General features: G+C 41.1%; 1 protein-coding gene and 9 non-coding genes across 10 annotated transcripts; 2 read left to right on the forward strand and 8 right to left on the reverse strand.

Annotated features, from left to right (window-relative positions):
- Positions 1 to 1407: 1407 nt before the first annotated feature.
- Positions 1408 to 3543, reverse strand: ABT1 (activator of basal transcription 1). The gene is made up of 3 exons (XM_058555061.1): positions 3282 to 3543; positions 2391 to 2596; positions 1408 to 2271 (listed from the first exon to the last, which is right to left on the reverse strand). Exons 1-3 carry the CDS (start codon positions 3520 to 3522, stop codon positions 1909 to 1911), a joined length of 810 nt encoding a protein of 269 aa, XP_058411044.1. The 5' UTR covers positions 3523 to 3543; the 3' UTR covers positions 1408 to 1908.
- Positions 3544 to 5886: 2343 nt separating this feature from the next.
- On the reverse strand, positions 5887 to 5976 carry TRNAY-GUA (transfer RNA tyrosine (anticodon GUA)). Its single transcript is given in 2 exon segments — positions 5887 to 5922; positions 5940 to 5976. It is a non-coding gene; the product is annotated as a tRNA-Tyr (tRNA).
- A 12914-nt stretch (positions 5977 to 18890) lies between these two features.
- TRNAY-GUA (transfer RNA tyrosine (anticodon GUA)) lies at positions 18891 to 18979 on the reverse strand. Its single transcript is given in 2 exon segments — positions 18891 to 18926; positions 18943 to 18979. It is a non-coding gene; the product is annotated as a tRNA-Tyr (tRNA).
- Positions 18980 to 22354: 3375 nt separating this feature from the next.
- Positions 22355 to 22427, forward strand: TRNAA-AGC (transfer RNA alanine (anticodon AGC)). The gene has a single exon. It is a non-coding gene; the product is annotated as a tRNA-Ala (tRNA).
- A 1881-nt stretch (positions 22428 to 24308) lies between these two features.
- On the reverse strand, positions 24309 to 24401 carry TRNAY-GUA (transfer RNA tyrosine (anticodon GUA)). The gene is made up of 2 exons: positions 24365 to 24401; positions 24309 to 24344 (listed from the first exon to the last, which is right to left on the reverse strand). It is a non-coding gene; the product is annotated as a tRNA-Tyr (tRNA).
- Positions 24402 to 38589: 14188 nt separating this feature from the next.
- Positions 38590 to 38662, reverse strand: TRNAK-CUU (transfer RNA lysine (anticodon CUU)). Its single transcript has one exon. It is a non-coding gene; the product is annotated as a tRNA-Lys (tRNA).
- A 1253-nt stretch (positions 38663 to 39915) lies between these two features.
- TRNAP-AGG (transfer RNA proline (anticodon AGG)) lies at positions 39916 to 39987 on the reverse strand. The gene has a single exon. It is a non-coding gene; the product is annotated as a tRNA-Pro (tRNA).
- A 1258-nt stretch (positions 39988 to 41245) lies between these two features.
- TRNAI-AAU (transfer RNA isoleucine (anticodon AAU)) lies at positions 41246 to 41319 on the reverse strand. Its single transcript has one exon. It is a non-coding gene; the product is annotated as a tRNA-Ile (tRNA).
- Positions 41320 to 41931: 612 nt separating this feature from the next.
- TRNAA-CGC (transfer RNA alanine (anticodon CGC)) lies at positions 41932 to 42003 on the reverse strand. Its single transcript has one exon. It is a non-coding gene; the product is annotated as a tRNA-Ala (tRNA).
- An 827-nt stretch (positions 42004 to 42830) lies between these two features.
- Positions 42831 to 42903, forward strand: TRNAK-UUU (transfer RNA lysine (anticodon UUU)). Its single transcript has one exon. It is a non-coding gene; the product is annotated as a tRNA-Lys (tRNA).
- The last annotated feature ends 9072 nt before the right edge of the window (positions 42904 to 51975 follow it).

The following is a 51975-nucleotide window of genomic DNA, read 5'->3' on the forward strand; positions in this document are numbered from 1 at the left end:
CCAGCTTACCTGGCTGCAGGTGTGAGTTCACTGTGCAGAACTATTTGAATTAGAACCTGAGATGCTGACCTTGAATACACTGATACCTAAATGCCAACCAGCCTGGGAACATTTCATTTATTATTAAGCCCTATATGTGTTTTACTTTCTAAGCTGTTAGCAACTTGACAAGAAGTTTCTTCACCTTGGTATTCTCTTTATCTAGCAAAGATGGCAATGGGCACTCAGAGTTTTTAATAAATGAATATCACAGCTTGTCACTAGATTTTCCTGGCTCCAGACATCACGACCTGAGGAAACAATCCACATGAAACAAACTTACAAGAAATGAACACAGAAACAAGGATATCAAGTTCCTAAGATGAGGGAACAACAGTACACAGCAGATGTGTTTGTGTGCTGGGTATGAGAGGTGTATGGATTGTGAGAAATGTAACACCAAGCGGACCACAATTTTTACTGTATGGTCATTTTTATTCTCCCAAATAAAGTGTACCTATCAAATTAAGATCTTACTATGGTTAGGTTATTTTAGAGCCAAAGTGGATGAATCCACTTCACCTGAAGAACACATGGATAATTATACTGATGACAGTGGGGAAAAAAAAACTAAGCAAACAGGACAAGCAAAACCCAATTATCATCACTCTACCACTTCCAGTTAAATTTATCATGGATACTGACCAGAGTTTTAATCTATATGAGGCTGTGTGTAGATATCTTTATTTTGACACCTCAGTTTTCTTTTCCTCTAAGTGGCTTACACTGATTCTTTGTAGCCTCCAGGGCTGCTTTGCATGTTGTTCTGAACTTCCCTTGTCTGAGCCTCAACACATAGAAGCACACCAGAGGGGAATCATTTGTGCCCAACAACCTCCTAGACACTGCCCATCTTTACAATGGTTTGAACCCAACACTCTATCCATGGAGCTTATAGGCGTACCCCAGGCTCTTTCAGACTTCTGTTCACTTTTCAGGAATGATCTGGAAAACTTGGTGAAAACTGACCCATCTCTGAAGACTGATTAAGAATCAGCTCCACACTGAGGGCACTGCTTACCTTCCCAAATAAGAATCAACCATGCTCTCCCACGGCTCCCACTCTACTCCTTATACATATCTACCATGATCTCTGTAGTACTTCTATACATTTACTTCTTAAATATCTGTCTCTTTGCAGTAGACCGTAAGACTCTTATGTTATCATACAGTGACTTAGTAATGGCTGAATTAGATAACTGACTAATAAAACAGACTAAGAAATTAATTAGATAGATAGAAAAGGATCCAGGTTGAATGGGGGAGCTCTGAGATCAGGAGATAGAGTGACGGTGAGTGAATGAGACATAAGGAAATGGAAGTTGGAACTTATCCAACAGCCCCCCCCCCCCGATAAACTACAAAGGCATATAAAAAATACATGTTTTCTTTTCTATAAATACATTTGGAAAGTGGCTCCCAACTCAGTTCCATCCCATTACCCCGTCTCTGTTAATCTTTTCTAAAAAGGATGTTGCTGCTGCCCTTACCTTTGGTTGGTAAATAGCTACCTGGACTAGCCATTATCACTCTAGCTTTAAGTAGAGGCTCTGTCTGGAGCCAGGAAGTAGGATTTTTATAGGGCCCCACTGGGCAGGAGGCAGACAGCCAAGAATCAAACAAGACAAACAGCCATCTGCAGTGGTCATAATCGTGCTAGTATGAATTAGGTGCTTCAGCCAGGAATGTGTAAGAGTTGGAGGGTGATGGAGAGGCCCACAAAACTTCTACATCTGGGCACTCACCAGAGACTCCTGGTCTGAGAAACACAATAAAATGTCTGCTTGGCTAGTCATTATCAGGTACAGGAAGCAGGGCTGGGCTAGGAGGTGCAAGGGGGCTCCCTGCCCCTCAAGAGTCCTGGACCAGTCAGGGTTCCTCCCGGCTTTCTGAGGGTGGCGGTGCTCCAAAGATCTTAGCAAGGAGCCCTCGGTTAGACCGGGCCTGGTCCTGCACATTAGCCAGGCGAGCCCGTTCACGTCCCCCTGGACGAGCTGCCTTCCGGGCCCTAAGCTCCTGCTCAGTAGGACGCTGGGCAAAGGACCAGGAGCCATCTGGGCGAGAAGAGTCCCCATCAGCAGCAAGGAAGCGCTGTCCCCGCTCCACACTTCGAAGATAGAAGTCAGTCTCTCGCTTGGCCTGGGCAACCTCGGCCCTCAGGCGCTGCCTGCGCACCTGGCGCTCAAAGGCAAGATGCTCGCTGAGGTGGGACCAGGTGAACCGGTGCAGGTACTACGGACAGGAAAACAAGAAAAGATCAGGGTAGAGTAGGTCAGGGATGGAGAGGCGTCTGGGCTAGGGGTGCGAAGGCGGGAGGATGAGAGGTGCAGCACCCAAGTCTCTCCCCTCACCTTGAGGTTCCATAGGTCATAACGGAAGGGGCTGCGCCTGCGGGCCCCCATGGGCGTGTTGTGCAGACTGGCCGCCACTCGCTTGGCTATTCGCTTGTCCCGGAACTCCACCCAGCCCTCGGTGTAGTCCTTGCTGTACTTGGACCGCTTTTTTCCTCCCGTGGCAGAAGCTGCCGCTGCCTTCTTCTTGCGCCTCACGAACCCATCTGCGCGCCAAAGACAGAGAAGTGGTCAAGAAGGCCTACGAAGCGCCCACTCAACTCATATCCCACTCCCCGAGTCCTCCAATCCTGCCCGCGGGCCAGGACCCCAGCTCAAGGTCTTTGCCTGGAAGAGGAGAACTACAGGTCCACCCTTTCCCCCCTGCACCCTTCCCCATGTCTAGCTCAATCTTTTCCTCAAATGTCAACATCAGGAAATCAGGTCTGTCCTGAACATTCTATTCAAAACCCGCACAGACCCCCAAACCCAACTCTAATTAGTGCCTGTAGGAGAGCTGAGGGCGGCTGATCATATAGTGTCTCTCTACCTTGGCCGGGATGACAAAGGGGATGTGTTTAGTGAAAATGCCACTGAGATTTTTATTCAGGCTGTCCTCATTTAACAAACTAGTACATTCAAGTCAGAAAAGAGGGGCGGGCGGAGCTGAGGGTAGAATCCAAAGGTAAGTATCCGAGAACTAAGGCTCAGCTAGGCACACTGAGCCACCCACACCCGACCCCAGCCTCCTAACAGACACGCGCACTACACATTTACCAAAGGAGCCCGGCGCCGGTCCCGTGCCCAGCAGCGCCTCGGACCCACGCAGCCGAGGCAACAAGACGCGCATGCGTGCTCACCGCTCAGCGAGAGCCACACTCCTTCCTTCACCGCAAAGGCCTGCGCACTTACCCTCGGGCTGGAAAAAAACGCGCCCGACCTCGCCGTAAGCGCTGAGAAGGTTCCGGACGTGCAGAGGCCGAAAGCGGGGCGGGATGTGGCCCAGGTACACAATACCTGGCACCACCCGCTTCTTGCCGCCGCAAGCCGCCTCTTCAGATTCCTCCTGCTCCTCCTCCGCCTCTGGTTTCTCGTCTCTCCCTTCCAGAAGCTCCTGCTCCGCCGTTTCCTTCTCTGATTCCTCTGCCTCCATGCTTGCCGATACGTGAGACACGACAGCCGTAAAGCGCCGCGCCGTCAGGGGCGCATCCTGTGCGACGGCCTGCGTTGAGGAGGCGGGGCCGATGCGGATGGTGACAAAGGAAAGAACAAGATTGGGCGGTGCAGGCAGATCCGGGCCGAGGGGGGAGGGAGGATGTGGCGTCGCAGGTCGTCCGGGAGATTCAAAGCGTGGAGCAGGGTCCGAGGCTGAGGATAGCTAAACTGACCTGACTCCTGAGCTGGGAAGGCAGAAGCGGAAGAGGCAGATCCCCAAGTGTAACACACCCTATGGAACGCTTTAAAGAGACACAAAAAGGCGAGAGGAGGCAGGCTCTTCCAGAAATCTTGGAGAACTGTTTTCGGGTCTGGGCGGAGGTTTCTTGGTGTTCTAGCGATGAAAATAGCATTTTACCCAAGGGACCCGGGTGCGACTCCGGTTGGGAGATGACTCACCTTTTAAAGTTTACTTAAATTTCAATTTTTAAAATTAATTGAGTTCTGAAATTTTAATTTTTCAAAGTTTAGCTTAGAGCTTTGAATATTTTTAAACTTAAGTTTTGAAAATGTAATTTAACTTTGCAAATACAACTTAGAGAAATTTAAGTAGTTTAATTTTTGAAAATTTTAGTCGTGAACTTTTAGTTTAAAATATTCATTTTAAATTTGGTTTTGTGATAAGATGTCAAAAAAATTAAATGACAATTATTTTATTTTAAAAAATTATTTGGCGCCTCTTATAGATTTGTATTGAGACATTATTCATATTTATATTTATATTACAAATACATGTTGTCAGATGTACGCACGGGCCCAATTTAGGCGCCCCCGGCGTGGCGCGCTTAGTTCTGGTCTCCAGGGACGTGTCTTCACAGATTTGCCCTTAGATCACAAATTGCTTTTCCCTTTATGCACTCAACAACCACAGAAGCAGACCAGGCCCCGGCGGTTCCGCGCCAGCCAGACGGCCTGGGCGCGATCCTTACACCAAACCAGAGGCTGCTCTCCCCGCGCGGGCGCTCGGCCTTGGCCCCTTCTCGTTGCCCGAGGACGTGCCCCCCCGCCCCGGGAGCTACCTCCGCATCCTTAAGCGCCGAGCTTCCTCCGGCTCGCATGTTCCCCGGGCAAGAGTGCAAAGGGCCTAGCCCTGGAATGCATAAAAATAATCCCACCGGCTTTCTAGAAGGAGCCAGAGACGAGTTTGAGGATAAATCCGCGCTTGCTGCAGCGGTACATCACGTCCCTTTCCAATGGGGGCGCAAAGTAACCCAGAGGACCTAAGCAGGGGGGCAGATGTGTCCACAGTCACGATTCCAGGTGACAGCTATAGCGGGACAGGCCTCTAAGTATATTTCTTTATTTTTTTTTATTATGTGTGTGTGTGAGAGAGATCAGCCCTGTGCTAACACCTACCAATCCTCTTTTTTTGCTGAGGAAGACTGGCCCTGGGCTAATATCCGTGCCATCTTCCCCCACTTTATATGGGACCTCGCCACATCATGGCTTGCGAGGGGGAAGGGCGGGGTGAGACGGGGGTGCGCCACTCTGGGAATCCGGGGCTGCTCAGCAGAGCGCATGCACCTAACCGCTTGTGCCACCTGGCCGGCCCCAACAGTAGCACCACCCCCACGCTCTTTCTTGGAGTGGTCTAAAGATTTAATAAACTAAATTCCGCAAGTTCTCACACACCTGTTTCATTAATTTTATTGAAGAGAATTGTCCGTTGCTTTCTGCTGCTTTTTTGGAGAGGAGAGAGGGTGGAGAGAGAGAACAGACTTGGTCCAGCTTTTAATTCTTAACACGAACGTCTTCAAAACACTGAGCAACAGTGAATGAAAATGAGAGTACATCTTGGGATTGCTTCAAAAGATCGGGTGCGGGGAGAGGGACATGTTGGAGAATAGATGATGTCAGTAGTGCCAATGTGATGGCTACGATGGTAATTGATGCTATTTCCTCTACCTTGTGTATGTTTGAAATTGTCATTAAGAAAACTGTCTATTCACCTAAGTATCAGCATAACAGAGCCCTAAAGAACTTCCGAAAAATTTAAAATGAAAACCTTGGGGCAGGGAATCCTTCGCATTCTCCACACTCTCCACGACCCCTTCTCGACTGGTGAAAAGATAGGCTCCCTGGAGACCCCGTCTTCAAGCGACCCAGTTGACCCTCCGTGAAGCAACCTTTGTTAGCAGCTTCCTGTGTATGTACCTGAGGATCGTTCTTCTATTGATTGATTGTCCTATGAGTTCACCTGTGAGCACAAGTGACAGTCTACTGCTCACTGTATTCAAATTTTCTTTTGTGTGTTAGGGGTCCAGGACTGCAGAGTGTCAATGAAAACCTTTCAAAGGGTAGCTCCTTCGAGCCGGATTCGAACCAGCGACCTAAGGATGACTATGATCAAACAACCTACAGTCCTCCGCTCTACCAACTGAGCTATCGAAGGATATGAAGTGGGTGCTCTTAGATACTTTAAATGATGTTTATCCTAATAGTTTTGTTTTTACTACATGTTTATTTCAAAAACGTAAGCTAACACGAAAGAGTTTTCTAGGGTGCTGGAAATATTCTAAAATTGATATGGGTAGCGATTATAGAAGTATATTAAAAAATTAATGCCCTTGAACACTTAAGATTTGTGCTTTTTTACTGTGTTTTAGGTCTTAAAAAAAAAAACAAAACTCACCACCAATGTTAGTTGTCCTGCTCCCTTAGGTATAATATAGATAGGACCATCACCTTAATTACTCCTGCTGTCCCACTACCGAGTCCACTTCCTTTATCAAACGTGATCGATAAATAAGGTTATCCTAAATATAAATAACTGGGTTGAACAGGGACCTACCATCTTGAAGCGGAGTTCCTGCCCAGTTCACTTTGGAAACATTGCAACTCTCCTTTTCAAAGGATGAGGAAAATAATACGTAGACACAGATGTACTAGACAAAACATGAGAGGCATTATGTGTGCGCGTGTGTATTTAGGAACTGAGTGGCTCATATTATATCGCACAATTATAGTGGGGCGAATAAATGAAACACACATCTCCCCAAATTTAAAAAAAGAAACGTAGACATTCCATTTATAGGGATGCCGTCATGCATTGCTAATGGGTGCCTATAGTGGCATTCAGCTTCCTGGCATCTAAGACAGAAATGAACACCAATGAAAAAAATTAAGAAGCCATCTGGACAGACTTTTCTAATGATCAATTTATGGAAAAGATTCTGGTGAATTTGGCTATAAAAATCACTGCTTATTAAAATCAAAGTTCTCCATAATTCTAGTCTTGAAAAAATAAATTTTTCTTCAAAAGTTCCTGTTCAATGATTTCCATGAGAAAAATCTGCAGCACATAATTAATATTTAATTCAGTTATTCAGTTCCTTTCCATGAGAAACTAAGAATATATGGTCTAGTACATTTCTTTCCAATAATCTAACCTAATCTGGGGAAAATATGAGAAGCCAGAGTAGAAAAAGCCTATCGAGATGGACAGTTTCTGTGTAAGAAGTTCTCTTGCACATATCAAGTGTCCTATCTGAGCACTGGACACTAGGCATGAAAGCAGCAAAACCTCAGGATCTCAGTTCACATCCTCTCTTAAATGAAAACTTCACCAATTTTCACAGAGAGTAGCAATGGGGCCTGAAAAAAGATTCGATATTTTTCTCATCAACAAGTGCTAAGGTACAAGTGCTCATTTGAGATCCCAAAGCCTCATGTCTCACAGTCACACTGTATTGCAGAGTTGATTTTAGTCTGAAAAACTCCAATAGTCGATCTCGCCAAGTATTTCTTTTACCTGTAAACTAATCTGAGCACAAGATTCACACTTCAGGGTCCTTAAAGTTGCAATTCCATCTGCCTGGAATGTTTCCCCTGGTAGTCCTCTGGGGATACAAGGGTAAATAATCCACACCTCTTCATGCAAGACTTACAGGTCATCTTGTAGGAAGACTTCCTTCTTCCTCTTCTTTCAGAATCTGGTGTCAGAGCTACCCTTCTCTTCCCTCTTGCTTCAGACCCAAGTTCAGAACTGGCTTATGGGTAAATCTGACTCTCCTGAATTATGCCTGGAAATTCATCATCATCACTTGATTATAATCTACACTCACTCTGTACTTTCTCTATTATATTTGCACCTTCCCAACTTGCTAATTGAGTCCTGGGTGGTTCTGACTCAATCTTGCCCTTTTCTCCTAAAGCTTACAGACAACCCTAATACTTCAATGGAATACTACTCAGCAATGAAAAAGGAATGCAGGTAACGACAGGGATAATTTCATATGCATTGTGCTGAATAAAAGAAGCCCTATACAAAAGGCTACATACTATATTATTCCATTCATATGACATTCTCACAAGGATAAAACTATCGGGACAGAAAACATCCATAATTACCAGAGTAGAATGTAGGAGAAGGGATTCACTACAAAAGGAGCATGGGGAAATTTTGAGAAGTGATGTAACTATTTTATATCTTGATTGTAGTTGTGGTTACATGACTGTATACACTTGTCAAAATTCACTGCAATAAAAAGGGTCACTTTACTGTATGTAAATTTACCCTAATTTTAAAAATGGGAAAAGAAACTTTCAAAAAATTAAAGCAGGTGAAAAGTTAAAGTGTTAGGTTAGAACTTATTAAAAAATCAATCAATGTAACCATCTTATTATCAGACAAAAAGAAAAAACTATATGATTATCTCAATAGGTGCAGAAAAAACATATGACAAAATTAGGATATATTCCTAAAAAAATTTCTGCAAACTAGTAATGTAAGAAAATTTCCTCAACCTATAAAAGACATATTTGAAAATCCTACAGTTAACATCACATTTAATGGTGAAAGACTGAATGCTTTGGTCCTAAGATCAGGTCTAGAGCAAGGATGTCCAGTGTCATGACTTCTATTCAACATTAGTGGTGAAAGACTGAATGCTTTGGTCCTAAGATCAGGTCTAGAGCAAGGATGTTCACTGTCGTGACTTCTATTCAACATTATCCTGGAGGTTCTAGCCAGTGCAATAAGGCAAGAAAGAGAAATAAAATCCTATGAATTTGAAGGGAAAAGGTAAAACTATATTTGCATGTGACATGATATATCTATGAAAAAAATCCTGATGAATCTACTATAAAGCTACAATAAACAATAAGTGAGTTTACCAAAACTGTAGGACACAACTATAATAAATTATAATTCTATTTATTATTAAGTATTCCTATTTATTAACAACGAATAGCTGGAATTTGAAATATAAAATACCATTTGGAATGGTATAAAAAGTGTGAGATATTTGGAGATAAGTTTAACAAAATACAATGAAAACAACACATTTGAATACCATTTCCATGACGGAAAACAATATTCTTCAGATGTCAATTCTTCCAAATTGACTTATACATTTAATGCCACCCAATTAAAATCTCAGTGAGCGTTTTTGTAGAAGTTGACAAGCTGATTCTAAAATTTATATAGACATGCAAAAGATGCAAAATATCCAAAACAATTTTGAAGAACAAAGTTGGAGGACTTAACACTACCTGATTTCAAGACTTACTATAAAGTTATATAAAGTCCAGAAAAATATACCTACATAAATACATGGTCATTTGATTTTGACATAGATGCCAAGATAATTCAATATGGAAAAGACAGTCCTTAACAAATGGTGCCGGAAAATTTATGTATTCACATGCTAGTAAATGAACTTAGACCCTTTTACAATACAACACACAAAAAAATAACTCAAAATGGATCAAAAATGTAAGAACTAAAATTATGAAATTTCTAGAAGAAAACATAGGAAAAAATCTTGTAACTTTAGGTTAAGCAAAAAATTCTTAAATAGGACACAAAAAGCATAAACCATAAAGAAAAAAATGATAAGTTGGACTTCATCAAAGTTTAAAAAACATCTGCTCCACAAAAAACACTTAAGTAGTTAAAAGGCAAGTCACAGATTGGGAAAAAAAAATATGCAAAACATTTAGATAAGTGTTTAAGTGATAAGTGATGAAGGACTTGTATCCAGAATATATAACACACTCTTAAAGCTCAATAATGAGACATGTCATTTTTTTAAAATGGGCAAATGATTTGAAGATATTTCACAAAAGAAAATGTACAGATGGCTAATAAGCACATGATAAGATACTCAATATCATTATTCAGTAGGGAAATGCAAATTAAAGCCACAAAGAGATACCCCTACCCACCTAATAGAATGACTAAAGTTTAAAAATAAAAGAAACTGACAGTGCCAAGCACTGGGAAGGATGTGGAACAACTGAAATTCTCATATATAGCTGCTGGGAATGCAAAATGGTACACCTTAGAAAAGACTGTCAGTTTTTTTAAATAAAATTATACATATACTTACTGTAATCAAGCAATCCCACTCCTAGTTATTTACCCAAAGGAAATGAAAACACATGTCCACACAATGACCTGTTTGTGAGTGTTTATAGCAGTGTTATCCATAATTGCCAAAAACTGGAAACAAGCCAAATATCCATCAGCTGGGGAATGGATAAACAAGTTGTAATAAATCCATATAATAAAATACTACTCCACAATAAAAAGGAATAAACTGCTAATACATGGCACATTTATGAATCTTAAAAGCAGAATGTTGGGCCAGCACAGGTGGCCTAGTGGTTAAGTTTGGCATGCTCCACTTCAGTGGCCAGGGTTCAGTTCCCAGGCACAGGCCTACACCACTCATCTATCAGTGGCCATGCTGTGACGGTGGCTCACATACAAAATAGAGGAAGATTGGCAACAGATGTTAGCTCTGGACGAATCTTCCTCAGCAAAAAAAAAAGCAGAATGTTACTTGAAAGAAGTCAGTCAGTCACAATGTGTTGAAATCATACATTCAATATGATTTCATTTATAAAATTAGAAAAAAGGGAGAAGTATAAAAACCAAAATCAGATCAGGGTTGTCATGGGCTGAGAGTGGGTGGCAGAGATTGACTGCAAAAGGGCACGAGGGAACTCTTGGGGGTAAAGGAAATGTTCGATATCTTCATTGCATTTGTGGTGGTCACATAATTGTGTATATTTGCCAAAACTTATTAAAATGTACACTTTAAAAGTGTGAATTTTACAGGATATAAATTATACTTCAAAAAATCTGACATAAAGGAAAAAAAAACTTAAATAAAAGACAAACTAAGAAAAATACAAAACCAAATAAATGAGAGGTATAACAGGTTCCTGGATCAGAAGCCTCAATATTGTTGAGATGTCAAGTCCCTCAAGTTAATCTATGGATTAACTTAATCAACACAATCCTAGTCAAATCTCAGCAGGCTTTTTTTTTTGTAGAAATGGACAAGCTGATTATAAAATTTATATGGAACAGAAGAACCTAATAAGAACTTTGTCAGTTTGTTGAATAAGATCAAAGCTGGAGGACATACACTATCAAATTTCAAGATTTCCTTTCAAGCTTCAGTAATTAAGAGGAACGGGTATTGGCGTAAGGATAGGCTTACAGATTAATGGGACAGAGTAGAGGGATAGGACACAAATCCACAAAAATATTGTCAATCTATTTGTTTTTTAATAGACTTTTTTTTTGAGCAGTTTTAGGTTCACAGCAAAATTGAGCAGCAAGTATGGAAAGTTCCAGTATACCTCCTGCCCCCCTTAACAAACACAGCCTCCCCCTCTATCAATATTCACACCAGAGTGTACATTTGTTACAATCAATGAACTTACATTGATACATCATTATCACCCAAAGTCCATAGTTTATATTAGGGTTCACTCTTGGTGTACATTCTACCAAGTTTGACAAATGTATCCACCATTATAGTATATCGAATAGTTTCATTGCCCTAAAAATCCTCTGTACTCTACCTATCATCCCTCCCTCCCTCCACTCCCCTGAGCCCTATCAACCACTGATTTTTTACTATCTCCACAGTTTTGCCTTTTCCAGAATGTTATATATTTGGAATCATATAGCATGTACGATTTTCATACATACAGATTGGCGCCTTTCACTTAGTAACATGCATGTAAGTTTCCTCCATGTCTTTTCATGGCTTGATAGCTCATTTCTTTTTAGCACTGAATAATATTCTCTTGTCTGGATGTACCACAGTTTTGTTTATCCATTCGTCTACTAAAGGACATCTTGATTGCATCCAAGTTTTGGCAATTATGAATAAAGCTGCTATAAACATTGTGTGCAGGTTTTTGTATGGACATAGATTTTCAACTTGTTTGGGTAAATAATGAGCATGATTACTGGACTGTATGGTAAGGGTATGTTTAGTTTTGAAAGAAACTGCCAAACTCTTCCAAATTGCCTGTATCATTTTGCATTCCCAACAACAATGAAGGAGAGTTCCTATTGCTCCATATCCTCATCAGCATTTAGTGTTGTCAGTGTTTTGGATTTTGGCCATTCTAATAGGTAGGCAGTAGTATCTCATTGTATTTTAAATTTACAATTCTCTAATTATATACTATGTGGAATATCTTTTCTTATTTTCCATCTGTTAATTTTCTTTGGGGAATTGTCCGCTCAGATCTTTTGCCCATTTTTTAATCAAGTTGTTTATTTTCTTGTTGTTGTGTTTTAAGAGCTCTTTGTATATTTTGGATAGCAGTCCTTTATCAGCTATGTCTTTTGAAAATATTTTCTCTCAGTCTGTGGCTTGTCTTACTCTTTTGATGGTGTCTTTTTGCAGAACCAGAAGTTTTTAATTTTAATAAAGTCCAGCTTATCAATTATTTTTTTCATGAACCATACCTTTGGTATTGTGTCTAAAAAGTCATCACCATACTTAGGTTCATCTACATTTTCTCCTGCATTATCTTCTAGTAATATTATAGTTTTGCATTTCACAGTTAGGTCTATAATCATTTTGAGTTAATTTTGTGATTCATTTTTTTTGCATGTGGATATCCAGTTGTTCCAACATCATTTGTTGAAAATACTGTTGATTGATTTTTGCCAAAAGGACAAGCTAATTCAACAGAGAAAGGATAGGCTTTCAATAACTGATGCTGGTACAACTGGACATTCATATATAAAACAAACAAAAAAATATTTGACCCTACATCAATACCATATAAAATAGTTAATACAAACTTGATCGTAGACCTAAATGTAAGAGGTAAAACTGTAAAAGTTCCAGAAGAAAATCTTTATGACCTTTGATTAGGCAAAAAATTCTTAGAAAGAACACAAAAAAATATAAAGTACAAAAGAAAAAAATTGATAAATTGGAATTCATCAAAATTTAAAATGTTTGCTCTTCAAAAGATGCTAAGAAAATGAAAAGTCAACCCACAGACTAGGAGAAAATATTTGAAGAACAAATACCTGAAACAAAACTTTCGTCTAAAATATATAAAGCACTCTTACAACTTAATAAGGAGGCAAACAATGCAATTTAAAAAGCAGAGGAAGGATTTCAACAGACATTTCACCAAAGAATATATACAAATAGCAAATAACTATGTGAAAAGGTACTCAACACCATTAGCCATGAGGGAAATGCAAATTAAAACCACATGAGATGACACTACACAGGTTGTAGCGAGCAGAATTCTAAGATGGCCCTCAAGATTCCCACTCATCTCTCATAATCTCTGAATGATCCCCTCCCCATAAGTGTGGGTGGGACATGTGAATGTGTTGTGTTAATTATGCATTTGAATGGCTAACATTTAAAAGACTGACAATTCCAGGTGTTGTCTAGGATATAGAGAGACTGGAACACTCATCTATTGCTGATGAGAATGTAAAATGGTGCAGTCACTTTGGATAACAGTTGGTATTTTCTCTGCAAGTTAAATATATGCTTACCATTGGATCCAGCAACCCTACTCCTACATACTTACTGAAAATAAATGAAAACATGTGTGCACACAAAGACTTACCCTCTATTGTTTATAGTCAGATAATAGTTTGCTAGGATTGCCATAACAACATACTAGACTGGGTGACTTAGCAGAAATTTATTTTCTCAGAGTTCTGGAGGCTGGAAGTCCAAGATCAAGGTGCTGGTGGGGTTGGTTTCCCTAAAGCCTCTCTTCTTGGCTTACAGATGGCCGTCCTCTTGTTTCCTCTTTACATGGTCATTCTTCTGTACCCACATGCCCCTAGTGTCTTTCTGTGTCCCAGTCTCCTCTTCTTATAAAAACAGCAGTCAGACTGGATTAAGGCTCACCCTACTGGCCTCGTTTGTTACTCCTTAGTTACTTCTTTAAAGGCCCTATCTCCAAATACAATCTCATTCTGAGATACTGGAGATTAGGACTACAATATATGAATTGGGGAGGGGGACATAATTCTGTCCATAACAAGCAGTTTCATTAATAATAGCCAAAAACCAATAATAATAAAAAAGTTTCATCAACTGGTGAATGAATAAACAAATTGTAGTATATCCATACAATGGACTACTGCTTAACAGTAAAAAGGAATGAACTACTGATACACACAACGACAAGGATGAATCTCAAAAGCATTGTGCTAAATGAAGGAAGCCAGACTCCAAAGGCTACATACTATATGATTCTATTTGTATGACCATCTAGAAAAGGCAAAAGTATGGCGACAGAAAGCAGATCAGTGCTCCTGAAGGCACAAGTAAACTTCTTGGAGTGTTGGAAGGGTTCTATATTGTGATTGTTGTGGTAGTTATATGATTGAATATAATTTTCAAAACTCATCAAACTATACACTTAAAAGGAATGAATTTTACTGCATTTAATTTATGGTTTGATAAAGCTGACTAAAAACAAAACACAACTGGGCCGGCCTGGTAGTGCAAGAGGTTAAGTGCACGCACTCTGCTGCGGAGGCCCGGGGTTCACCAGTTCGGATCCCAGGCGCGCACCAATGCACCACTTGGTCAAACCATGCTGTGGCGGCCTCCCATATAAAGTGGAGGAAGATGGGCATGGATGTTAGCCCAGGGCCAGTCTTCCTCAGCAAAAAGTAGAGGAGGATTGGCAGATGTTAGCTCAGGGCAGATCTTCCTCACAAAAATAAACAAACAAACAAAAAAAAACAAAACTTCGGTTAACCGTACAAAAACTTCACCATTACTGAGTTTCACCCTAAGCAGTCTTTTGATCGTTGTGCACCATCTCCTTATCACAGATTCCCAGTTTACTCCTTTCTACTTGTTCTTTTACTCATAGCACGTATCAGTTTTAACATATTATACAATTATACAAATTTGCTTTCACCATGTTTTTAAGTTTCCAATGCTTTCAAGCTGATATTTTTCCTATTATATCCAATATTTTTAGTTGTCCTAAAAGTCAGATTTGCGAAAAATTATCTAGTTACCTTTCTGAAAAGCAGCATAGGAATGACTGCAAATCCTTCAGCAGTGAAGGAACCACCATGCATCATTCAGAGGTCCTAGACTTTCAGCAAACTGATGTTCTAATGAACTTTTATTTTGTCTCGCACAAGGAGAAGCCAAGTGTATTTGGCTTTTAGGAAGGAGAGTGGCCATAATAATTGATGGCCATATGGTAGAGTGTAATGGTCAATACTGCTTTTCAAAAATATTCTGATTCACAGTCTTCTATCACTTGTAGGATTATAGTTCCTTACTCCTTTGGAAATAGATGTGGCCATGTGACACATTTGTTTTGGCAAATAAGATGTCCCTTCTGGATGTTTGAGAGCTAATGAACAATCCACCAAATCCCTCTCTACCTTTACTCTGACAAAATAATTTATGATAGTAGTTGTAGAGGATCTCCAAGTCAGGTTTCCTGAGTGGAACGGAGCCCACCAGCCAAATCATGATAGACTTATGACACAGAACTAAGAGTTTATGCTTATAAGCCACTGTGATTTGGGAAGGGGGGAATGTTTGCTACCGCAATGCAACCTAACCTATTCAGGTGGATACATCCAGGAAATTTGAAAGTCTGAATTCACTAAGAAGGCTCATTCTCCTCCTAGGAAAATACCCAACAAAAACAGATGATCTTGTGCACCAGAAGTATGCTAAGAGTGTTCATAGTGGCAGTTTTTATTTTTTCTTTTCTTACAATTGTCCATGTTATATCATTGAGTGAAGAAAAAGCTCAGTGAAGCATTGCCAAGAGTCTACCTGCCAGCCTAATGTCATTTTATATTACTTTAAGCTTAGAAGTGTCTGAGATGTACTTTTTCAGTTACTCCAAGAAATGAATTCTAGGAAAATATTCTAAAATAGTCACAATTCACAGGCTGAGGCCATTTGTGGTAAGACATATTACACAATTTACTTGTTAAGTTTATGACATTTTTTCAATTCTGAAAAAGTAATTAACTAGAGAACAAGGATCCTTGTGTGATTTATTGATGTAGGCTTAGTACCTAGAAGGGTTGCTCTCCTTGGGATACTCAGTTACCACTATTAAGTAAATAGTCAAGTCCTTAAATTGAGGACGTCACCCTAATAGAAACACACAGCTGAGTTAAATTTGATGGAAAGAAGGAGAAAGAAAAACAAGGTATTGAAACACTGGTACCTCCTACCACATACATCACCACCCTTCCTATCCACTCAGGTCCTTTTGAGAATGGAAAAGGATAACTTATTTCAAAATCTTCATCCTTAGACTGAAAGTTCAAAGGGAAAATCCATAGGAACTATGAAATGCTGCCATGTATGTTTGTATTCAGATTCTCTATTTTTAATTCAAACAAAAGACAAAATAAACTGTGTCGCCTTCTGTGCTCTTCAGAACACAGATTTATAGACAGTAGCAAAGTACTGTGGGTGCTGAACTGCAATTTCGTGCTAGAGCGAATGGTTTGCATATGTTTGGCCTCCCGTTCAAGGCATGGCCTCCTTATCTTTCCCCCAAACTACTTAAAACAAACTGTTGCTCTCCTCTCGATTGTCAGCATTTAATCATCTTTACCTGTACATCTGGGACAATGAATCGCTGGATAAACACACACGACGCCCTTGCTCACCAAAATACTGTCTTGAAAAACAAGAGAAACAATGGACCAAACAAACAAGTCAGTCTGCCCTACAAGTTTAACTCCGATTGTGTTTCGCACCACAGGCTCCGGGGAGCGCGGGCCGAGTGGACCTTGTCCTTCACGGGGTCATTCCAAAGTTAACCAGGGATGTTACTGAACGTTGGACTCTTGCAACAAAGTTCACATCTGTGGTGAAACTTCTGCTCATTTCCTGCCTGTTCTGAACTGGCAGAACTGTTAAAAACGAACTTCGAAGGCTCCTTCTCTGACGACTGGGCGGGGGGGGGGGGGGGGAGGCGGAGCGGGGGCGGGAAGTGCACACAGGCAGAGTGCGTGCGGTGAACCTGGCCATGTAACCAGGCTCTGTAACCGAACTCAACGGATCTGTCTCTGGGTAAGTGCGGAGCCAAAAAGCACAACCAAGGCTGAAGTGGGTGAAGAAAAAGGTTTATTGCTTGCACAATCAATGGAGAAAACCGGGGATAGCTCCCAAAGCGGTGTCTCCCTGAGTTTAGTGCCGGGGGAGACTTTATACATCAGAGCGCAGAGGATATGTTACAACTGTGTAACAACTGGGCCCAATCAGGGCGCACGTGCAGACCATTACATAACGAGTTCAAGGTACGTATCATTACATAACGGGTCCATGGTAACTTTTGGACATTTAGAGCTGGAGCAATTTGCAGGGGTCTTGCTGCAACCGTGGAAGTTTCACTGTAGAACGGCCACATCTGCAAAAACCCAGGACATCAACCTCTGAAAAACTGCACATTTTGTTTTCTCCTTGTCTGGAAAACATCTGACAGAACATGTTAGTTATGGATCAGAGTCTCAGTAACCCTTTCCTTGCCTGGTTTCTGGTTTCAGCTCCTTCTCGCAGGCTCGCCTGCGGGGAAGCGGGTAACGCAGCCCAGTCGGGTCGCAGGAGGCGGCCGCTCCGCACGCCGCGTTTTCTCACGGTCCTGACTCAGGCAGCTCCCAGGCGGCGCACTCACTCCTCCTCTCCTGGGCCTGTCCTCACAGGTTTCCTCTCAGATCACAAAACCGCGCGAGCTGACCCTCCGCTGTACCCGAGGCGGCTTTCCCCGGCAGGCGCTCGGACTCCGCCCCTTCTCCAGCGCAAGGACGCGCCCACCAGGGGGCGCCATCCGCGCCCTCAAGGCGCCGAGCGGCCCACTAAGAGGGCCGCGCTAGGGCTCTTTTTTATTACTTATTATTCATGTTTATTATTATTGATATAATCGCCCTTGCTGGGGCCGCATATATTCTTTTCACTCCGACTCCAACCTGCTCTAAGCTATCGAGAAGGACCGAAGCGGGTGGCAAATACGAACCCAGTTACAGTGCGGGCTTGACAATTTTCCTCCGGACGGGTCCCATTTACGTTCCTAAGGGACGGGCGGCCCGGGCGGCCTCCTCAGCTCGCGGCTGCCGCGCTTCCCTCGCGCTCCCACCCGCGCACTCCTTGTTAATTTTAAGGGAGATAACTTTTTGTTAATTGTCCTCCACTCCTGCTCTGTGTTTGATGGGGGAGAGGGGATGAGCTGATTCTGTCCCCTGTTTCATCCTTAACACCGACCTCTTCTAAATACATCACTGGGCGAAATAAGAACACATCCTGGATTTGTGTAGAAAGATCAGAGGCTGGGGCGGGGTGTATATTTGGGGTAGTTGGTGCAAAACTGGTGGTTGTATCTTGGTGATGGATAGGACGAAATGCATTATACTATTTCCTACTTTGGGGTATGTTTGAAATTGTCTCTAATAAAAGGCTTCTTCAAAAATTACCAAGATAACGGAGGACCCCAAAGGCGTATCCGAATCGCCAATAAAAATTCAAGTGAAAACCTTGGGGACAGGGCTCCCTTCCCATTCCCCACACTTCTCACATGCCTTCTCAACTGAACTCCGTCGCTGAGGCTGCCTCTGGTTTGTTGATGCGGTGTAGACACGGCGGGACCCTGACCTTTAACTCGGGTGGGGGAAGATGAGGGAAGTGAGAATAAAAACTGCATTTGATGATCAGTGGCGGAGAACAAGCATGCCGCAGAGAAGCGGGGAGCGGGCAGGAGACTGGGGAGGCGGGGAGTTGAGAAGCGCGAATTTCACAAATCAAAACTAAGACTTCCTGGAAACGTCTTTCAGCGACCCAGCTGCCATTCCCTAGAACAAACAGGTTACAAGTCTATTCCGGACATCTTTTATGCATGTAAATAAGAGAAGTCAACGCGTTCATGTTTGAACGGAAACAGCAACCTAATTGGTGCTGTCTTCTGGCGACATTCTTTTGCAGGGGGAAAGGGGTTATTGCCTTATGTTTGGTACGGATCTAAATTTTACTGTGCGTTCATTGTTGGTGTCTACGATTTTCAAAATTCTCGTCCTTCGAGCCGGATTCGAACCAGCGACCTAAGGATCTCTAGTACCACACACCTACAGTCCTCCGCTCTACCAACTGAGCTATCGAAGGGCTTCCTCTGAAAGCTAACTACAATGCAGAAAATAATGTCTGTCCCGATGATTTCTGTTTTGATAATATTCTTATATTTTTTAAAGTACAATCAACTTTAAGCAGTCTTCTTAGATACTGAATGTGTTCTATATAATGATCTAGGTGGTTAGTTTCATGGGTTTATAAATATGTAAAATTCATTGGGTTGTACATTAAAATGTTAGGATGTTACTCTATGTATATCTGTCCTGTCTGATTACTTCCTCCTTTTTCTATCAAAAGTGTCTAGGTTTGCTCGATAAATGATATGGTTGCGCTAAATACAGACTGCTGGGTTGAAGAGGATCCTAAAGTTGTGAAAAGAGCAATGTCCAATTCATTTTGGTACCACTGTGATTCTCCTTTCTGAAAGTCTAATGGGAAATCGAGTATATTCATATCTCTAATGATGAAACAGTGGAGTGTTCTGTGTATGTGTAAATTTCTTAGCTGGATAAATAATTTGGTTGGTTCATATTATATTGCATAATTATAGAGGAGCAATTAAAGTGAAACAAAAACCCCTAACAATTTAAAATTGAAATATAAATATTCCTTTTCCAAAGCAAATCGTCAGACATTGAGGTTCCAGAGATTGCTGCAGCTCAGTTTCCTGGTGCTTAAAGCAGAAATAGACACAAATGGGGAATATGCTCAATTATCTGGAGAGAAAAGTCTTTCCTTGATAACATATTTAAGGAAAAGATTAAGTGAATTTCTCCATAAAATATCTGTGCTTATTAAAATACAATTTCTACAAAGCCATATTATTGAAAAAATTCCAAATTTTTCTTCAAATGGCAATCACCAATGCCTCCTAGTAGAAATATTGAGAGCACATAGTTGATATTGAACTCAGTAATTAAATCCCTTTCCATGAGAAACTAAGAAAATAGCATCTAGTAACTTTCAACATTCCTAACCTAAAAGGGAATTAGCAGCTAGAGAGGAGGGATCCTAAAAAGTGGACAGTTTCTCTTGACATTGTTGTGTCCAACCTGTGCCTTGAATGCCAGGTAAACAGCAGAGATGGCGACAAGTGGTGAAATTTCAGCCTTGTGCTGGATTCAATTGCTGCTACAGGATTGTTGTCTCTGTTGGGATGCAGACATATTACTGGGGTGACACTTAGAGGAAGAGGAAGCCCCCAGAAAGGAAACAGGAAAGACAAGTCCACTTTCCTCTTCCTCCTCCAGTCTTGCATTCTCCCTCTAGCTTCCCTTTTGGCAAAGCCTAACATGGGGCCAAGTAATAAATCAGCAATGTTGTTTACAGAGTCCCACCTCCTTTACCACAAGGCAGACTAAAGAAGGATAAGTCTCCTAGTCTTTTCAGGCTGCTATAACAAAAGACCACAGTCTGTGTGGCTTAAACAACAGAAATTTATTTTCTCATAGTACTGGAGGCTAGGAAGTCCAAGATCAAGATGACAGCCATTCCGTTCCTGGTGAGAGCTCTATTCCTGGCTTGCGGTCATCCACCTCTGGCTGTGTCTTCACATGGTAGAGAGAGAAAGAAAAAGCAAGCTCTCTGGTGTCCCACCTTATAAGGACACTCATCCTATGGGATCAGGGCTCCATCCTTATGACCTCATTAACCTTGATTACTTCCTTATTCCAAATACAGTTGCATTGGGGGTTAGAGATTCAACATATGAATTTTGGAGGAACACGACTCAGTCCAGAGCAGTGAGCTTAGAGTTGAGTCAATAGTTTAACAACTAGTGAAAGTTCCATGTGAATTTCAAGATAATATTCTTGATCTTCATTTTACCTCTGTGGAAACTAAGTGGTTGGAAAATGTAATACTTAATTTAATGTTACTGGAAACTAGAACCCCCAGCTCATGGTTGAGAGCCCCCAGACAAACCAATCACTCCCAATTCAGTCAGTCACCCTAAAGCTCAGTCATGGGTCTGAGCTGTGGAATTGGGCTACTTTCTTTCATTCCAGTTCTACACCCCCACCCTTAATAAAATCATGGAAAATAAACAGAGAGCAAAGAATGAGTGGAGGCCAAACTGACTTCTGTAGCTGGGTAAATTTTGTCCAGGGAAGAGTAAGGAGAAAGCACCCAGCTGGTGGTGAGAAACAAGCAAGGCTGACCTTGAGCCAAGTTTTGAGATGAATGGTACTTTTCTACACACACTTGGAACACCTGTGCTTTGAACTCTCTTGTCGAAGAAGGGTGTTGGGGCAGGAAGGTGGAGGGTTTCCTCCCACAGAAAATTATCCACTTTTTTGTCAGCCCTGATTCCAGTGCAAAAACAAAAGAGAAGAGCAAGCATTAAGGGCATTGTAAGGGTCTTGGAAAGGCCTGCTCGGCATGCCCTGCACTGCATGGGGACATAGAGTTAACTTCCTAAATAAGATCTTTCACTTTCTCCATTTCAATTTTGATCACTTTGTCCCAATTTCACTGAGACTAGAAAATAGCATCGAAAAAAAAAGTCTCTAATGATGGAATTTCAGGCAAAGAAGCAGTTGAAGGTGTAGAAGTTGGGTGAGTGCCTTCGTATGGCTTTCTGGCAAGGGATGGACCTCTGGCAATGCCTGAGACTTCTCTTCAGAACTAGCTCTGAAGAGTACCTAGCACCTAGTATAGTACCTGGTACCTAGTATTCAATAGGCCCAGAAGAAAAAGAAGCAACTACTGCCTTTCTTTTTTGCAAGAACTCCGGATCTAAGCCTGCAGCCATAATTATATTCGCTTTTCCTATTAATGTTTACCTTAGAAAAATAACTTGTACACCACTCGATCGAAACTGGGACTACAGAAGCCAGAATGAAGGGAGAAATTAACTGGGGCAAGAGTCCCCTTGTGGTCATGCGGCCACCGATGTTGATTTAAGAAAAAAAGCCAGACAGAAAGCGGATCTAAGGGGACATTCATAGGGACTCTGGAGAATGTGTTTCTGGCGCAGGCAGAGTCAATCGGTGGAAAATTTAGGGGTGCAGGGATTGGCAGAAACTATTAGGAAAGCCAAAGCCGAGGCTCATTGCTTGAGAAACTCGATTTTCCCTCCTGGACGTACCTGCACTTTCCTTCCGGTTCCCTGTTTCCGTAGATAAGATTCCAGTGGTAAACTCTTGCCCAATTTCAAAGACACGAGTTTCTGTGGACTCCACGCCCTGGTCTACCCGCAGTTTTCTCCCGACAGGATCCAGCAACGTAGTACAGGTTACAGGTGGCGCTGAGGGGCGGATTCGTCGTGGGGCTGTTGGATCACCATTGTTCCGCAGTCCCGCCCTTGGTCCTGTTGGCTAACGCCGGCTACAAACTGAAGTGGCAGCTAGTGCTGAATTATTTTCAGATATTAAAGTGGGTGAGGGAGAAAAACCCATACGTCGGGGTGGGGAATTAGCTCAAATGGTAGAGCGCTCGCTTAGCATGCGAGAGGTAGCGGGATCGATGCCCGCATTCTCCAATTTTGCGTTCTTTCCGTTTGGTCTTTACGCCCATGCTCTTATAAATACCTTGCTAAAACATTACCAGCTAATGGCAAATCATTATAGGGGTGGCCTGTCCTTCAAGAACCACGAACTCAAGGTTACCTCGCCTTCCATGAAGACCCGTACCCTGAGGTTTCTTCGTCTTCTGGGAGAGGCAAGGTTGAATTCTTTGGGATTTCTCTCACATTTTGCAGATTTGAATATCAGTCTCAGCCAGGTGGATTTACAAATTTACATTTCAATTATGCATTAATGTTGCATTTTTAATTTTCAAAATCTATTTCCCACATATGCCACCCATTGAGGGCCACCTCAAGTCCTTACAGCGGGAACAGATGATTTCCATTTCTCAGTGAGATGTTGAAGAGCCAGAATACATGCATATGTTTGAGATTTATTTTAATATTCACTCTTTCTCTTCTGGAGTCATTTGGCTGTATCTTCGGAGGTGGTGGTGTTGTTGCTGCTACTAATACTGGACTATGGCAGAATAAAGCCTAAATATGGGAGGGATGCTGCTACTAATACTGGACTATGGCAGAATAAGGCCTAAATATGGGAGGAAAATTGAGCTGGGGAACCTATCTGGATTGGAATCTATGGTGCGTGGCGAGAAGCTCAGTCCAGGACTATCTAATAAACTTTGCATCCAAGGCCCTAATGTTATCTTTGAAAAGAAAATTGGACCATTTTTCTTTTTTACTCTTTTGCCTCCAATTAGCTTTCAAAAATCAAGGAGTTAATAGGGAGCTATCGGTTTAGACCAGTTCCTACCCCTTAATATGGTAGTTTCCAATGCGTGTTAGGCAGTAGTTCTCAAACCACTACTCTGATTCCACAAGTCTGGGCTTCTGTGTTCTATATTACCTCTCCAGGTGGTTCTGATACGTACCAAAATTTTGAGAATCATTTACTTAAAGAATAAAAGTTCTGAATCATGAGAAGGAAGATAAAAGAAATTGCCAGGCACAAAATCCTCAGACAATTCTTCCTTACTTTGATCTAGTATCTTTGAGTTGAGGACTCTTCCTTAGGTATTTGGGATCACATTTTTGAGACATGGTAGAGGTGAGATTAATATATTTTAATAAGATTGGCACAAAATTAGCAAATGCTTTCTACCTTTTGAGATAATTCCCAAAATGGGTAGAAAATCCTATCCAGTTTTTCCCTTGTCTATTATTTTTTCTCCTAAAATTTTTGTTTCTCTTCTAGAGTTGGTTCTCAAAACTTGCAGCACATTAAAATCACCTGAAAGCTTTTAAAACTACCAATGCCTGGGTCCCATCTAAAGTGGCCCAAACATAGCTGCGTTGTAAAATCTCCCCAGGCGATTCGGATAACCACCAACTTTTCTCAGCCAGGGTTGAGAGCCATGGTTACATAATTAAACGGAGAACCGCGAGCAGTGCCTCTGAATTTTAACCCGCCCCCCAGCCGGTGGGCAGCTGGAAAAATAGCCTTCCCAGCGATAGGAACACTAAGCCCACCAGGGGGCGCGCGTGCCCACCAATTACCCCCAGGTCTGCGTCGTTCCTACCAGCCCACCCCTCTCCCCGGCTCCGGATTTCCGCGTTGTGGGGCGAATACCCACCTCTGGACCCCTAGCCCCGTGGGACCACCTCTGATCCGCCTCGTCTGGGCTCAGGACATCTCTGCGGCCCCAGCTGTATATGAACTATGGGGCTGAAGTTAGATTGTTATTAATTGTTAATAATTGTTACGGAGAATAATAATTTTAAAACTTAGACTTGCTGCACAACAAGAATAGAGTTAAAAAAAATGCACACCGAGGAAATGTATAACTGAGATGACTTTTTGAGTGTGGACATGAAAAACAACGCAAAAACGTGAACTCCTTCGAGCCGGATTCGAACCAGCGACCTAAGGATGCCTGAACATCTAACATCCACTACAGTCCTCCGCTCTACCAACTGAGCTATCGAAGGAATCACACGCCTGCGTTTACCCGCCGAGGATGCCATCTCTGCGTAAGGCTGGGAGACCGTAGGCGCCTGCTGCTTTATTGATTGGTGTTGTTGACAAGTTTGTTCAGCCGCCTCCACGTTTTTTCTGTAATCCAGGACCCCTTCGGAACTAACGCTCAAAGGTCCCCTGCCCTGGACCAAGGGAAAACGGGAGCACCCACTGATTTGCAAAAAAGGAAAATAAAATGATAAGGAGGCACAAGGAACTGATAAGGACTTAGCAATGAGTGTCTCATTGTGATGAATGAATTTGAATAACCAATTTTGACTCCATTTATAAATAGGAGAATAATCTTAACAGGATAAGTGAAAAAGAAGGAGAAGGAGGAAGAAGATAGCAAGCATAGGGTTAAACTCTCCGGAACCATACTAAAATGTTCTTTAACGGACATTAGTCCCTGTAGATAAATCAGAATATCAAAGTAACTGTAAACTCAGCAAAAATCTGTCTATGGGGAGCTAAAACAATATATTTGTAAATTATCTATCTTAACACGCAGTAGAAAGTAAGGTCATTCAAATACTAGTTAATTTTGCAAAGCGTAAGCTTCTAGTCTAGTTTTCTTGAATGTTTGAATAGCTCAAAATGGCTATTATGCTCTTCTGTTAATGAAGTCTACCTGAGGTGGCCTCCGACATTAAGATCTGTTTTATTCTTCACGTTCCATTAAAGATCGTTACACTGTCATACAACCCAGCCATACACATAGCACCAAAGACCCCACTTGTGCAAGTAGAAGATTGAGACCATTGTTCACTCCTCTATGGCACAAAGATTTTTTTTTTTTTCTGAATAAGAAGTAAAAGCAAGTTGCTAATTACTTAATTTGGCCATTAACCTCAAGTCTTCATGAAACATCATTTTTGAGAGGGGCTAGCCTGAATTAATTAAATATAAAATTTTATCTCCTCCCCAACTCCAATTGACTGAATAAGTTATCCTATTTTATAGATGAATTTAGTATTATCCATTTTGTCAAAGTACACTTTTCAAAAAGGTAAATGCATGACTCAAATCTTGTCAAAAGATTTATTTCATTAATTAAAGAGAGAATCAACAGGATGGTAAAACTCGTTCAAAGAAATTATTTATATTCAACGAAAGAAGCAATGCGGTAGTTAACACTGCTAAATGAGATACACAAATGGAAAATGTCCTACAGCGCAATAAAACTGGTACTTTTTCTAAAGGGCAGAACACAACTACATCTTTACCAGACAAAATTCATTTGCACCACTATCAGTTACCTACAAGTTAACATTTACCCTTACCGAGTTGAAAATACCCTAATCAATAAATAGTAAGTCAAAACAAAAGTACGTACTGACAGAGCAGTGGTTCTCCAATGGGGCAATTTCGCCCCCCACCAGGGGACATCTGGCAATGTTAAGGGACATCTTTGATTGTCACGATTGAGGAGGTGCTACTGGCATATAGTGGGTGAAGGCCAGGAATGCTACTAAACATCCTACAATGCACAGGCCAGCCCCGGCAACAAAGAATTGTCCAGTCCCAACCGGCAGTAGTGTTGAGGTTAAGAAACCATGCCCTAGAGAATGAAAACAATTCTTAGGCAGACCTGTTAGGAAATGCTCTAGATCTAAGATCATGACGTTGAAAAGATGTGCGGCCTTTTTTTTTTTTTTTATTTCTTGCCTATTTCCAAGTTTTTGTTTTTGTTTTTTTAAATTTAAACGCTGGAGAAAGCCTGGCAAATACAAAAAATTTATATTTTGAAGTCAGTATGAAGTTTTTTTAAAAATGAAATCCACTCATTTTTAAATGTTTTTTTTAATTTTAAAAAATGATAGGTAATCCCTGTCACTCTCAATCTGTATCTTTCCCTAATCATTCATATTAATTTTTCTAAAGTTCTCAGTTCTTTATCATCTTAACACTTTCTAAATCTCTCAATTTCTACAACCACCACCTCATCTAGACCCTCACCATCTTCTGACTGGACTCCTACAATCACCTTCTAACTGGCTCCCTTTGTCCAGATTCGTCCTCTCTGTTCTGTTCTCCACACAAGTACCGAAAAGATCTCACTGAGAGGAGTGTGAGGCCCAGGAGATTGGCACCATTAAAAGAAGTCCCTGCTTCCTGCCACTTTCCCCACAGGCCTTTTATTGTGAAAGAAAATAATTGGGTCCCCCCGAAATGAAAACTGATTCACAAGAAGGAATGTGAACTCTATCAAAAGTCTGACCTACCACCAGAACCATCCAGTGTATGACGAATTTGATTTCAGGAAGTTTTCCAAGCACAAGTCTTTGTGATAGTGGATTGGGGCTTATACTTATGTGACCTTGTGTGTAATCCTACACCTGCCTTCGGAAACAGGACCCATTCCTTCCTTCCTTTTCTCTCGCTCCACAATACAGAAGATTCAGAGAGAGAGAAACACAGGCCTACGGAGGCTTGAGGAAGAAGGAAAGGTGGGGAAACAGGCAGATTACAGGGATTCTGAAGGGGTGTGTGTGTAAATAACTTGTATTCTTGTAGGTCAGGAATCATGTCTGATTCGTCTATATATAGCTAGAATTCTTTCCCATGTATTTTCAAAATAAACTATAACTGTGAAAACGGGAAGAAGCAGGAAAGTTTTGATGTCTCTTTCTTTTTCTCCTTCAAAAGTATTCTCAGATGCAGGTGGGAGATGAATTTCGAGTCCTCCTCTCCACCTCCCTACCCCTCTCCCTAACCCGGAGAGAGAAAAGAGAATCGAGTGGCGAGTGTGCCGAGGCCGCAGGAGTGTGGGCGCTCGGAGCTCCTTGATTCAATACTTCGGAAGGCCGGAAGGACTGTAGGTCCGGGGTGGGCCTTTCGGCACACACAAAAAGAAAGCTTGGCCAAGTCCCCCGCGCACCTCGGCGGGAAGGGTCTCCGTATCCCCGCGTCCCGTTCTGGGCTCCGGGCCGGCAGCCACTCGCCCTCCTTTCCACTTTTCCTCAGCTTCTTCGCCCGCCCCCATCCGACACGCTTCCTTGTCCCCTGTGTTTGCTAGCGGAGGTGCTATTCCGAAAACTGGAGAGGTAGCCGGCGGGCAGGCAGCCGCCGGCGAGCGCGCTCCACCGGCCAGCGGCGGAGGGTCACGTGACGTCGGGCGGTCACGTGAAGGGGCGGGGCCTGTTTGTGACGCCGCGTAGGGGCCCGGGCGTCTGCTGAACTCAGCCCGGCGGGCCTGATACCCCATTGATGGGGCGAACGGAAGGTTCTGTAATGTGCGGTGGGCATCCGCGTAATTATCAGTCAATAAATGTCCTTTTATTCCAAATGCGGCCCAGGTTGCAAAGCACAGATCGTTCATTCACAGACTTCCATTCATTCATGTATTCATTCATTAAAGGTTACTGCGCGCCTGCTGGGGGCAGAAGCCCTGCGTTGTTTGTGAGCTCGTGATCCCTGAGGGTAAGGAAACCCGACTGCTGACCTCCACGTGTAGGGCAGGACGTGGTAATTAATACGGCAGCTCCGGATGAGGCCAGAAGAACCCCAGGTGGAGACTGCTTGTGTACTGCGGGAGTGAGGGCAGAACCAATTTCTGTGAATCCTGTTTGAATAGTTACTGTTTTGTAATACTTCAAAAAAAGAGTAAATATATATTGAACTCATATACATAGACCCTGTTGAACACAATTTAAAAGTAAGCAATGAATTTCGATGATAGATTATACAGCAACACGACAGGTTATTTAGTAGTGTGTATGATGTAATGGAAAGAACACAGGCTCTGGAAACACTTAGGCCGCTTTTGAATTCTGTCTCTTACTAGCTGTGTGACCTCTCTGTGTGACCTCTCTAACTTCCTTGTGCAAAATGAGTATGATGATGATAAAGATAATACAGAGCCTAAGGAGTATCGTTGCAAACATCAAATGAAATAGCATTTGTAAAGCACAGTGCGCGTGCCATCCCCACAGCCTCAAACGGGAGACCCCACGCGGTGCTTTGAAAGGCTTTTATCTGGACTCCGGCTTTGGGTAAGTTAGAATGGAAAGTTCAAGAATACACCATATGAAGCATAAGGTTAACAATTTAATCCTTAAAACAACATGTCCCAAACAATGCCAGAAAAAGGTAATATGTGGAATTTAGACTATGTAAGTGATCAGACTTGGGTCAGATTGAGGAAGTCCTCCTAGATGGAGTGAAATTTTTTAGACAAGAATTTTGAAGGAACTGATTGATCAAAATCACGTTTGACAAAATAGAGATATTTTGAATTGATTCCAGGATCATGTACATGTGATCAAGGTCTAAAAGTTACTTGATTTTTTTTTTTTTTTACGTTGAGCTCAGTAGTCATAGTTGAATGAAAACTTCAGCTATTGGAGTTTTGTAATGAAAATAAGCAATGTGTACGGAATAAAGACCTTTATATTCACAAACGTGTTGAGCGCTGACTATTCCAGGCATTATGCTAAGTGCTGGGAACACACAGAGACAAATGACAAATAATACAGCCTCTGTCCCTAAAAGCTGTCAGAATTTAAAAGCTCAAAGAATAAGTTTAAGTTGGTCCTGGAATTAATGGTTTTCAGCTTTGATGGTTTGACTCAGAATGCTTGTATGTAAGTTAATGGAACCTCTCTGGTTGGTAATTTGGACCATACTTTAATAAAAGTGTATTCTGCTAGTATACACATTTGTTTTTCAGAAAAAGTCCTGGGGATTTTTTGAACTCCAGACTCCAGCTGATTATAAAAATATGTGCTGGAACACAGATATGGAAAATGATTAGACAAGGCAAAGCTGAATTAATCATACTTGGCAGCAAGTGTCCTGCCTTCAGGGAGGTCATTCCTCCTTTGGTATGCTATTTAGATTGATTGCAAATATCTAACGTGAAGACTATCATAAGATGGACTATTATAAAATGCACACTGTGCATACCAATACACATAGTATTTCCAGGAGTTTTAAGAGTAAAATTTAACATTTTTCCCTTAATTTTTTTTAATTGATTTGTAACTTCTCATTCCTCCATGACTTGCAAAAAGTTATTCTATGCTGCAAGTGTAAGATAAGAAAAGGAAAAGCCAAAAGAGCTAGGAAAGTAAGAAAAGTAAATGGTAAAGTCCATAAAATTTAGCTAGACATTAGACAAACATCAGGAAAAAATATCTAACATTTCCAAGCACCTGAAGTGTACGAGGTGTTACATACACTTTACTGACTGAGATCAGGGACTTTCTGTCTTGTGTTCATAGCTCTCAAGCACATAGCATAGTGCTTTGTGTGTGGCAAGGTCTTGATAAATGATAATTGTTGTTATTAATGCTTAATAAAGAGCTTTTAGTGAATAAAAGAATGATCACAGGTAGTTCTCATGACACGATATGAAGTAGGAATTGGGTAACTTGTTCAAGATTTTATTGCTACTAAGAGACAGCATCACAATCTGTTCTGACTTCAGATGCATCCATTTGATACCTTCACCTGTTGTTGCTGAACACAGCAATTGCATGCAGTGAAAAGAGTCAGGTAGCTTGGCTGACTCTTCTGGAGAAAGGGTACAAAGTAGAGAACTGTTAGAGGAATTTGAGTTGTAGAAGAATTTGGTGAAAGATAATGTGGATGAAACCTGAATGGGAGAACCCATTTTCTGATTATCCCCAATCCTCTTGGCTACTTTGTCTTTCATACAGTCCTCCAAAATAATGTGGGGACTTTTCCCTGGAGAGGCCTTCTTACAACATGGCTGTTCCAGGCCTATCCTGACTCCTGGTCCTTCCTCACAGTGTAGCCCTGTGAGACTGGACAAGATCGCTAGCTAGAACATTTCCCTTTTTTTCACACCTACTTAGTCATTAGCCAAGATCTGCGGAAGGCAATTTCTTGTCCCATACTTGGATTCTTCTAGATGTTAAGGAGAGGTATCCTTTTTCTGACTTCTTTTTATTTTACTGTTTTCCCTTTCTGAAACCTGCCTGGTGTCCACTATTTCTGCATTTAAAATTGATATATTTCAAATGATAATACGTGTCCCTAGAAGGGTGCTTATGAATGGGATTCAGGCATTATGTCCAAAATGTGATTTGTATTGAAAAGATATCCAAATTTGTATCCAAAATGTGAGTGCATTGAAAGCACTCACACATATTATCCTAGCTGATTCTTATAACAGCCCTATAAGTACACAGACCAAGTATTATACCCCTTTAATAGGAGACTGAGATTCTGATCATTTAATTGATTTGCCTAGCACCAGAAAAAACTTTCAAGTAACAAAAGCTGTGTCTAGAATCTATAATCTTAATTCTTAGCTCTTTTTTTTTTTATGCTCTCTCTCCACTCATATGTGCTTTTATACCAACCATCAAAGAAACAACATTATAAGGTATGGTGCGCCATTCTTTTTTATATAATAGGTTTATGCTGCTAATCAAATTCATCACTATTTTTACTTTTCCCTCATAGAAAATCAAAGTGAGTTCTATGGCCTAGTGGCTAAGATCAGTGGGTACCATGACAGTGGCAGCAACACTAAGTTGGGCACACCTTGTGGAAAAGTGCTAGAGCATGGCTCTCATTGATCGATGTATGGGCACCTTAAGAAAGTTTGATTGGAATCCAATTACTATGGGAAATACGTTCTGTGTTATTTTATGTGATGGTCAGTCAGGTGTGGACACAAGATAAGACACAGGAGAAGCTCAGGAAAACAAAAGTTTATTATACTCACAGGTCCCAGAGACAGGAGGTCCATACATAACGCAGGGTCACGTGGGGTAGCCTCAGGGTGGTCAGGAGGTGAAAACAGGAGTGGGGGAAGTCTAAGCTAGACTGTAGGGATGGTCCTTAGTTGCCTGTGTCTGGCTCTGGGATGACTGAGGCAGAGGAATATTGCTTCCAGTGGTGTAAGAGCCAGATAGATCAGGTATTTGGATTGGTTAGTTTGCATATCGAAAACATGCTTCTGGCATGTTCCAGCATCATCTCTCAGCCCTTAGCTATCTCTGAGAATTGGCCAACCCTAGGAGGGGCATTCTTTCCCCAGATAGAAAGGTTTTTAAAATGTCAAAACATAATACGTATACAGAAAATAAAAAATATTAAAAAATACAACATGAGACACACACAGAGCTGTAGTAGACATGGAAACATAGATGTAAGCTCCTGAGGTGTGTGCTTTATACTTTATGAGCTTACTTATAAAGAGCATATTGTTAACATGTTCAATAAAAGGATATACAGATGACTTACAAAATATGAAAAAATGTTCACCCTCACTCCTAGTAAGAAAAAGGTAAAACTATACCGAGATACTACTTTTCACCTGTCAGACTGAACAAATAATGTTTCACAAAGCACTGTGTTGCTGCAAGTGTGAAGAAACAGGCATTCTCACATATTGCGTATGGAAAATAAATTGATATCATTTTTGTAGAGCACACTTTGATGATACCTATCAAAATTACAAAAGTGCATTACCTTTGATCCAGCACTACTAAGCATTTTTCTCTAACCAATGGCTTGCACATGCGCAAAATAACTGCAGGAAGTTAATCTTTCCCACGGTGTTTTAATAGCATGGACACTCTAACAACTACCAGTGTAAAGCTGAGGAAATAAGTTATGGCATATCCGTATAATGGAATACTATAGAGTTCTAAAAATGGAGGAAGGGGCTCCATGTACTGATATGGAAAATCTATTATTGTACACGCTGTGCACAACAGTGTGTGTTGTCTTTTCTATAAAAAGGGAGAAAATAAAAACATATATATGTATTGACTTGTGTATAGATAAAGAAATCCTGGAAGGATACCCACAAAATTAATAACAACAGTGGTTAGGTTTTGGGGATTTGTTTGTTTTGTTTTTGTTTTTGAAGCAGGAATGAAATTGATGAAAAATAAAGATTTTTACTTTATACTCTTTTTATATATGAATGTTGTGACTGTATTACTTACCTAAAGAATTAAATAAACTGAATTTTTAGCATAAGAACATGTTAACGAACGTGAATTGCATAGATCAAGTATGTTAATTATTAAAATACAATATTCAGCAGTCATCAGCGTATTCCCTGTAATCATCTGTAATTGCTTAGAATTGTATTTATATGCCCTAAACTATTTTATTTTGTTTGAAAACCACCATGCTTTGGAGAAGAAAAATTAAAAGAATTTTTTTAAAGAGCATGTTCCAGTATGCATGCTGTATTTATTCACAAAGCTAATTTAACTATTAAATCTTTTTACAGATTTTTTTTTAAATGAATGTTTAAAGAGTTACAAAGCCTTGACATCTAGAATTCCTTCTTCGCCTCATTGTAAGGGAACGGGGAATCCATGAGGTTCCTGGGAACTGCAGGGCACTGCTGGTGAGAAGTGACATTTGAGAAAAGAGATTAGTACAGCGCTCCCAGAATTTCTCACTTCATGGCACCTTTAATGTCCTGTTATTTTTTTTTTACAGTGCCCTTAGGCCAAGAGAAATACTTAAGTTTCTTAAGTAGTTAGGTTCAGACAAGTTAATAAGAATTTGTCCTCGCAACCATTGTTTGAAAAAAAATAATAAACATGAATTGAAAAAAATTTTTCATTTCATTCTTAAGTAACCACAGTTACCAAGTAACAAGATGTGTGTTTGGCATGGCATAACTCCAATCCAGTCCTGTGTACAAAAGATCTCGTGAGCTGTAATTTCTGAAAATGGCTGAGGTCATTTCGTTACATTTTTCTCTTTATTTCATGTTCAGAAAATAATACTGTCTTTTGTTTCTGTAATGCCTGGGCTGTTGTCCTCTTGGGCTACTGGTGCAGACAACCACTCTAGAGTAGAATACTTCCTTTTTCCTTTACCTATGGCCCAGCCTCTGACAGGTTTCCAAGTTGGCTCTGGAAACAGGATTAAACCCCAGAATTCCAAATCCTGTTGACTCTTCTCACTACCAAGGGTTCCTTTGACTGCACAGCTTGCTGTTGATCACCTTCCCTGAAGAGGCTAAACTAGAACCTTATATTCACAAAATTTTGGTAGTGTCTACCTTTGCTTTTTTTCAAGAGCCTGACCTCCTAAGGCATACAAGTTCTGTAGGCAGCCCCTCAAATTACTGACCCGGGGTTTTCTTTCGTATCTGGCTCAGTCCAGTATCAGTCAAGCTCCAGTTATGAACAGAGAGTCTGTGGACTCTACTTTCAGATTATCTATCCTGAGGAAAAGCCATTGTAAGAAGTTTTTTTAGTTAATTCAATAGCATTTATGAAACAATTTATATGTATAAAAGACTGTTAGGTGTCATAAAGGCAATGCAGCTAAATCTTTCATTCAGCAAATATTTGCGTGCCTACCATGTGCCCAAGAAGGTTCTGGATTCCAAAATGACACAGTGTGTTTTGTTTTTGATTTTTGTCCCCCTGCTATGGACTGAATTGTGTACCTCCCAAATTCATATGTTGAAGCTTTACTGATGTTTACACTGAACTCCCAGTGTGGCTGGATTTATAGTAGAAAGTAATTAAGATTAAATGAGGTCATAGGTTGGAGCCCTGATCCAATAGGATTAGCGTCCTTACCAGAAGAGATACCAGAGAGCTCCCTCCATCTCTCTGCCACGTGAGGACACAGCAAGAAGGTAGCCCTCTGGGAGCAAGCCAGGAAGAGAGCTCTCACCAGAAACTGAAACGGCTGGCACCTTGATCTTGGACATCTCAAACTCCAGAACCGTGAGAAAATAAATTTCTGTTGTTTAAGCCACCCAGTCTGTGATATTTTGTCCCGGCACCCCTAGCAGACCAAGACACCCCCCTTGCCCTTCTTAACCTCCTTTAACCAAGGACTGCTTTGCAGTTAAAGTGTTCTATCAAAGCAGTTAGCTCAGCTGGTGCTCAGGACCAAGCTGGGGGACAACCTGGGCCTTGGAGATAATACCACAAGTCTTAGGTTCAGAAATTAAATTTTTAAGTATGTCAGCTCGGTTTTAAGAATATAGCCAAGGGGCTATAAGAATAGGAAAAAGCAGTCTGTTCTAAGCAACTCAGAAGATGTTTAAAAACCATAGATCCAATAAGTTCATTGACAATTGGATGTGTGGCTTATTAATATTAGCAATACTTGTTCTCCTATCTAGGATATCCCTTTATAGTTCTCATATACTCAGGAAACCAAAACATTAAGCAGATGCTTCTGGGTAAAGAGAGTTCAGGTTTTACAAAAAGACTTAGGGCTTATGAATATCCGTACCATGTGGTTTGTAAACCTCGACAATTGTTCTCTCTAGTAAGTAGAATATTCATATGACTCAGATATAGGGTCTTTGTTCCTTTGATTTTCCTGGATAAACACTGGTAATTTCTTAACTATCCAGTCCCATCACCATCGCCTATTTTTTAAATCAGTCTCTCCAAGCACCTTTGTTTCCTAATGCCAGACAGTCAAAATACAGCTGAGGATTTAATTTTCATGAATCAGTTACATTCACCCAGTAGGTAGATGACAGCCTTCTTGAAGGCTCAGACTATGTTGTATGCATGTCTTCATTTTAAGTATCCAACACAAAAATGGTGCTTAATAAAAATGTGTTCATCAGTTGATTTGAAAGACTCCTTGCCTTGTTTAAAGGAGAGTTGGAAAAGTATCAAGGCTCAGTGTACTCTTCTAGGAAAGTTCCTTCTTGTTCATCCATTTTATGTTGACTCAATATTCTCAGTTTCATTGTGTATGTTCTGACAATATGTCCAAATTCCACCTAGTTTAAAATGTGTGATTCTCTGTGCCCAACTGTAGGTGCTGTTGATCTAAATACATAAAATATGGAAGCACTTTAGAACTGAATATAACATCATATGAAGCAAGTGATATATTAATGACAATATTCAGGTTCCTGGGTAAAGAAAAAAGGACGGTTTGGATGGGGGAGAATGAAGAGTGGTAATTTGGTATGTATCCAGCGTGGTCAGAAGTGGACATTCTTTCAAGGCAATATCGATATTCCAGGGCTCTTGGTAGTCTCAGTGGGGTGCAGACAGCAGTATCAGGTTTTCACAGCGACATAAATGTTATCGTCTAACTCCTTTTGCTCTGAGTATATACTAGGCAACCTTTCATATGAATTTAGCCTTCCCAAATTTGAGAGCAATCAAAAAGAAAACACACTGGGCCAATTGACAGTTTTGTTTCTTGGTATGAATTTATAAAGCTGGAATTCTGACTTTAAAGTTGCTCTTGACTATCCTTCAGACCCCCATTCAAATCCACCAGGAAATAAATCCCTTTGACAGCCCTCCAGATATACCCAGAAATTGGATCACTTCTCCTCTTCTCCTCTGCTACACTCTGGTCTGACTCGACACCTTTTGTCACTAGGAGCTCCTAACTGGTCTCCTTGTTTCTACTATTGTCCCCTTAAGATCTGTTCTCAACACAACAGCCAGAGTTATCCTTTTAAAAGGCAAATTAGATCCTGCTACTCTTCTGCACAGAAACTTCAGAGACTTCCCATCTCACTCAGAGTTAAATCTGAAATCCTTACGAAACCTATAAGGCCTCACATCTTTTTGACCTCTTTTCCCTACTCATCTTCTATCAAACATTCTACTCCAGCCACACTGGCCCCTGCTGTTCCTATAATACACCAGATATGCTCCTGCTTTAGGCTCTACCTGATTCCTCTATTTAGAAACTCTTGTAAGTATCTTTATGGCTTGTCTTTGATCAAATGTCACCTTCATGAGTCCTAACCTGACAACCCTATTTAATACTGTCACATGCCTCCCACCTAGCGCTTCTGATCACATCCTAACATCCTATGTAGTTTAATTTTATACTTGTTACTTATTGTCTGCCTCTCTCCATAGAATGTAAGTGTCAGAGATCTTTGTTTTGTTCACTGATAAATCCCAAATACCCAAAACAATGCCTGACACATAGTAGTGCTCAATAAGTGTATAGAATGAATAAATGGATGAATATGTTTCATTTAGTGAATCAGAACCTCGTCCCTCCAGAGTTTACCTGAACTTGGAAGATGAAGAGAGAATAGCAGAAAAACACATAACATCAAGTTTCTAAACCCCAAAGGCTAATGATTTACACCCAGAAACATAGTGTTTCCCATAAGGTGTTGACTCCTTGTGGAATTCTAGCCTGAAGAGGCAGCCAACTTGCTACATCTACCATGTTAAAATGGAAAAGAACAACCTCAAAAGCAAAGGTTTCTAAACCATCAGAGATTCAGATTCACTAGGTCTGAGAGGGGGCCCAGGAATCGGAAATTTTAGAAGCTCCCCAAGTGATTCACATGGACAGCCAGACTTGGATACCCAAACTAGAGCATTTCCATAGAATTGTCCTGAGGCCTGAAGAGAACGTTAGAACAATTTTAGTGAAGTGAGAGGTAGGTATGTGGTTAATTAGGTTTTAAGAATCAACAAAGAGGTATATGCGTGTGCTTTCTCTGCTCATGGTCAGGGGTGTTTTGGTGATGAACACATAACAGGTGAACCTGTGAAAGCTTCAAAGGAATGATAAAGGAAGACATGCATGGTGAACTTTTCACAAAGGGACAGGGAAATCTCTTATAAAATGTCTTGGTCAATTTGACCAAGGGACTGCTTTTCAAGTTGTTACCAAGCCAGGTGCATTTTTGCCTGCCGCTCGGAAAGCCAAACACCGAGACGATGAGATTGCAGCAGAGAGAGGGTTTTAATCACAAGGCAGCTGAGTGAGGAAACGGGAGAACGAGTCTCAAATCCGCCTCCCCGAAGTTGGGGACTCAGTGATATTTATGGAGCAGGGGGCAAGGTGGTCTGAATGTGAAGATAGATGATTGGAGTTGAGGTAATTGATGATCTGCTCAAGCGTAGTCAGACTTCATGCCTCTTCATAGGATGCGAGTTCACAGAATGGTGACGTCAGCATGACCTGAGGGTGGAGTTTTTAGCCTCTTAACGTCAAAGGTCACTTATGGGGCATCTGTGTGGGCTCGATGATGGGTTGGTGGTCTCAACCCGCCTGAAGTGGACAAGGGGTTCTAATTCCTGAAAAACAGCTCCAACACCCATTAACCATGGCGACTCAGGCACCAGGGAGATGTTATCTGTAGGAACCTAGTGGGAGTCAGCATATTGCCTAAGCAGCACAGTTAATGGACAGGTGAACAACTAAAAGCTATAATCAGTAATTGCAAAAAGGAAAAAAAAACTTTAGTTACTAGCTACCTAATCATCAATTGCTAACTGTTTACCGGTTTCAAAGTCACCCAAATAATAGCAAAATCCATTCCTATCTGGGATAATATTGCTGAAGCACAGGGCTGAATTGACCTACTCCACGACCAGCATGGATCCGTAAGAGAAAAAGGGTATATGGTACGAATGAAGTGAAGAAATATCAGTGGTGGGACAATGCAGCTTTTTTCTAGAGGGTAGAAAGTTCAGAGGAGTCGGAGGTAGAAACGCAGTTTGGACTTTGAAAGACAGGCTTAACTCTTTAGATTTTATTTTGTAGGCAATTGCAACCTGTTGTGGGTTGGTTGGTTCTTTTACTTGTCCTATGAAGGAAAAGAAGTTTGAAAACAGCATTGTCTATCAGGATGTCTCTGTGCTGTCTAGGTGTGAGTGATTAGGAACTGAAAGGGGGTGTAACGTAGTGATAATAGAAAATTCATCTCCAATTTTTCCATAATGACGTTTGTTTGGGCCTGAAAGTGGAGTCACCATTCTCAAAACTCTCCATGGACATTGCTGCCTCTGAGCCTCTGCCCATCAAACTGTTGCCTTTGTTTGGATTGTTTTCTCCATCTGCAGACTTTACCTTTTCCAACATCTCTGCATCCTAAACCTTTTTTGGTGGAGATAGTGCTTCAGAATCATTCGAGGAGCTTAAATACACACAACTCAGGCCCTACCACAGACCATGTATCTCTGCTATCAAAACAGTCTCTAATAGGCCAGAAAAATGCATTCCCGCCTGGGGGCCATGAGGCTAAACTCTGCAAGAGTTAGAGAGCCGGCCGGAATAGCTCAATAAAGCTAGTACACCGTGGCCGCTCACTGTGATCCCAAAGTTCAAGACTTCGTGTTGGGCTCTAAAATTCTATAGCGATGAGAGATCTTGTTCTGGAGATTATATGAGTGTAGAGAAATCAAGTTGAGAGAGAAGCATCGCAAGGAAAAAAAAACAGAAACAAAACACACGCGCCCAACGTGGGGCTCGAACCCACGACCCTGAGATTAAGAGTCTCATGCTCTACCGACTGAGCTAGCCGGGCACTTCGAAAACAAGTTTCCCCTAATATAATATGAGAATACACAAATTCTTTTTGGACCGACTGGGAATATAGGATTCTAGATCTTATTTGTTTTTGTTTTATAAGTAAAATGACATGAAACTCAGAGAATGTAAGCATTATCTGAAACGATTAGCATGCATTCCATCCACTTTCGTTACATGTTCCCTCTTCCCCCCATTCTCACCAACCTGTATTGATAGACCACAAAATGTTTCCGGGATCCAAGAGTCGGAATCTCTGAATGCTGTAACAGTGACTCCAACTCCGGCACTTCCAGAGCTGGAGACCTGGTCGCCAACGTGCCTCCAAGCACAGTCTCAAAGGGCCCAGGTCCTCGAGCCCAAGCACCACGTACTGGGCCTTCTCTGTAGCCCATTCAGGCGTTCCTCTCCTGTTTCCGTCACCTGTCAGCTCTCGCTCCTCTTGCCACGCTATGTGGATGTGGCCCTGAAGATAATCTCTGCGGTTTTCTTCCTCTTTTTCAGGCTCCTTATGCTTGTTCCTTTGTTGTCCTTCTCCATAATCAAGTCTTACACATACAGAAAAGGGAGAGGGGGAGGGGCATTGCAATTTTATTTTAATTTAGAATGTTTGACAATCACTGGAATAAAGGATCTAGTGATTTTTGTATGTTTTGTTTACAACTGACCGCAAAAGTTCATGGAATATAATAGATGCTAAACAAATACCTGCTTAATGAGTGTACCAACAATGCGCTCCAGGAGGAGATAAAATGTGCGCTTTTCAATAAGGAAGCCGAACTCCTGAATGAGGGGGGGATACTCAACTCTATACTGACAGGAAAGCCGAAATAACTTGTACAAAGGTTTCCAACCCCCATCTTTATAGTTCAGTGTTTGATTTTTCCATTTAAATCTGTTTTTCTGATGTGATGAATGCACGATGGATGACATTGAATTGAGATGTGACCATAGTCTTCCTATACTTTTCATATGATCACAACTGTGGAGTCAGAACTCCTAGAAGAACCAGAAACATTTGCCCTTGCAAGAGTCACTGATAGAAAACTGAATAAAAGCCAAAATGGAAAAATACTTGTCTCTCTTTTAATCAGAATTATCAAGTTACTTATCGGGATCAAGCACATCCAGCCTACACATTTCTACATGAGGTATAGCAGTTTAATTTAATGGCAGCAGTACCAATTTCTGTTGTGTGAGAAATTTAACGTTGAATCAGAAAAAGTTCAGTAGCCCGGGCCGACAAAACTCGGGCTCGTCCGGGATTTGAACCCGGGACCTCTCGCACCCTAAGCGAGAATCATACCCCTAGACCAACGAGCCAGGCACAGCTAAGGTTTTTCTAAATACACTAAATATTGAGTAAGTTTCTGGGGATTTTTGGTTTTTATTTTTATTTTTTTATGTTTTGTTTTATTTTTTCCTTGTGCTTTCTTTCATGTATAGGTGTATATAACTATAACCGACGTTTTCCTTCTCTCTTTCTCTCTCTCTCCCTTTCCCTCCCTTTCTTCCTATTTTTAAAACCAGGTCTACGTGGCTCTCAGAACTTGCCTGCATTCTCCCGCAATCCAATCTGTTTTAAAGCCTTATTTCTCAAAGGTCTCCGGCTCATCCTTTGTAAGAAACAACCGGGACATTTGTTAAAAATGCAGAAACCTGTGCTCTTTCTGAAATCTAGCGAGTCAAAGTCTCTGGGGCAAAGGCCCAATAAGCTGCATTTTTGACAAGCTCCCTAGTTAACTCATCTACAGCTGTAAGCGTGAGGCTGACGAGGGTCCACTTGCGCGTTCCCCAAACCCACGTGGAGCTCTTGGATTGATCTCAGTATTTTCTACGGAAAATAGTGAAAACTGGAGAAAACTCACTCAACAGGATATAAAGCTGTGAGGTCGTGAATAAATAAAGGAAATTAGCTGTACAAGGAACAAGGGGATACATAATTAAGGTGCTGAAAGTGGGTTTTGGTGGAAAATGAGGCTGATTCAAGGGGCGTAACATCAAGAAATGGACAGAACAGGGCCAACCTGAACCAACAGATTGATGACAGAGGGCAAGGTAGATTCTGGAAAAAGGCTTAGTCCTTTCCTACCTGAGAAATCAAAGTAACAAGAGAATACTTCTCTCAGGATGTGATTCCTCCCTCGATGTGTGAGTGATGATCTACTGGAATGGGAATCAGCAACCGAGCAATCGGAAATCATCGACGTTATTAGCACTGCCTTCTCACACTTGCCCCGCATTTCAGTAACTGAAGACATCCATGTTTTTCAGACTATTTCGAGGGCAGTTTTTGGCCGCTAAACAAACTGGTGACACTGTTTATCCTTCTAATGAAGTTAATAACTCCTGAGGTGTCCTGCTGCTTTTCTGCTTCTATAGGGCAAACTTTCAGAAAACTCTGAATTGCAAAGATGGGTGCTCTGGACTTCCCTAAGATCGTTTGGACTTGTGGCAAAACATCACTGGTGGAGATGCATTAGGCTCTCTTGTGTAGGGCAGTCGTGGGACAACTTGTCTTTTCTTGTGTCTGGAAGAGTAGCCTGGACAGGGAGAATTGCGTCGTGGAAAAGTCAAGCGTTGGCCCGTACGGGGATCGAACCCGCGACCTTGGCGTTATTAGCACCACGCTCTAACCAACTGAGCTAACCGGCCATCTGGTCACACAACTCTTCAAAGCCCAAACAAGAAGTTGTTCTGGTTCTTGATACCTTTTTTTTTTTTTTTTAATTGCAAACAGTATGATGCATCCGAGCTGCTGAATTCGCCCACACCAAGCTAGGCTTCGTCCTTTTTCCAATATTTATCCTATTGTTTCGTGCCATGACGCAGCAATGTGGAACTAACAATACCCCCACCCCCGCTTTCTGTGTTTTTAGGCCAAGATTATTTCTGCCTTTAACGGCCAGCCAGACGCCACAGATAGCCGTACATTAATGGGTCCCGGGCAAATTTCCAGGTTGCTCCTCTTCGGCCATCTCTCCGTTGGGTGTGTTATTCTACGTTTCCAATTTCATTCGTGTCACATAAAGATATCTCAAAATACCTTAAAGTTATCCTATTTCCTTCTCTACATACACAGTTCTGTACTCAATGGCTAAAAGAGCACTACAGGAAATTAATGAAGAGGAGGATATAAAGTATAATGATTCGATATTTTAAAAATATAATTTCTATAGAGGAAGACTGGCAGAGATGTTAGCTCAGGGAAAATCTTTCTCTGCAGAAAATCTATGGACAAATTCTGATTGAGTAGGTAAAAGGATCTGGAGATGCCGGGGATCGAACCCGGGGCCTCATACATGCGAAGCATGCGCTCTACCACTGAGCTACATCCCCGCCTCTGTATTGCCGGCCTTCATCTCTCTCCCCAACACTTTGAATCCGAGTTTTTTCCCTGCAGTTCTAAGATTTTCTGAATGCTGAAGCTAAATTAGCCTTTATTTATTCAGCAAAATCTTGAAATGGCTAATAGGGCAGCATTCATCCATATTTCAAATGGAGGAAGCCCTCCAGCCACCGGACCCATGTCAAGCACTTAACCTAGAGACGGAAGGATGAAACTAAATACCTGGAAATCGGAGGAGAAAAAGGAGAGTGGAACTCTCCTTTAAAAACTTCTTTCTTTCCTTTTTTCTTTTTCTCCAAAGACAGCTGAGACTCAGCACAGAATCAAACCACCTCTCCGGCCCTCGACCCATATTCAGGAGTCCAAAGTGCCGCCGAAAAGGTGGATTCAATTACTCCTTAAAAGTGCTCGTTTGGGCCCAAAAGTAGACTGTTTGGAATATTTCTCTGAGAAGCCTAGGAACTGATGGCCAGCATTCTGTAGTTCTTGACTGCCCTGAATTCTATATAGTAGAGTATGTATCTATATATACAGTATCGATATATAGTATTTATCTATATATATAATATACCGTATATCTATACTATATAGAGAGAAAGATAGAATTTAGGGGGATATTATAATTAGTGTAATTTGGTTAGATCTCGGTCTTAAAGAAGATCCTCCTTGTGGCTGAGTTTCTATGCTAATTAGGGTATTAACAAGCATTTCCTGAACGACCAGCTCGGAACAGGAATCACAAGTGCAATTTCTAAAAGCACTTTCAAGTACATACCTAAATTCACTACAGCTGATATGCGGAAAGCGTGCTATGCGAGCCCGGATAGCTCAGTCGGTAGAGCATCAGACTTTTAATCTGAGGGTCCAGGGTTCAAGTCCCTGTTCGGGCGTTTGCGTTTTCCTTCCCAACGCTGAGTTTTTATCCCAATAAACAATAACAGAAAGGAAGTGAATCTCAAATAACAGGATGATATCCCTAAAAACTGAGAGGAAATCCTGACCACGGCATAGATATCATAATCTAGAACCTGTTTGGAAGATAGAAGGGCCCTTTAGCAAGGTGGCTGGAAGCCATGGAGTACAAAACATTTCATCTAGAGCACGAGTAAAAGTTTCATTGACAATGGTCACAGGTTATCAAAGGTCAACCTCTTTCTTAAAGGCAACAAAAGCACAGGACTGCTTCTTCTTCCCCAACTTGGTGTGCTCCCTTTGAGCCCCTGTTTTGATCAGCTCTGGTGACGCCCAGGTAAACTGCACAGAGGTGGTAGTGCTAGCACTCAGAATTCATGGCCTAGAGGCAGTGGTTTCCAAACTTTTGGCCATGACCAGTTTGAAGTTTAGTTTACATCTGGACCCAGACACACACATGTAATAGAAACAAAAGTTGCCTGAATTACCAGTTACTCTTACCACATGCACTACATTCTGATATTTCAGCTTCTATTTTAGTCTTAAAAATGCTGGATGCCACCCACCATTAAATTAATTTCACATCCCCCTCATTGGGAAACACTGGGTTGTAGGATAATCATAAAGATGACATGTAACATATAGTACAAGGCAATGGGTGCTGTGCTGAGTAACCTGCCTGATCCACTCCTTCCCCTAAATCCAATCTCTCTCCTAGAGTGACCCAAAGCCTCAAGTCACATGAGCACACCGCCACCAACACCATCTCTGCCCTGCTAGGAACCAGTGAAGAAACAACTCAGCAGCCCTTGATCGAGACTTCATTTGGTAATTGCCCAAAGCAGAAATCTCATCCTAATGGATCCAAAACATAACAGAGAAATTAGATTTTACCTTGCTATTAAAACTCATCAAACGAGCTACAAAACCTCTGGGAAAAAAATAATAGAACACTTCTCATCGGTTGCCTTGTTGGCACTGTAGGCAGCATGTCAGCCTCATAATGTGAGGGGCTTGAGCTCAGTCCTCAGACAAAGTGTAGCATTTTGTAGCCAGAAAAATACTGCAGAAGAAGTAACCCGATGTGATTATTGTTGCTATTAGAGTCACACAAGAAATATGTTCTTTAAGCACTCGTCACCTTATACTTTGGTGAGGCCACACAGCTGGAGATGAAAGCTTTTCCTGTCTGTAAGGAAGTTCACTTGGGTTGTGACCCCACAGTTTCTTTACAATGCTCAGAACTTATTCAAAAGAAAAGGAACTTCCATTAACTTTAATTAAACACAACAGGACAACTGTCTCTCACAACCTTTTTAAAATAAGTGGTGGGAGGGGGGGTCACAAAATTGAACATTAGTTCCAAAATAATTCCCACATGGCCTCAGAGTGTGCCAAGCAGTAAAATAATAAATTTTGAGCTGTCACACTGCCTGAGAAGATGAAGGACTTACCAATATGTCACTATTTATAGTTAGATGAGGGCCAAAAGACTCCTTTTCTTTTCACAGTCTTTGGGGGATAGAAAGAGAAGACAACCACTTGAACTTTTACATTTTGCAGCTTAGATCTTAGTGGGCTAAAACACCAGTCCTATGTTGATTGTTATATATGCTCCAACAACAAGGATCCACCTGGCTGCAATTGCTTGATTGATAGACTTGCCACAAATGTTACTCTAATTCCAGGAGGCACGTAATTTATATATTAGATAGTTACAAAATGGCACTGGATTAAAATAACAGACAAATTCTATTTCCATTCTATACTATTCTCCTGATCTCTAAACCTGTCTCCATTAGCCTGGATATCTTCAAATGCCTAAAACTCAAGTAGTTCTAATCATTTGCTTTATCAGTCAAAACCAAATGTGTGGCTGGCACCCTCCATTCAAGAAACCTGGCTACCTTGAGGTTGGTGCCTAGAGGAACAAGCTACTAAAAGTTTCCATGGGTCGTTTACCCTTCCATTGGGCAGGTTGAGTTTAGACAAACCTTCAGATATAAACTTCCCAAGCCACACTATCAACTACACCTCTTTTCTACCATTTATTAAAATATAAAACATAGAAAAAGTATACAAATAACAAATGTAGCCCTCAACAGCTCTGTGAAGGTTCTTTGAATCTTCTCGTCTGTCAAAGCAAACTGGTCTCCCTCCTCACTTTTGAAATCTTGTGTGCCCTCCACCCAACTCATCCAGTCTCCGAAGACTTTGTTTAAAAAAAAAAAAAATCAATGAGTGAAAACAACTCATTGTTGGGAGATAATTCTTCACAGGTCTCGCACATTTTTGCATGTATTGCTAGGGAGGCACTGACTGCCCTTTGTTCTGGATTCTTTTCAAGGATGCTCATAGATCATAGCAAACACCTTTGGAAGATAGAGATAATGTTTCTCTCCAGAGCAACTGGCAGGCATGCTTACTGCCCATTATAAAGGAATTGGGATCCCTAAGTTTAGGGTTTCTCTCTTGTAACACAACCCACCGCATGTACCAATGTCATGGTATTGCCCTCTGGGAATTGGAGCCAGACAACCAGAGAAAAAGTGCTGATAATCTGACTATTGCTGGAATAATAAACTGTTCAATGTCCCTGACCCAGGAGTCTTGTGAATTGCACCAGCATTCATGAAACTGTGTGTGACAGGCTAACTTAAGTTGAGCACGCAAATTGGGTAAAATCTCAGACCCTTCACGTTTCTTGATACTCATCAGTCCCGCATCTCTCCTCTTCCTTCTCCTGTATTCCTTATCTTGGTTAGTTACACAACCATCACATAAATTCCAAAGCTAGTGTCGGGGGAAGAGGGAGAATCTCCCTCCGCCCTTTCCCTTAAGGTTCTTCTGGCTGGCCAAATAATCAACAAGACAGGTTAGCAGGAGAAAAATAATACCAAGTTTAATAACATGTATACATGGGAGAAAGCAGGGACACTGCGTTTCTCAACACAATAGCAGAAATTCTCGTCTTAAATACCATTTTCAGCCAATGACAAAGGAGGATTTTGGGGGTGGGGGGAGTCAGTTACAGGAGATTACCACTAAAGCACAGTAAACAAGAGTAAGGTTATTATGCAGCCCAAAGCCTCAACTTCCACATTGATAAGCCTCTAGAAATGAGGCCATCCCCCTCTCTTCTCAAAACAGAGAGGGAGATACCTTTACAAATGGAGATTTCCCTTATAAATGTAAATGATTGTCTGGCAACTCCTCGAAGGGTCATCCAGAGAATGTGGCCAGAGAGACAGAACTTCTGATAAGAGGGGCTTGTTGGTGCCTTTCCTATTGTAACATTTACACTACGTTATCTTTACAGCCATCATGATAGATCTGTTCCAGGAAGGAGCTACCATGTCAAATTCTTTAGGCAATTAGTGGGGGAGGTCAAATGTCCCTAGAGAAAACAACCAAGGTAAAGAGATAGATTTCAGGGTGGCCAAATCTTGATCTCCCACACTAGAAATTCAAGTGTCTTCTCAGACTCCTTTTTCCTCACCCCACTCCTCCATATCCAATCCATCCCCAAGTTCACCTTTTAAATACTTAAGAGGGAGGGGTGAAGGGAATTTTGTGACTCTCCTTTCCTTTTCTGCTCCCATCCTACCATCCAAATTCAGGTCCTTGCCATCTCTTGTGGGGACTATGGCAATTGTCTTATAACTATCTTTAGCAAAGGAGACAGCTGTTCTGCCACATCCTCTTGAGAGTCCTCATTTCTAGGCCTGAATAAAGCAGTATACTTGAAAGTCAGGAAACCTCCACTTCCAATATCCTCCTTCTAATTCAACCATACAAAGGCCAACTGACACAGGTTTTTGTGAAATGCAAATCTCATTAGGCTTTTCCCCAGGGCTAAAATTTTCAAGACAAACAGGAAAAAATCTAAAATCCTTTGCATGAGAAAGACCCTTTCTGAACTGCTTTGCCTCTGATATATTTCTCCCCACAATCTCCTTCTTTGCTCTTATGCTTCATCTAACCTCAACTTAACCTGTGGCTGCCAGAGCTGTGGAAAGATATGAGAACTTTCTAGGAGTTCTTCCCATCAAAGGTCATCCTCAGAGCTAAATCCTTTGTGCAAAGTTGCCTTAGAGTGAAACCATGAAGTCAAACCTGGGAGCTTTTCACTTTTGCTTTTTTCTACTCTTTCCTTAGATGGGAGAACTTTTTCTTTATCTCTGGAAATGTAACTGGGGGCCCTCCAGGACCAGTTCAACTGATCCCATGTCTTATCAACAGAGTGATTAAGAATTGTCTTTCAGAAAATCTGCAAAGGCATGAATCCAGAACATGAACAAAAGAAGAAACCTTGGAATGACAGCAGAACCAAAAATCTTACTTTCCACGGAACCCGACGACTGGAACACAACCAGAACTTGCAAGTTGGACCCTTATCAGAAGCAAGGGGTCACTTATTCAGGAAGATCCAGTGTTAAAATTTCTTCCCCACCTCATCATAAATGTTTAGAACCTGATCATAAATGTTTAAAACCTTACCATAAATGCTTGAAGCCCACCAATCAAAACCTGTCCAACCAGCATTTCCACGTGCCATACTGTTCTCCCTAACCTCTTAAATTTTGCCCCAAATCCTGAATCAGGGAGACAGATCTGAGGCCACACGCCCCTTGTTCTCCCTGCAGATCTATCTCACAGAATAAAGCTGATCTCTTTTCCCAAAGGCTGATGCTGTAATTAATTGGCTTATTTATATGCATTGGGCAAGTGAACTGAAATTTTGTGCGGTAACAGAAACTGAATGCCTTTGCTCTCTGGTGAGGTGCCTTGTAGCCTTGGCACACAATCGAAGCTCTATAAATGTTTGCTGAATAAATCAAGGAATTAATCCTTAAAAGCATGTCATCCTCCCTGAAGCCTCCCCTTTCTCCTCACTTTGCCACCCTGACTCCCTACACCCACCAAATTTTCCCTTCCTTTATACCACAGCTAGAGTGTGTGGACAGCGCTCACATCTAAATGACTGAATTTATATATACATATAATAATTATATATATTAGTTATATATTTATATATATTAGCTAAAATTAATATAGTTAATAATATTGTATTGCGTATTTGAAAATTTCTAAGAGGGTAAACCTTAGAAGTTCTTATCACAAGAAAAAAAATTTTTTGTAACTATATGTGGTGATCGATGTTAACTAGACTTACTGTGGTGATCATTTAGCAATGTATACAAATATTGAATCATTACTTTATACACCTGAAACTAACAATGTTATATGTCAATTATGCCTCAATAAAAAAAAAAGTGACTGAATTAGTGGGCTGAACTCTGATTTATCTTTGTGCTCCCTCAAGACTTCATGTGATTAACTTCATCATGGTCACCTAGAAGAAATTTGAACAAGTGCAAGAAAAGTAATAATAAAATTACTAATATCTACATTTATGGAGGGACTTTCAATGTGCCAGCCACTGTGTTAAGTATTTTTGCAGGGTTTCTTAACTTAGGGACTGGTGAACTCGATGGGAAAAAAAATGTACATCTTTAAAACCTCGAACCTCTAACAGAAATTTAGCATATCCTTCACATGTGAATGTAGGCAACAAACTACAGTCAGAAGTACCTGTGCTTTGTCACGAGAAAAATCACAGACATTTTCATGTCTCATACTTGAGATATGAAGCATGTTACAAATACTCATACTTAACTATTTGGAAATTGCAGTAGTCATGAGACAAGTCTTGATGTTTAATATTTAATACATTAATGAAGAAGCAGACATATTACTATGTCACAAATCTTGTTTGATAACTGTTCTGTAGTATAATTGATTTTCTTTGTTATCCTATGTATGTTTTGAATGCTTTTTAAAATATAATTTTGAGGAGGGCCCCATGGGCTTCCTCATGCGGCCAGAGGGCTCCCAGGCACCTAAAAGGCACCGGCACGGAGACGACCTCTGGGTGCTGGCAATCCCCTTCATTAGAGGGGACTTGGCCTTAGAGCCTGGGACGCGGAGCCCGAGCAACGTCTGCAAGGGGTCTGAGGAGCAATACAGGGAAAGAGCTTCACGGTGCTAGCCGCCCTACCCGCCTGGGGACTCAGGACGCAAACCAGAGCAGGCAGCGCGAGGTGACACCAAGAAGTGGGGACCTGCAGGTGGCCCAGAACCGGTCGGAAGTGCGTCCGAGCTGTGCGGCCGCAGGGGCGGGGCATCACTGCGCCGGTCTGGCCGCGTCCTCGGGCAGTTCAACTAGGGTGTTTGTAGGTCATTTTTTATGACCCAGGGTGGAAGCCATTGGAGGGTTTTGGAGAGGAGTGACGTACATTTTACAAGGATCATTGTGACCACTGTTGAGAACAGAACGAAGAGGGACAAGTGCGCATACGGGAAAATAATTTTCCCTCCCTCTTCTTTCCAACTCTTCCAGGACCAGTGCCTGTTTTGAGTCAGAAATTTGATTACTGAAAACTCTGGATCAGTCTGGCTGTTTCATGTCAGACACCCAAATTCTCAAAATATTTATAAACCAGGATGTTAATTTATGAATTTACAGATAGGAATGTAAGTGCCAAATGGATCAGAAAAGAGGGCAAGGAGGTTTAAAGGCTAATTTATGATTTCCTAATTTGGTCTTCCCCACTTCAGGAATATATGTCTAAAAAATTAGCATCCTTGTATAGAAACCATATCCCTTCCAGCTTTCTGTTGCTAGAAATGCACTAAAATTCTGAATTCCATATGACCACTTTCCCTCTAGAATTTATTGTCCTTTCATTACTACTCTTATTTATTGGAAATTACAACTGTTTAGTTGATAGAATATTATTACTTTCATTTGATTGTTTCCTATTGGTATCTTGGGAAATTCTTTAATTTTCTCAGAAATACCAAATTATTTTTTTTGATGGATTACATTTGAGATTTATACCAGTGATGTTTCCAGCAATGAGGAGACTTCTAGGCCCTGGAGTTATAAATGTGGATCTTAATCAGGATTTTACTACTCACTGAATGACCTCAGGGCAAATTATTTAATCTCTGTTTGACTCAGTTGCATTAAATGTAAAGTAAAATGGGGATATATAATTCGACTCATAGAGTCATGGAAATACAAATATGCATGCAAATCACTGGGCAGACAGTGTTTGGCAAACAATAAGGACTTAATAAGAAATATCTTATTATTGTAAAAAGTCTAATATTTGGTTATGCATTTAAATTCTTTTTTGAATCAACAATTTATTCAGCATCTACTATGTACTATATTCTCTTAACATCTTTGCAAATGTTATTACTCTTACTAGAAGCTTTTTCCTCACTCCTTGCTTGACCAATTCCTATGTTTTCATATTGCTGCTTAGGTGTCAAATGCCCCAGGAAGTCCTCCCTAATACCTCTTCATGCTCTGGCATCAGGGTTAGAGTCTCCCGCAGTATCACAACCCTGAGCACACTACTGTGTGATGACTTGATTGCATTTGACTACACTTTGAGAACAGGGAATGTCTACTTTTGATCCTGATCTGTTGTTGTTTGGCAAAGAGAAAGCACAGATAAATGTGTGTTGTTTACTGAATAAAATGAGGTGGGAATAGTTGAGCAGAGGAAGGATGATAATACAGCTTGATAAAGGAGAATTTCCAGCAATTCAGTTGTGACAGTCATCTAACTGCTCTTCCTCCTTCAATTCTTCCCCCCTTTCAGACTGTTGCCCATTCATCAGCCACACACACACACACACACAAACTTAGATTGCGTCGTTTCTCTGTTCAAAACTCTAATGGTATCCCATCACTTAGAAAAATTACAGCCTGGAAAGTCTACCATTTTCTGGCCCCTGCCTATCTCTATAATCCTATCAGCTATCACTCTTACCCACCCTCACTCCAATTCAGCCACTTCTGCCTCATTCTGCCTCAGCATGTCAAACACATTTTCACCTCATCTCTTCGCATTTGCTATTCCCTCTGCTAGAATGCTTTCCCCTCATAGTCACATCTCTTTTTCCTTCACTTCATTAAGTGCTCTGCTCAAATCTCATCAGTGGGGACTTTCTTAACCACCCTATCTAAATAGCACCCACTTACATTTGTTCACTTATGGCCCCTTGTCACATAAATTTGTGTATTTTCTACCCTCCTTCCAACTAGAATATAAGCTTGGTGAAAGCAGAGGCTGTTTCGTTCACTGCTGTATCCCCAGCATTTGGACAATGCTTTGCATTAGAAAAGGGAAAACAAGGTATAAGGACCATGAGGAAACAAAATTCTTTGCATATACAGAATATATGGTTATCTACGCAGAAAACTCAAAGAAATATACAGACATGTTATAAGAATTGAGAGTTTAGCAAGGTTGCTGGATACAAAAATCAACTTTAGCTAAAAAAAGAAAATGTAGTAACTAAAATATACCATATAAAAGAACATCAAAAAGTATAAAATCCCTAGGAAATATTAACAAAGGAAGACATTTATGGAGAAAATTAGAAAACTTTATTGAAAGACATTTAAAAAGCCTAAATAAATGGAGAGCTATACCATGTTCATGGATTGGAAGACTCAACATTATAATTAATCAATAAATCCAATAAAAATTCCAACATTTTTTTTTTTGATTGATTTAGAACTTGTCAATCTAATTCTAGAAGTTGTAGGGAAGAGCAAATGGCTAAAAATAGCCAAGATACTCCCAAGGAAGAAAAATCTGATGTTGATGTTGGAGGTGGAGGTGGAATTTGTCCTCACATATCAAGACCTTTTTCTAAAGTTGTAGTACTCTGGATTGTATCAGAGTACTGCCACAAGGTTAGACAAATTGACCAGTGAGTCAGAACAGAAACCATCAACAGACCCACATAAACACACAAACTTGATTTATGAAAGAGCCAGTGTTACAGATCAGTGGGGAAAGGGTGAACTTTTCAGAAAATGGTGCTGGGACAACTACTTATCCATATGGAAAAAATATATATTGAACTTCTGTCTCACACTTTTCACAAAAATCAGTTCTAAAGACTAAAGATAAATGTGAAAAGCAAAATTGTAAAACTTTTACACGGCAGTAAAGAATATC

The sequence above is a fragment of the Diceros bicornis genome, chromosome 14 (assembly GCF_020826845.1).
Source record: "Diceros bicornis minor isolate mBicDic1 chromosome 14, mDicBic1.mat.cur, whole genome shotgun sequence".
Lineage (NCBI taxonomy): Eukaryota > Metazoa > Chordata > Mammalia > Perissodactyla > Rhinocerotidae > Diceros > Diceros bicornis.

Excerpts from the sequence above, each read along its gene's own strand:
- ABT1 (XM_058555061.1), bottom strand. The coding sequence starts at position 3,522 with ATGGAGGCAGAGGAATCAGAGAAGGAAACGGCGGAGCAGGAGCTTCTG. Across the intron at positions 2,597-3,281 it reads CGTTTTTTTCCAGCCCGAGG|ATGGGTTCGTGAGGCGCAAG; the intron begins GTAAGTGCGCAG and ends TTTGGCGCGCAG. Across the intron at positions 2,272-2,390 it reads ATGACCTATGGAACCTCAAG|TACCTGCACCGGTTCACCTG; the intron begins GTGAGGGGAGAG and ends TCCTGTCCGTAG.